General features: G+C 49.1%; 8 protein-coding genes across 18 annotated transcripts in view; 2 read left to right on the top strand and 6 right to left on the bottom strand.

Moving 5' to 3' along the window:
- Rec8 (REC8 meiotic recombination protein) overlaps positions 1-6,074 on the bottom strand; it is a 7,362-nt gene extending 1,288 nt beyond the window's left edge. The window contains exons 1-15 of one of the 4 annotated variants that reach the window (XM_050126098.1): positions 5,662-6,074; positions 5,170-5,275; positions 5,018-5,086; positions 4,792-4,934; positions 4,636-4,711; positions 4,172-4,292; positions 2,797-2,836; positions 2,020-2,099; positions 1,735-1,870; positions 1,580-1,652; positions 1,412-1,503; positions 956-1,005; positions 531-662; positions 175-241; positions 1-91 (exon numbers count right to left, since the gene is read on the bottom strand). The exon at positions 1-91 is cut by the window's left edge and continues 73 nt beyond it. In XM_050126098.1, coding sequence (XP_049982055.1) covers positions 1-91; positions 175-241; positions 531-662; positions 956-1,005; positions 1,412-1,503; positions 1,580-1,652; positions 1,735-1,870; positions 2,020-2,099; positions 2,797-2,836; positions 4,172-4,292; positions 4,636-4,711; positions 4,792-4,934; positions 5,018-5,086; positions 5,170-5,225 — 1,226 coding nt within the window. In that variant the 5' untranslated portion in view covers positions 5,226-5,275; positions 5,662-6,074. Of the gene's footprint in view, positions 92-174; positions 242-530; positions 663-955; positions 1,006-1,411; positions 1,504-1,579; positions 1,653-1,734; positions 1,871-2,019; positions 2,100-2,796; positions 2,837-4,171; positions 4,293-4,453; positions 4,614-4,635; positions 4,712-4,791; positions 4,935-5,017; positions 5,087-5,169 lie in introns of those variants that run through there. The other 3 variants (XM_050126100.1, XM_050126099.1, XM_050126101.1) reach the window with 3 other exon arrangements.
- Positions 6,075-17,147: 11,073 nt separating this feature from the next.
- On the bottom strand, positions 17,148-23,004 carry Irf9 (interferon regulatory factor 9). 2 transcript variants are annotated; one of them, XM_050126188.1, is made up of 9 exons: positions 22,581-23,004; positions 21,674-21,854; positions 21,198-21,381; positions 20,930-21,012; positions 20,675-20,786; positions 20,511-20,582; positions 19,099-19,440; positions 17,879-17,994; positions 17,148-17,778 (listed from the first exon to the last, which is right to left on the bottom strand). In XM_050126188.1, exons 2-9 carry the CDS (start codon positions 21,851-21,853, stop codon positions 17,668-17,670), a joined length of 1,200 nt encoding a protein of 399 aa, XP_049982145.1. In that variant the 5' UTR covers position 21,854; positions 22,581-23,004; the 3' UTR covers positions 17,148-17,667. The 2 variants fall into 2 exon arrangements, with proteins under 2 accessions (XP_049982145.1, XP_049982144.1); XM_050126187.1 differs by lacking the exon at positions 22,581-23,004 and adding an exon at positions 22,316-22,552.
- Positions 23,005-23,158: 154 nt separating this feature from the next.
- Positions 23,159-36,303, bottom strand: Rnf31 (ring finger protein 31). 3 transcript variants are annotated; one of them, XM_050126181.1, is made up of 21 exons: positions 35,946-36,297; positions 35,710-35,856; positions 35,404-35,559; positions 35,134-35,193; positions 34,970-35,039; positions 33,830-34,007; positions 32,972-33,350; positions 32,523-32,807; positions 31,557-31,805; positions 31,285-31,470; positions 30,969-31,175; positions 28,343-28,516; positions 28,163-28,261; positions 27,983-28,072; positions 26,051-26,165; positions 25,827-25,945; positions 25,465-25,578; positions 25,261-25,318; positions 24,126-24,222; positions 23,405-23,573; positions 23,159-23,298 (listed from the first exon to the last, which is right to left on the bottom strand). In XM_050126181.1, the coding sequence occupies exons 1-21, from the start codon at positions 36,132-36,134 to the stop codon at positions 23,245-23,247; spliced, it is 3,195 nt and encodes a 1,064-aa protein (XP_049982138.1). In that variant the 5' UTR covers positions 36,135-36,297; the 3' UTR covers positions 23,159-23,244. The 3 variants fall into 3 exon arrangements, 2 of the variants coding, with proteins under 2 accessions (XP_049982138.1, XP_049982139.1); XM_050126182.1 differs by lacking the exons at positions 23,159-23,298; positions 24,126-24,222 and having other exon boundaries at positions 23,411-23,573; positions 35,946-36,302; XR_007589269.1 differs by lacking the exons at positions 23,159-23,298; positions 24,126-24,222 and having other exon boundaries at positions 23,483-23,573; positions 25,261-25,578; positions 35,946-36,303.
- Positions 36,304-36,831: 528 nt separating this feature from the next.
- On the top strand, positions 36,832-41,358 carry Psme2 (proteasome activator subunit 2). 2 transcript variants are annotated; one of them, XM_050126193.1, is made up of 11 exons: positions 36,832-37,008; positions 37,493-37,525; positions 37,916-37,978; positions 38,179-38,265; positions 38,363-38,393; positions 38,477-38,574; positions 40,107-40,175; positions 40,317-40,384; positions 40,534-40,588; positions 41,067-41,153; positions 41,240-41,358. In XM_050126193.1, the coding sequence occupies exons 1-11, from the start codon at positions 36,988-36,990 to the stop codon at positions 41,318-41,320; spliced, it is 693 nt and encodes a 230-aa protein (XP_049982150.1). In that variant the 5' UTR covers positions 36,832-36,987; the 3' UTR covers positions 41,321-41,358. The 2 variants fall into 2 exon arrangements, with proteins under 2 accessions (XP_049982150.1, XP_049982149.1); XM_050126192.1 differs by lacking the exon at positions 36,832-37,008 and adding an exon at positions 37,041-37,196.
- Positions 41,359-44,077: 2,719 nt separating this feature from the next.
- Emc9 (ER membrane protein complex subunit 9) lies at positions 44,078-46,821 on the top strand. The gene is made up of 5 exons (XM_050126194.1): positions 44,078-44,482; positions 44,629-44,705; positions 46,196-46,265; positions 46,347-46,441; positions 46,598-46,821. Exons 1-5 carry the CDS (start codon positions 44,285-44,287, stop codon positions 46,776-46,778), a joined length of 621 nt encoding a protein of 206 aa, XP_049982151.1. The 5' UTR covers positions 44,078-44,284; the 3' UTR covers positions 46,779-46,821.
- Positions 46,814-49,663, bottom strand: Psme1 (proteasome activator subunit 1). Its single transcript, XM_050126191.1, has 11 exons — positions 49,489-49,663; positions 48,693-48,725; positions 48,496-48,558; positions 48,296-48,406; positions 48,177-48,222; positions 47,964-48,061; positions 47,657-47,725; positions 47,513-47,580; positions 47,352-47,406; positions 47,192-47,278; positions 46,814-47,036 (listed from the first exon to the last, which is right to left on the bottom strand). Exons 1-11 carry the CDS (start codon positions 49,525-49,527, stop codon positions 46,956-46,958), a joined length of 750 nt encoding a protein of 249 aa, XP_049982148.1. The 5' UTR covers positions 49,528-49,663; the 3' UTR covers positions 46,814-46,955.
- A 2,606-nt stretch (positions 49,664-52,269) lies between these two features.
- Positions 52,270-59,433, bottom strand: Fitm1 (fat storage inducing transmembrane protein 1). Its single transcript, XM_050126189.1, has 2 exons — positions 53,546-59,433; positions 52,270-53,198 (listed from the first exon to the last, which is right to left on the bottom strand). Exons 1-2 carry the CDS (start codon positions 53,809-53,811, stop codon positions 52,586-52,588), a joined length of 879 nt encoding a protein of 292 aa, XP_049982146.1. The 5' UTR covers positions 53,812-59,433; the 3' UTR covers positions 52,270-52,585.
- A 151-nt stretch (positions 59,434-59,584) lies between these two features.
- The window catches only part of Dcaf11 (DDB1 and CUL4 associated factor 11), a 10,691-nt gene continuing 6,041 nt past the window's right edge, over positions 59,585-64,234 (bottom strand). For all 4 annotated transcript variants that reach the window (XM_050126184.1, XM_050126183.1, XM_050126185.1 and 1 more), the window contains 6 exons: positions 64,189-64,234; positions 63,913-64,098; positions 63,090-63,243; positions 62,531-62,683; positions 60,503-60,609; positions 59,585-60,410 (listed from right to left, as the gene is read on the bottom strand). The exon at positions 64,189-64,234 is cut by the window's right edge and continues 12 nt beyond it. In XM_050126184.1, the coding sequence (XP_049982141.1) occupies positions 60,276-60,410; positions 60,503-60,609; positions 62,531-62,683; positions 63,090-63,243; positions 63,913-64,098; positions 64,189-64,234 (781 nt within the window). In that variant the 3' untranslated portion in view covers positions 59,585-60,275. The remainder of the gene's footprint in view (positions 60,411-60,502; positions 60,610-62,530; positions 62,684-63,089; positions 63,244-63,912; positions 64,099-64,188) is intronic.

Genomic DNA, 64,234 nt, shown 5'->3' with positions numbered 1-64,234 from the left:
GGCTCCCGTCGTGGTCTTTGTCTCAGCATTCTTGAGGGTGTCTGGGCACAGTGGGTCCATAAATCTAGTAGTTCTGGCGCCAGCCAGCCCGCTGACGACAAAGGGGAAGGTTGAAATCATGGGACAGAGGATTCCAGGTTCTGAAGATCCCACCTGCCCAACCGTCATCCTTACAGAGAGTCGGGGTTCTGAAGAGCTCCACCGGGCTTGTAATCATCCTTTGGGGAGGCTGGATCACGGGCTACAAGAGGGTGCAAGGCCAGTGGCCTGTTTATGAGAGCACCGTCACTACCCCTCCTTTGTACATTGTTCCCAGAGCCTGTGCCTGCTTTCAGGCTCATGACCTGGCCTGTAGTGGCTAAATGGGTAGATGGTGACCTGATGATGTCGGTGGATATGTGGTGTAGACACAGTCCCCCCCACACGTACTTTCTAGGAAATAGGGTCTTTTGATATATTCTTAGGTATCCTTGGGAGGTCAGAAGTCCAGCATGCCTCTACTCTCTGGGGAGAACCGGAGCTGCACTCACATAATCCCAGCAGTGAGCCCTGGTCTGTAGCTGTTCCTCAAATTTCTTCCGGGAGATCTGAGTTTCCTTGTCCCAGAAGAGTAACTGGCGGCGTTGGCGGCCAGGTGGGCTCGGAGGAGGCAGGGGCCTCTTCTGGAGTAGAAGGGGAAGCAAGGGTCAGGCTGCCCACCTCCCCTTTCCAGTAGACTACTGATGGCCCCACACTCTGCCGGAAGAAGCTTGGGTAAAGTCCTTATTCAATTCATAGCTTACTCAAAGGTACCTGTTGGGAAGAGGCCACACCACAAGGAAGGTATGGGAAGGGACATTGTTTGTTGATAGAAGTAAAATCCTCACTGTAAGCTAACACAATGGCCCTGGGCTTAAGGACAAAGATGTAGGAGGGGGAAGGTAAAGAGGATGAGCTTGGGGGAGAACCTACTCACCTCTGCACTCGGTGGGGTGGGTAGGCGCAGCTCCTGAGGAGGGGTCACCTCTGCAACAACACCCATAAGCCCCCTCGCTGTTTTTGCCCTTTTTAAAGACAAGGTCTGGCATTCAAGTTCATGCTGGTTTACAGTGATCCTGCCCCAGCCTTCTGGAGTGATTGGACTACAGGTGTTATCACCACAATCTTGTTTGTATTTTGATTTTGGAGAGAGGGTTTCTTTGTGTAGCCCTGGATGTCCTGGAACTCACTATGTAGACCAGGCTGGCCTAGAACTCAGATCCTCCTGCTTCTGCTCCCCAAGTGCTGGGATTAAAAGTGTGTGCCACGGCCAACTGGCTAGCCCCTTCATTCTTGAAGCTACTAGGGTCTCCCTCAGATGACAGGGGTAAGGACTTTTGTCTCCACAAGTGTGCAAATGTTCCCAAGGAAGCACCCAGTGAAGGACACTTACCAGTGAGTATGGCCTCAGGCTCCCAGCCTGTCAATTTCTGTACCTCAGGAGGGAAGAGCTGGCCCGGAAGTGGTTCTCTTATGCCTTCAACCCTGAGGGGAAATAGGCAGATAAGGAAATCCTTCCCTGCAATGACCCCTTACCTGGTACAAGGATTCCTGTCCTTACTGTGCCAGAGCTGGAGGTGAGATCGAGGGGACCACACCATCACCCTCCATGGCCCGGGGTTCTTCCTTGGATTCTGCAGAAAAAAAAGGATCAGAACACTTAGGAGACAGAAGAGGGCGCTGTCCATCCCCAGGTTAGCTGTGCGGGGACCTCACCATCCAGTGCTGGGGAAACCCTCCGCTGCCGGAGAAGCCTGCGTTGCCGACGTTCCTCTAGCAATATGGCATCATCTTCCTCTGCAATCAGCAGGTCCAAATCTCCTCGACTGACCTCTGGGAGATCCTGCTCCCCCTTTGGAGAGAGCAAAGCAGTGGCTTTTTGGGGGTTGAGCCCAAGGAGGCCCAGTGGGTACTAAGGGGACAGAGTGTAGGGAAATGGAAAAGAGAAGGCAGAACTACAGGGGTGCGATGGGGCTGGACTGGATTTAAAGAAAAACTCACCTCAATCTGCAACATGCGTATGGGCTCTGCCTCCTGTAGGGTGATGGTCTCAGGAGACTTTGCAGTGGCTAAGGTCCTGTCTGGAGGGGTAGGAAAGTCAAAACAGCCCTATTCTTTTTTTTTTTTTTTTTTTTTTTTTTTCGAGACAGGGTTTCTCTGTAGCTTTGGAGCCTGTCCTGGAACTAGCTCTTGTAGACCAGGCTGGCCTCCAGAGGTCCGCCTGTCTCTGCCTCCCAAGTTCTGGGATTAAAGGCGTGCGCCAACCCGGCAGCCCTATTACTTCTTTCCAAGTTGTTGGGGGCAGGAACACTTTGGGGACCAAGAGCCAGGCTAGTCCCCAGCAAATACTCCCAAGCGCATCTTTTTTTCTCACTATGTAGATTAGGTTGGCTTCAAACTAAGAGATCCTGCCTGCCTCTGCCACTGCTCAGATTGAAGGTGTGCAGTCACTACACCCAGCCTGGGTCAGTTCGCAGCCCCTAGCTTTGAACTCTTGGTCTTCCTGCCTCTACTTTCTGTTTGCTGGGATTACAGGTGTCCACCCATTTTGTTTTTGTTTTCCTTAACCAGTCTAGGCTGGCCTTGAACTCAGTATCTGACGTGGGCAGGTGTTAACTTTCAGTGGGATTACAGACTTGTCACCAGGCCTTACTGGGTCGGACTCGTCAAGAGTTATTTATTCAGCTCTTGGGTCCCTGAGTCTTTCATCAGAACAGCCCTCCCTGCTGACTTGGCTCCCTGGGCTTAGCAGTGACTTCAGGAGGGGGGTCTTCTTACCAATTTTCTCTGGGGTCACAGCCTCTAAAAGATGTCGAATCTTTGGGAAGAAATTGGGAATGAAAGACAAATATCAGCTTCAGTCCTCTCTGGCCTCACTCACAGAACATTCAGGGATGCTGGACACCAATCCGGCAGTCTCTCTTTGTATTTGTATCTTAAGATTTTTTTTGCTTTATTATTTATTTTAGAGACAGATTTTATTTGTCTACGTGGGCACGCATGGGCCCTTGGAGGCCAGAAGATAGAACTGGATGTTGGATCCCTGGAGCTGGAGTTATAGGTGGTTGAAAGCTGGCAGTGAAGTCCTGTCCCAAACACGCCCGTGCCCCCTAGGCATGGTTCCAGCCCCATCTGCCCCATGCCCTCTTAAACTTTCGACAGCCCTCCTCCTTGAAACCTGAGAGTTCTTAAATTAGTTACATCACCACATGCAGACACGCACACATTTCCAGAACTGGGAATCAAAGCTAAGGCCTTGTGCATGTTAAACAAATGCTCTATCACGGGGCTACACCTCCAGCCCTAAACCAAATCTTTGCGCCATTTGACAGCGATATGTTATAAAGTCACCAACTAAGTTTTCACAACTTAGTCCCTGTCCTAACCTTACCCCCAAAGTAGCCTTATCCATTTGTGCAATAAGCCCCACAACATCCATATAGCAACCGTTGTTGTGGACAGAGATGAATAGAAAGATGCTTGGGTAGATGGTAATGGGGACTCGTTTGTGTATAGGGTCAACAAAAAGAAGACAGCAGGCTTGGTAAAGTGCTCAGATCCCAAAATAATTGCTTTTGGCTTCAAGTGGAGTAATTTCATGGCAAGGGTGTCATCAGACTAAGTTTGTAAGAATAAGGGACCCCCTAACGAGCAGAGAATGAAGAGCAATAAATGTATTTCGCAAGCAAAGAAGTAAATGTGGCATTTTGGGACATGGAAAATTATTGGTGTTTGGTAGCTAAGGTTACCCAGAAAAGAGAAAAAAAATGGGATGGGTACCACTCAATTCAGGCACCAAGATCCCTAGATGCTGGTACTATATGCGTTCAGGACCAACTGCTTCAATGAGAAAATGGGGAATGGAGTGATGTCTAAGCTGTGGGGATGATGGAAGAAGATGGGGGAAGAACAACCAACATCTAGTCTCAGTGTTGGGAACAGTGGGGATAGGGGAAGAATCAGGTCAGCCCTAAGTAAGCAAGATCTGGGGCTTTGCTTGCTTGTTTGCATCCACCAGTCCCCTTGCTCCATGGCCTCTCATGGGTTCCATGCCCAGACCTCAGTGTCAGATTGGCACAAGGACACCAGCTAACTCTTCATTCTATACTATCATTTCATGATTTCTGAGGGGGTCTAGTGAAAGGAGCCTTACCTGAGGAATATCATAAGGGCTGGGAAGCCTGGGATCCACAGACATCGTCCCAAAAAAAGGTTCTGGAGCATCTTCCAGCATCTCCATCATGGCCAGGCAGTTAGGAAGGAGCAAGTTGGGTCTGGGAGAGAATGAAGGATGTCAAAGGACAAAGCTGAGAGCGGGTGAGACGGCTCAACAGGTAAAGTCCCTCTGACCTCCGCATGCATAGAATGGTCTCTCTCTCTCATACAAGCATGCACGCACGCACACATTATTAAAAAAAAAAAAGCTGGCGCACACCTTTAATTCCAGCACTCAGGAGGCAGAGGCAGGTAGATCTCTTTGAGTTTGAGGCCAGCCTGGGCTACAGAGCGAGTTCCAGGGTAGGCTCCAAAGTTATACAGAGAAACCCTGTCTTGAAAAAACAAACAAAACGAGGCTGAGGCCAAGCAGGTCTGGATGGCCGCAGCTCTAGGACTCACAGGTCAGCATCCTCCATGTCGATGCGAATCCGCAGCTGGGCCCGGTGCAGATGCTCAAGGATATGCTGGATGTCTTCTGTGGTCAAGGAGGATGAAACAACCAGGTTAGCCATGGACCATCCAGCTCTAGCCCTCCTCGGGTGTCCCCAGCCTTACCCACAAGGTACTGGCACTGTTGGGAGTAGACCCGTATAACACCAATCTGAAGCTGGGCGGAGAGATAGAGAGAGAAGCGGGGCCGGGGCAGCCCAGGCATCGGAGGTTGCACTCGTACCAGCACATAATTGAGTATTTCCTCGCTGCAAGAACAACGGACCCTGGTCAACGCTGCACTCGCTGTAGCTCCCAAACCAGAGACTCCTCCCTCTTTTCCTGGCCTTACCAGGTCTTTACTACGTTCACTTTCAGATATTCCCGCTTCACCAACCGGCTGCCTCGGGTTGCCGCTAGCCTGGAAGGGTGGGACGGGTATGGCCTGTCAAATTGAAATTCCCACTACTTGGCTCCTCGCATAGCGGTCAGCCCTGCACTCACCAGATAGTGGCGAAGCAGCCTGTATGGCGCTGAAGCACGTTGGGATAGTAGAACATCTCCGCAGTTCACGCTCCGCACCAATCCCGTCTGGATCTCAATCTGAATTCTTTAGGACGCGAGATTCCCAGCACCATTGAAGAGGAGTAGGAATTTGGACGGGGGCATGGTGCATGTGGATGCAAAAAGCCCAATTAATAAGACGACCAACGCTGGGCGTGGTGTCGCATGCTTTTAATCCCAGTTCTCAGGAGGCAGAGACAGGCGAATGAACCTTTGTGTGTTCGAGGCCAGCCTGGTTTACAAAGTGAGTGCCAGGACAACCAAAGATACACAGAAATCCCGTCTTGAAAACCAAAACAAAAGAAAAAAAAAAGACGACCAACTTCTGGTAATTGAATTTGGGAGATAACCAAACGGAGACGCTGGTGCTGGGTACCCTTATTCTGCCATCCCTGAGGAGGTCTGCACATCACTCGAAGACATGGCACTTACCTTCAGGATTGACGTCTCGGCCAGAGATGCGGAGCTCCAAAGGGGAAGCCTGAACAGAGCCAGAAAACGAACGAACGAACTAACGAACGAACGAACGAACAAAAAACCAGGTCTTCAGGGACGACTGAGTGTTCGTCAGCCGTCGTCGAGCTTCTGGAACTTGCTCTAGGTTCAGTCGCCCTCCAGCGGGACCAGAAGCATGCTCTCCAAAGCTTTGCGCCAGGACAGCCAATAGGGAGCAGCGGAGGGGGAGCTCTGACTCCCGGTGCCAGGCAGCAAAACACGGCGGTTCCCGGCCATAGGCTCTTGGAGACGGGTCGCGAGCCAATCACGAGAATCCTGAGGACCACTGTAGCATTGTGAGGTGTCCTGGCCAATGGGCTCTCGTTCTCTCAGGTAGTAACAAGGACTTCTCCCAGGGGTTCATCTGACCAATAAACGGGGAGAAACCCAGTTTCTCCCTGGAGACAGCTGGCCAGCAGGACACCTACTAGAGTGGAAGATGGGGTCACGTCAAGGGCAAACGCCCCGGCGCTGCTTATAATACAGAGATGCAAGGGCCTGTGCACGAGCCCAGTTCTTCTAAATTCCACCAACCTGATTTTGTGTCCTGGAAGGGTCTGTGCTGAACTAAGTGCGAGAAACTGAGCTGGCCTTGCAATCACTACTTGTCAACAAGAAAGAAGGCGGCCACCAGAGCTGTAACTACAAACTTCTGAAATCTTACCTGGCACTTGGAATTTAGACACTATCTCTAAAAAAGCAAAAGCAGAGGCCAGGAGTGGTGGTGCACACTTTTATCTCAGTAGCAGGAGGATCTTTACAAGTTTGAGAATAGCACACCCCCTCCCCCCTTACAGGCGCCAGTTACAGCACCATAGTGAGACTCTCTGTCAAAAAAAGGCAAAAGAGGGCTGGAGATGTAGCTCAGTAGTACAGAGCTTGCTTGCATCCACAAGGCCTGGGCTCAAGTCTCAGAACTGCAGAAAAGGAAGGAAAACAGCCGTTGATCCAGGACGCGGAGTCAGGCAAACCCTGTGAGTCTGAGGCCATGATGCTCTACACAGTGACTTCCAGGCTAGCCAGTGAGATTCAGTCTCAAAACCAAGCAAATAAAAACAACAGCAAAACTAAAAATGAAGGTGTGTGCACATCTGTATCCAGTTCTTGGGAGGGACGGCTAGAGTTGAAGGACAGTTTCCACTTCACAGCCTGGGTCATTTTGAGACCTAGCTCAAAAACCATACATGTCTTCTTTCTTTCTTTCTTTCTTTCTTTCTTTCTTTCTTTCTTTCTTTCTTTCTTTCTTTCTTTCTTTCTTTCTTTCTCTCTCTCTCTCTCTCTCTCTCTCTCTCTCTCTCTCCTTTCTTTCTTTCTTTTCTTTTCTTTTTTTTTTGTTTTTTCGAGACAGGGTTTCTCTGTAGNAGTTTCAGCTGGGATTCCCCAGCCCTTTCTGCTGGGTGTTGTAAGCCAGGTTCAAGGGTATTACTTTGGCTTGCTTCCTCAGTTGGGATACTACAGTCCAGAAGTGGGAGTAGGAGCCTTTGAAGCCAAAGATACGGGCGTTTGGGAGTCACCTGATGTTGTGTGAGGATGGAAACCTCATCCTCCGGTGGAACAATAAGTGCTCTGAACTGCTGAGCTGTCTGTCTTTCCAGTTCCTTTACCATCTTCTCAGTGGCTACTACCTGATGCCTATGGCTCTGGCTGCTGGGGTAAAGGACTGAGTGGATAAAGTTCCCACCTTCTTGGAGGCTGTTTCCGGGGTCATATTTTCTGATCTTCGACTACTATATGCAAAGCATTCTTTTTATGCAGTGTGGGAGGTAAAAAGATGAAGGCGATCTGACTTTCTTTACATTTTTCTTTTATTATTAAATTGTGTGTGCATATGATCTATGTGTAGGGGCCAAGGGAAACAATCTACTGTGTGACTAAGCTGGGATTTTCAATTGCTTCTAGCATATTAAGGCATTTTCAACATAAGATATTTCATGTTTACAACAGATTTATCTATCCTTACATGCTGCGTTATAAACTCAGAAGCACCCGCACTTAAAAACAAGCCAAAAGGACTAGAAAGATGGCTTGGAGGCTGAGAGCGCTTGCTGTTCTTGCACAGGACCTGGGTTCAGCTCCACGTGACAACTCACAACCATCTGGAACTCCAGTTCTGTCTGTAATTTCAGTTCCAGAAGATATGACACCTTCTCCTGGTCTCTATGGACGCCTGCGTGCATGCACTCAGGCCCACACACTTACACATAAAGCAAAAATCTTAAAAATATAACAACAAACTAAGGTTATTACTGTATTTAAATTTAAAGGTAAATTTAGGACTAAGGCTTTAGCTCAGTGGGCTGAGCACTGGTCTGGTATATACTAGGTTTAACCCATAGTGCTGGGAAATAAAACTGCCCATACATTTCCTGAGCAGGAAGGGCACACACAACCCTAGCACTCAGGAGGCTAAGGCAGAAGGCCATCTTGAATTCAAGGCTAGCCTGAGATAAAAAAGCTTGGTCATTCTTGACTGCCAGCTCAGAACCTGGAATGCAGAGATAGGAGGATTAGGAATTCACTGGTTGGAACAACCTCAGCCACATCTCATGTTCAAGGCCAGCCTCAGCTATCTCGTGAGTTTGAGGCCAAACTGAGCTAAGGGAGACCCTGCCTCTAAATAAATGAATCGATAGATAAATGGAACTTTAAAAGTGTGGTATCACATGTGTGTAATCTCATCACTGGGGACGCTAAGACAGGAAAGTCCCAAGTTGCTGTCTTACCTGGTTTATACAGTGTGACCTTGTTCCTTCCTTCCTTTCTTTTTTTTTTTTTTTTTTTAAGGCACTGTCTGTTGGCCTTTTGACCAAGATCAAATGCGAATAACAAACTTGTTCAGTTCCAAGAGGTTTCAGCTCAGTTTTCTTAGCTGTTCACATGAACTCTTTTAAGTCTATCTAAGGACTACGGTGGCAAAGTCACGTGGCATGGAGTTCTCCACATTAGAGCCCTCCTGGCTTGTTTTCCTTTGGTGGCAGCTGTCGCAGAGTTTGCAGAACCTTGAGCTCTTTGGATTCTGCTTCCTCCCTCCGCTGGATTAGATGACAGGTAAAGCCAAGCTGGAGGCGTGTTTTGGACAGGCTCACTTTTGAAATGTGTACCAAAGAAATTCTCTGGCAGTGGAACTCCCACACTGCAGCTGGGGCCGTCAGCATTGCCTAACTTACTAAACTCTGTGGAGTTATCAATGCCTTGAGGGGAAAAAAGTAAATAAGACCAAATGCCCCCCCCCCCCCCCCTCCACCAACCTACAAGGAAGCAACTGCCTTAAGCAAACAGAAGCTAACAGCCTTCTGGCTATTCAGATCTTGAGATAGTGACTCCTGGGTTACTGCACTGAGACACTACCTGAAAGTGGTATTTTGGCTCCCATCCACCCTACCTGCTATCCTTTTAGTGAACAATCTTTTGGAACTAGGAACCCTAAAGGAAGCTCAGGAGACCACCCCGGAGGCTGCGCTTGTCCTGGGTTTGCTCTAGCTGCCAACTCTGAAACTAGGCCATGGGTGACTGGCAGTCCCTCAGGCTCATAAGAAATAGCTGCAAAGGTCAGGGGAAGTTTTTAACGGTTGAGTATCCAGGAGGCCAGCGAATGACAGGCTTCGAGGAGCTTCTTTGGAATGTGAAACAGGCGCTTGGAGCAGCAGCCCTGGGCACAGGATGACAGGTGTCAGGATGTCAGCCTAGTGCTATGGCCCTGTGGAAGCGCTGGCTTTGCCCTTCTGTGTAGAAAGCCCCTCTTTAGGCAGGGGACTCATCCAGCAGGACCGCAGAGATGTCTTGTGCTAGCTTTAGAGAACCACTATAGTATTCCCAATAGGAGAGCCTGGATGAATTTCTCCTTCCCTTCCCCCACTCCACGACTGAACCTAGATCCTCAGGCAAGATGAGCAGGGTAACTACCACTGAGCTACACCCACCTCCCCCACCTCCCGAAAGGCTCCTGAACTCCAACCCCCGGTCCTCCTACCTCTACCTAATTGTGGTATTACAGATGTGTTTGGCACACAGGGTCTTGCTAAATTGTCCAGTTGACTTTGTGTGCTTCCTTTGTGGCCCAGGTATGTCCTGCATTTATACCCCCCTGCTTCAGCCTCTCACGTGAGTGGAATTACAGGTGTGTGTTAGCAGGCTTGGCTGTGTCATTTTAACCGGAAGATGTTGGGATTCCAAGTGGGAAACACAAGTGTGCTCTTTCTCTCTCTCTCTCTCTCTCTCTCTCTCTCTCTCTCTCTCTCTCTCTGGATAGAGACAGTTTATTAAGAATGGGACACTCCTGAGAATGGGAGTGGCTAGGCAGCTGGGGAAAGATATCGGTTCAATGCCTCAAAACAGATTTTTATGAGATGTTTGTCAGCAAAGGTCATACCTTGCGCTCTTAAGAATGCCACTTCACTGACCAGTCACTGTACTGGCGTTACTCTCGCTCGTCTCATTGGTCAGCAAAGGTCATTTCCAATCCAGTTTCACCCACGGCTAACAGCTAATGCGTCACCCCACACGTGGCAGGATGCCACGAACAGATGCAGCGAGCTTTCTCTGTAAAGAGCCAGAAAGTAAGTGTTTTGGCCGTGTGGTCCATGTGTCCCTTATCACAACCCCTCACCTCTCTCGCTATAGAACAAACACTGCTACAGACAGTGGAGAAGCGAGGGAGTGTGGCTGTGTTCCAGTAAACTCTAGAAAACCAGTACACTGGGTGGGACGTCGCTCAGTGGAAGAGTGGGTGTAGGCATAGAGCCCAGGGCTGGCTACTAGCAGTAGCTAAACATGAAAAAAGCAAAGGAGAAAGGAAGGCAGGAATGAAGGAAGAGAAAACACAGGATGGGAACTAGGTAGCTAACTGATTTGGGAGCTCTAAACTTCAGATCAGCGGTTCTCAACCTTCCTAATGCTGTGCCCCTTTAATACAGCTCCTCATGTTATGGTGACTGTCCCCCAACCGTAAAACTATCTTCATTGCTGCTTCACAACTGTCATTTTGCTCCTGTTAGGAATCATAACGTAAATACCTGTGTCTTTCAATGGGCTTAGATCACCCCTGAGAAAGGGTCGTTTGACCACCAGAGGGTTCACGACCCATAGGTGGAGAACGACTGCTCTAGAGTTTAGGATAAAGACATGGGATCTGGAGCTCTGAGCTCGAGTCTTGAGTCTTACTCGCTAGCTATGTGACCTTAGAATTACGTACGGTCTGAGGACTTGTTCCTTCACCTCTGTGCTGAGTATAGGACTTGGGGAGTACTTGATGCCTAGCAGATAGTAAGTGCTAAGCATGGTTGTTAGATGATCCTGTGAAGGGGATGAGGGGGATAACACTGCTGAGGCTGGGGTGCTCTGCTGACACAGAACTACTGCAAGTCCAGCTGCTTGGCTGACTGAAGCAGGAGGGTTATGAGTTCAAGGCCAGGCTGGGCAATTAAGTAAATTATTGTTAAAATGAGAGGTCTGGTGCTTGCCTAACATGTGTGAGACTCTAGGTTTAATTCATGATACCACCTCCTGAATAAAAATAATACAACAATTGGGATTCAAAAGTGTGTAGTTTCCAGCCAGGCAGTGGTGTCACCTGCCTTTAATCCCAGCACTCGGGAGGCAGAGGCAGGCGGATCTATGAGTACAAGGCCAGCCTGGTCTACAAAGGTAGTGCCAGGGCAGGCTCCAAAGCTACAGAGAAACCCTGTCTTGAAAACACTATTCCCCCAACACACACACACACACACACACACACATACACACACACATACAAAGGAAAGAAAGAGAAAGAAATGTGTGGCTAAACTTAAAGTCAGTTTCTCCGTCTTTAACACAAGTGATATTTTCTTTTCCTTTAAATTCAAACGCGATCTTTCCTTGATACAAATGCAGTCACCTTGTCTAGACACAAGGACAATCTCTGCAACAACGGAGCCACTTGAAGCGCTGTTTATATTCCTCCCCAGATTCACATGGGGGGCACAGTGTTAGAGCAGGTTAGCATGGCCGCATTCAAACTGACTGCCGAATTCTTGGTAATTCTCTGACCTACTTGTTAAACCCATAGTAAGTTGAAATTGAGTGTGGTGAGACCATTAACACCTCAGAACTGGAACACATAACCAAACCTGGTTTTTAACCAATGGGAAGCTAGTAGGGAGGTCCCTCTCAGCAAATGGCGTGTAATCCACTATATGAATAAGCAGTATGATCAAAATATGCTAGGTTGTTTTATTATTATTTTGCTATGCTGAGGATGAACCAGGGCCTCACATGCTAGCTAGCCAAGCACTCTAGTACTCAAAGTACTTTTGTTCAATGTAAAATTTTTTGAAAGATAAACAATTATATTTTTACTTATTATAAGGGGAAACTCACGCCACAAGAATGGGAAGCACAAGTTCTACTGTGTCCCACAGGAAACACCCAGAGAGAGCGAGCACCTGGTCTGCCCCAGTTTTTCTTCCTGGGCTCCAGGTAGCCATGCCTTAACTAGCTCAATGTAAAAATTTTATGTTATTACATATGAGAACATACATTCATTGTGTGTGTGCGCGCACGCACCACACGGTGCATGTGGCAGTGAGAGGACCACTTTCAGGAGTTGGTTCTCTCCTTCTGCCATGTGGGTCCTGGGGACCAAACTTGGAAGCACTCACCAGCCTTGTTTGTTCATTTTGCAGGTTAGTGTTTGGAGCAGGGCTTTGCTATATAGTCCTGGGTAGCTTGGATCTCACTGTGTAGATGAGCTTGGCCTGGAATTAAAGGTGTACACCACCACGCCTAGGTAGTCATTTCTTTGGGATAAAGTCTCACTCTATAGCCAGTCTGGGTTTACCTGGAACTTATTATATAGTCCTAACTGACATTGAATTCGTGGCAATCCTCTTCTCCCAGCCTCATGAAGGATGGATTGCAGAATGATCCACCTCACTCAGCTTAGTTATTTCCTTCTTATTTTCTTTTTTTTTTTATTTTGGTTTTTTGAGACAGGGTTTCTCTGTAGCTTTGGAGCCTGTCCTGGAACTAGCTCTGGTAGACCAGGCTGGCCTCGAACTCACAGAGATCCGCCTGCCTCTGCCTCCCAAGTGCGGGATTATAGGCGTGCGCCACCACTGCCTAGCTCGCTCTTTCTTTTCTTTCTTTCCTTCCTTCCTTCCTTTCTTTTTCTGAAGACGGTTTCAAAACCGAAAGAGATTGAGAGGTAGAGTATAGTGATTTATACATCATCCCAGCATTGAGGGGAGGGAGGTGAAGGCAGGAAGGCTGCCAGAGTTCAAGACCAGCCTGGATCATTCTATAAACTAACCTTGGCTAGCTGAGCCCTGCCTCAAAAATAAATAAATAAACAAATAAGGGGGTGGTGGCACAAGCCTTTAATCCCAGGACTCAGGAGGCAGAGGCAGGGCTCAGCTGGGTCTCTGTGAGTTTAAGGCCAGCCAACCTGATCTACTTAGTGAGTTCCATGACAGACAGCCAGAGCTACATAGTGAGACCCTGTCTCAAAAAAAAAAAAAAAAAAAAAAAAAAAAAAAAAAAAAAAAAAAAAAAAAAAACCAAACACGGGCAGAGAGATGTCTCAGTTGTTAAGATCTGGATTTGATTGCTACAAGGCATCTCACCATCTGAACTCCAGTTGGAGAGGATCTGATGCCTTTTCTGCCTTTCTTTAATTTTTTGGTTTGTTTGTTTTATTTTGAGACAGGGTTTCTCTGTGTAACTAGCTGTCCTGGAACAACTCTGTGGACCAGGCTGTCCTTGAACTCCTAGAGATCTGCCTGCCTCTGCCTCAGGACAGAGGCATACACACAATAATTAAAAAGCAAAAGTGGGGAACCAGAGGACCAGAGGATGTGTGGACAACTTACATGGGGTACTTAGGGGAGCTCTAAAGAGGTGGTATTTTGGTTGAAAAGAAAGGACAGGTCATGTGACTGCCTGCAGGAAGATTATATTATCACTATTTGGATTTTTGAGACAGGGTCTCTCTTTGTAGCCCTTGCTGACCTGGAATTCGCTTATGTAGACCAGGCTGGCCTCAAACAGAGAACCACCTGCCTCTGTCTTCAGTGCTGGGATTAAAGGCCTGTGCCACCAGCCAGCAGGGAACAGTATTTTAGAAAAAAGAACAAACAAATTAAATTCTGAGGCAGCAATGTTTAGTGGGTTCAAGGAGCCTGGAGCAAAGCAGCTGAGAAGGGTGAAGGATGAATTAGGGAGGAGGCGGGGACCCTTTAACATTGGAGGTTGGAGGTCATTTTCAGGATCCTGGTTGTTACCTTGAGGGCTTTGGGAACCAGGGGAGACTGTGAGCACAGGAGCGAAACGACCAGATTTGTGTTCGGAGGGCCTCAGAGATATGTGCGGCTGGTGGAGCTGAAGCAGGGTTTTTGAGAACAATAGGACCTTTCTTGGCTCAAGCTCCTAACTGTCAGACACTCAAAGATCACCCAAGGTCAGCCCGAGAGGGAGCCGCAGACTCCTGTGGTGGAAGGCAAAGCAGAAGCAAACTTCATTAGAATTACAGAAAAGTGGGGCTGGAGAGATGGCTCTGAGGCAAGAGCACCGGTTGCTCTTCTTCCGCACGGCATGTCATAACCATCTGTAATTCCAGTTCCGAATGCTGAGGTCCTCTTCTGGACTCCATGACCCCAGGCACTCGTGTGGTACAGAGACACAGGCAGGCAAAAATACCCATACATACAACAAAACTGAAAGTATTTTAAGTTACAGAAGAGTGAGAAATTGAGAATTGAGGTACTCCCAAGAGAGGACAGGAATCCTAAGGAAGGGAAAAGCCTTGGAATTTCCTCCTTTAGGACTTTGATAGGACGGTAACAGAAACTGGACAAAGATTGAGATGATTCCTTGAGATTGGTTAGCTCTCAGGAACATCACTGGGCCAGCCAATGGCGAACCCACATGCTCTGTCTGTGTGTGTCTGCTTGGCCCAATAGGGTGATGATAACGGGCTGCCACCCAGTTAGGTGTGTTTAGAGCTCCTCTGTGTACTTGGTTAGTTGTTGACTGTGACTGTCCATTGATATTAGTCATTTGGCCAGCCTTACTACCTACCAACCTAGTGCCTCAAGGGCTGCTAAGCTACACTAAGCACTGTTGTCGCATGTACAGGATCAGCTTGTAGCTTTGCTGTGACGGTGTCAACTCCATCACAGCCACGAAGATACAGCTCCCGTCTTTCTCCGTTACCCTATACTCAGCTCCTTGTCTTTGGAGCGGTCTAAGGTAGTCTCCTAAGCAGAAGCTTGGTACTTAAAACCTAACCTACTTGCAATTCCCCATGTTGGAATTAGCTGCCTTAGAAGCAGGAGTACTAAGTGCCTTACATATAATCTGCAATAGTTTTGTTGGAGCGGTTGGACTGCAGACATTAGCCCAGAACCCATTCCCTCCTCTTACCTGTTTAGCTTGGGTAGTTCACACCCAGTTGCAAGCCCTTTTCTTTATCCTCTTCAGTGCTCCAGACTGACATTTTAACCCTGGTTTCCATTCTCACTGCGACGTGTGTGAGCATGTTGCATATTCCACAGAAATCACACGCCACACACACACACACACAGTTTATATTTTTACTTATTTTGTAAGTGTTGCAGGGGTGCCCATGCACCAAAGTGCATATGTAGAGGTCTGAGGATGACTCCTAGCAGTTGGTTCTCTCAATCTACCATGTAGAACCAGGGATCAAACTCTCACATCTTCAGGATTGGCAGCAGATGCTTTTACCCACTAAGCAATCTCACCACCACCACCACCTCTTTGAAAAAAAATTTTTTGAAACAGGATCTCACTTTGTATGTACCTCAGGATGGTCTGGAGCTCAGAGATCTGCCTGCCTCTGTCTCCTGGGGGCCGGAAGTAAAGGGAGACACCAGGCCCATGCCCGCGAAGGCTTGTTTGAAGGAAGAGTGATATTGTCATTTTGGCTTAGATGTAGGGTCCAAGAGAAAAATCGAAGACAAAGATGTACTTTAGAGAAGACACAAAGAAGGTTCAAAGGGGGATTTCAGAAAACTAAAGGCACAAAAGTAATACCTCCCCTTGTTTACTCTTGGCTTCCCTGAGGGACAAGGAACAGACTGAAGGGAAGAAAAAAGGTTCAAGGAGGCAGGGAAGCACAAAGATGTCTGGAAAGGTCCTATAAGGATTTCAACATCTAGACCTGATCACGTGAGTGAATCTAGGGGCTTGAGCCATGGCAAGAAGGAGAATAAATATGGTGTCCTGTGCAGGAATGGGGATGCTGAAGGTGGTGGCAGTCAGGTGACAATGGAACCAAGTCGGTGGCAGTGATGGAATAAGAAGAGTGTCATTCGCCTGACGGGACGGGTCTGTGAGTTCCAGGACAGCTAGGGCTGTTACACAGAGAAACCCTGTCTTGATAAAAAAAAAACAACAACAACAACAACAACAACAACAAAAAAGAAGAGTGTTGCCGGGTGATGGTGGCGCACACCTTTAATCCCAGCACTGGGGAGGCAGAGGCAGGCGGATCTCTGTGAGTTCGAGGCCAGCCTAGTCAACAGAGCGAGCTCCAAGACAGGCTCCAAAGCCACAGAGAAACCCTGTCTCGAAAAACCAAAAAAAAAAAAAAAAAAAAAAAGAGTGTCAATTGCAAGCACTCAAGTTTCAGTGAACAGGGTACTAGAACATTTTTATTTTAGACAGGATTTCTCTGTGTAACAGCTCTCTGGCTGTCCTAGAACTCTGTAAACTAGGCTGCCCTTGAATTCACAGAGATCTACCTATCTCTGCCTCCCAAGTGCTGGAATTAGAGCCGTTGTGCCACCACCCAGCATGAGTGTTTTGAAACCCCAAAGCCTACTGCCAGTGACACAACTTGTCCAACAAGGCCACACCTCTTAAACCATTCCCAGTCACTCTAACTGAGGATCCTTTCAATGTATGTGCCAGGCGGTGGGCTTTTAATCCCAGCACTTGGGAGGTAGAGTCAGGCGGGGATCTCTGTGAGTTTGAGGACAGCCAAGGTTACACAGAGAAACCACTGAGGGGGTCGGGTGCGGGGAGTTTTCAAGGTGTGAGTGTATGGAGGCTATTCTCATTCAAACTATCAGTGGCTGCAGTGACTGACTCCCAGTCCTTTCCCCAGTGTGGTTGCCTGAAACCTGCTTGGGGGCACAAGGCCCTGGAAGTACTAGGCCAAAAACAGAAGGGTGAAGGATTGGAAGAAAGAGAAGGGAGCCATGGCAGTACAGCCAGGCATGGTGGCCTATGTCTGAAACCCCAGCACTTAGGAGGCTGGGGCAGGAGAATCACAATGAGTTTGAGACTAGGCTCTAGAGCCCAGATAGTATTCCAGGAAAGCAAAGGGACCTAGAAGAGAATCCAGGCAGTGGGTATCCAGGTTTCCATCTTTACAATTCCCATGTAACTCTTGCTACCTTCTCCCAACATATCACATACTCATCTCGCTTTTAAAAAGCTTTTATTTATTGTTTTGGAGACAGGGTCACAATAGTCACCAAGGCTAGCCTTGAATCCACACTCTTCCTGCCTGTGTGGTGGGGTTACGGATACAAACTACCCTACCCAGTTAATCTTTATTTTAAATTCCAGTGAGGATCTAAGAAGGAAATGTAAAGTGCTTGGATTTAGAGACAGGGGTTGGAAAGAGAGCAAAATTCCCACTGAGATCACACTATTCTGAACTTTACAGTTCTTTAGAGATGAAAGAGGGCATAGCTAATAAGAAAAAAGTACATAAAAGTCTCTCTCAGGTTGTCTTTGAACTCATAATCATTCAGTCTGTCTTCCAAGTGCTGAGATTACAAATATTCACCAACAAGTCTGGCTTTTCAAAATAATTGTTCTAAGAATAAAAAAGATGCTTGCACTACCAGCCATGCTGTATAAGCCAGTGGTAAAGTCAGCACAAAGGAGGCAGACCAACTGTGTGAAGAACAAGTCTGTTTCCACGGAGACCTGCGGTCAGAGTGGTAAAGCAGCAGGTGGGTATTCTGGATTCTGTACCAGAAACAAAGCAGCTCTCTGCTCCTCTGGAATTTCCTTCAGTAAGTGTCGGGCAAACGCCTGCTCCATCTGTACCAGAAGAAACGAGGATCAGCACCGTGGGGACAGTCACCACCCTGTAGCTCCTCTCCTTCAACCAACACCGCTCTCGTCCTGGAGTAGAACTCACCTGCACGGTGATAAGATTCTCCTGGGTCTGGCTAGAGCCAGGATTCGTGTCCCAGAAATGCAGTGTTACCTGGGACTTGGGTGGGGGGCGCTGGCCCTGGAAGTACTGGGTCAAGTCTGAAAGAAAAAGGGTCAAGGATTAGAAGAAAGGACAGGGGCTGGGCAGTGGTGACACACACCTTTAATTCCAGCACTTGGGAGGCAGAAGCAGGCGGATCTCTGTGAGTTGAGACCAGCCTGGTCCACAAGAGCTAGTTCAAGGACAGGCTCCAATGCTACAGAGAAATCAAAAATAAATAAATAAAAATAAATAAAATAAATAAAGAGGGAAGGCAGGCATGGCATATGGCCAAGCGTGGTGGTGTATGCCTGTAACCCCAGCACTCAGGCTGGGCCAAGAGAGCTGCCATGTATTTGCAGCAGCCTGGCCTACTGAGTGAGTTCCAGGCCACCTGGAATGGTGTAAGGACTTGTCTAAAAAACAAACACAGACACTATAGAGAGACGACCATGAGTAAAGTGGAGCCGTCTGGGAAGCCAGATGCAGAGGAAGTTGGGAATGGAGTGACATGACACCAAGGCCGGGCTTAGAGATGCTAGGAGCTAAGCTGTCTTCCTGACGCTGTAGGAAAGGCACCTTGGAGTCCTCAGGAGCAGCAGTCCTGGCTACCAACCCTTTGTTGTTTGCTTCTCCTCTGCCAACACTAGGGTACCATGACCCAGGGACACCTAACTCTCTTCTCTATGCTTCTCCCTCTGCTCCTTTGTCCAGATTCAGAGGCTGGAACTAGAATTTCAAGAGTGGACAGAAGAAAGGGACAATCTTAGGAGATGCCTACAATGTGGTAGAGATGGTGGGGTGGGGGCAAGTGTGTCTGAGGGTCTTGGCTCTTCCACAAACCAAGTTGTGTGCTCCAGTATGTACGAAGATGGTCACAAGGTTTAAATCTGTGTTAATTTGTTTGCACACATTCATATAACCATGCTTCGATGTTACTACGCTTCCCCAAACTGTATCGCACTTGTGCTACTCCAGCTGAACCTCATCTACCATGACTCTGGCTAGGGAAATGCTGCCGGAGCTGAGCACACAGCTACACACAATGAGCACCACACAGTGCAGGGGTGCTGTGCACAGGCTGCAGTGACGATCTGCTCTGGACAGGCCCGGGGGACACGGAAAAAGGGATGGGCGATGATGCCCAGCTAGGACACCCTTACCTCTACAGAAGCAGCTGGTACTGAAGAGCTCCACACACTCATTGCTGGGCAGCAGATGTGGACCAGACCCAGATGGGGCCTCAGGTGCATCCCAGGAGATGGGGTTGGGACAAAGGCGCTGAACAAAGAGGCCTCTGGAATTGCTGGCCACCAGGATGCCTCTCTCAAGCTGATTCAGCAGGCTCTGGATAGGCTCCGGCGGATCAGGTTTGGGGAACAGCACCGGGAGTATGTTGCTCTCCAATGCCGAGGGCTTAGCCACCAGGCGACAGTCTAGGCTGTGCACCTTGACCTCATGCACCACGCGGCCACTGTAGATGAAGGTGAGCAGCAGCGAGTAGTCTGCAGGCAGAGAAGCCTAGCTGTACTAGGTGTAGGTGGAGCCTGCAGGCTGGGAAGAGGCCCTGGCCCCACAGTGCACATGACCATCACAAGGTGTTAGAAAAAAATGAAATTCATTTTTTTGTGGTCTAGTGTCCCCATTTTGTTACTGGGAAAACTGAGCCCAGAACAGGCATCCAAGCAAGTGCTGGGGAAGACAAGGTTGCAGAGCTGAGGGAGCTCCTTCTGAGTCAGAGATGTCTTTGGTAATGCGGCTCAGGTGAAGGAATGGTTGCCTACCATTCACATAAGCCCTGGGTTCAAGCCCCAGCACAGCAATAAGCCCTTAGACTTGGCATGGTAACACACATCTGTAAGCCCAGCCACAGGAGGAGCAGTAATTCAGGTGAACTTTAGGTACAGAGTGAGTCTGAGGTCAGACTGGGCAATATGAGACTATCTTTAAAAAGAAGGAGGCCTCTGGGGGATAATTCAGCCATTAAAGGCAAGGCTCACAACCAAAAATAAAAGAAGGAGCTGGAGAGATTGCTCAGCAGATAGGAGTCCAGAGGTCCTGAGTTCAATTCCTAGCAACCACATGGTGGCTCACAACCATCTAGAAGGATCTGATGCTCTCTCTTGGCCTGCAGATATACTTGTAGAGAACTCAAACATGAAATATAAATAAACAAATAAAGAAGGAAGGAGAGGTGCCTCCTCCTCCATGTGCATGCCTTCCTCCCAACACAGGGTTGGTGGCAAAGGTTTCCTGTCATTCAGGAGTCACTCCCAGCAGAGCTTAATGCTCACAACTGTGCCGTTTACAACAAGGTCTCAGAGACTGGACTTTTCTGGACAATAAAGAAATAAACATCTCACTAGAGCAAGTTCGAGGTCAGCCAGGGCTAAGAAAAAAAAAATCTCAATGTGACTATTCAAGGAACAGAGAATTTAAGGAGGTTTTTCCCCAAGGGCGAGAAAAGTTCTACTGAGTACGGTCAGCCACAGGAACACTCAACTCAGACAAGTGTTGTAACAATGCACGCAGGGGCAGAGGAAGGGGGCAGAGAAGGGTCAGAAAGGGCACCTACCTGAGTTTGGAGGAAGCAGATGCTCCACGAACACTGGGTCCTCTTGAATGGGAGCTTTTGTTGTGCTAGCATCTGGAGAGGCAAAGGCACCGATCACTCAGAGTGAGACCAAAGAGCCTGACACAGACAGTGCAACAGGGACATAAAGGCAGGAGAAACAGTACCTTCCTCTGGTTCAGGGCTGCTGTCGCCGCTGTTACTGCAGTAGTCACTGCTGCTGTTGCTGCCACCGCTGCTGTCTGAGTGTTTTACAATCCCACTGGCCCTCCCCTTCGCCTACGGATACAACATCTGTTAATGGCACACCTCTTCTTTTGAGGACCACCCTGCTCTTTGGCCTACCTATTCCCCTTCCCAACACTCTGAAGGAGTCTTGAGGATGGGAATAACCGTCGAATTCTTGAGGGTGCCTTCCTTACTTTGCTCTCTTCCCTCTCTTCCCTCTCTGGTGACACAGAACTGATGGATCGCTTTAATGGTGGTTTCTGGCTTCTCGGCTGGGCTGTGGAAATGTGGCAGGAGGAGGAGAGTCAGAGCCTTTTCCAGGGGAAGACGGTAGGAAGGACCCAAAGCAACTGTTTGGCAGGACGAGGGAGCCCAGGAAGGCCTGCCAGTCCCCAGAGGGCTTATCTCCACCTTCCTGGTCAATCTGCTCATTCCAGGAGCAGCTGGGCAGGGATCACTCACCAGGGAGGGTTCCTGGTGGCAGGATCCGATATACTTTGTAGGGTTCAGCAACATCCATACGGCCTCTCTCAGGAACCTCTTCAAATTCAGAACTCTTATTGAGGGCACAGCGCAGGCGAGTCTTCCAGACAGCAGGGTGTCCTATGTCCCCATCCTTGTGCTTCTCCTTAAACAGTGCCCACGCCTAGTAAGAGATGAAGTGACGAAAAGACAAAGTATTACATACTCTAGATGTCCCCCCAAATGGCTGACAGCACAGGCGTGTGGTCTGATCACAAGCAGTGAGCTTAGACGAGCCTGCACTGGGTCTGGATTCCATTCTTGCCAGCATGAAACCCTTGGTAACACCCCGTGGCTCTGCAAACGACACAGCCTCACTTTATCCACAACCCAGACAGACAGAAGCACCTGGTCGTGAACACGCCAGTGCAGACATTATCCTTTACTTGAGGGATGCTGGCTCCAGGCCCTCTCACCTTGAATATGGCAGCATCCTGGTCCTCTCGGAAGTCTTGCTTGCCTGCGTGCTTCCAGGGAATCCGGAACATGGTCTTAGCTGTGTCATCCCAGCACACCCCTAGGAACTGCCCACTCTCCAACTGCTCGATTATCCAACTCCGCAGTTTGCGGGTGCAGCGTGGTTTGCCTGAGGCCATCCTAAGAAGAGAAGCAGGATACATAGAACTGTTTTTAAAATTTGACACAGGATCTCACTAAGTCATCCTGGCTGCCCTGGGACTAGCTATATAGACTAGGCTGAACTTAAACAGAGATCCACCTGCCTTTGAAGTGCTGGGATCAAAAGGTGTGTGCTGCCATGCCCAGGGTGAACCGACAAATTGGAAGTGTTTACTAAACTTTGATCACTGGGGCCAGTTTCCTGCAACAGCCCTTCCCCGAAGACCCTTCCATGTTTTTTTCTCTTGAAACATTCTGAGGTAAAAACTATATTCCAAGTTATTACACCTGGAAGGAAACCTTGGTCTTAATGTTGAGGTGTTTCAGAAATCTTATTTGGGAGGATTCCCTTAATGACCTGCTCCTGGTGACAGACTGTGTAGATCCCAAGCAAACAAAGAGGCAACATTGCTTTTAAGACAGCTCCCCAGTCTACTTACCCCTTTACCCCCATGGCTCCCTGCACTGGAGGGGTAGGTGGGGCAGATAGCTGGGGGAAAGGGTGGAGCTGAAGCAGCAGGAGGCAGGGCCAGAGGCAAGAAAACAAAGGTCAACTGAGGCTGAGCAAGGGCCTTCCTCCTGTCCGCCTAACTGGTCAAACCTATTTTCTGACCAGAGCCTGGTCTGATCCTCGTCTAGCACAGGAGCCTGGGAGCCCTCATCTCACCGCCCTCCCAACTGATAGCCCTCCAGAGTTGCTCTTACCTGAGCGACCGAGGATGTCCCAGGCTTGGCTCGTTCTAGGCTAGGTTTCTGATCTCTCCTCCCCTCTCTACAGCCCCACCCTAAGTTTCGGTTCTCCTCTTGGGAGGTACATTTCCCAGAAATCACGTGGTCTGAGTTGCAGGGCCGGCAGTTACCACTAGAGGGAAGCATGCGTTGACTGACAGCAGAGCAGGCCAGTGGCTCCAGTCAAGCCCCTCCGTCCTCCAACGAGGATTCCCTTGTGAGACCCTGCTGCCTCTTAGAAGGCTAGTCTCTGCATCTGACCTGGGGGCTCATTTGTGCTCCCCAAGTGTCTGCTTGCTATGTTTTAAGTGATTTCACACAGCAGCCAGGTTAAATGAGAAAAAGGAAGCAGAGATGCCCACACCAGGTGGTTAGAGATGTGGAGGGTCTCTCTTGTCCATATATCCATGGCATTTCATTTCTTCCTGCCAGGAGTCCAGGGAAGTCGGATGGCAAGCTGCAGAGGGCCCTTTCAACAAGACTCTGTTTGCCTACCCCTTCCCTTTCCCTAAGGCCCCAAGAAGGTGAGGCCAGGAAGAAGGACCACCAAGAAGCCTAGGCCATAAGATGCCTCTTTATTGGTGCCGGAGCTGTTGCTGAGGGCAGGGTGGTGAAGCCTCATCAGGACTCTTGCCCTCAGCTACTTCCTTCTACGGGCGATGCTCTGTCCCAAGGGAACCTCTTCTGTCAGCTTCTGTAAAGGAGAAGATAATGATACTGAAAACCTGGAGTAGAAAAATGGGCGTGGCAGGTGACTTCTGGAAGGTAGGGGTGGAGGTACAGTGGAGGGCTGACATTACCTGTAACAGTCGGGCCTGGTAGGCAGGACGGTCCTCTCCTTCCACTGCCTGGGGATGTACATGTAGGTAGCGTACAGTGGCTGTCTCCAGCTCCTCCACATCATACAGCGTTGCTGGGTCCAACGAATGGGCATTGATGAGGCTCACAAGATATTCTTTGTAGTGTGCCCTGGGGAGATGAGGGAGCAGAATATTTACTCTGCTGTCTAATATTAACTGTGTGACCTAACATCTTGTTGGGCGTTTGGATTTTTCCTTTTTGTGTTATTATATGTGCCCACCCCACACTCATGTCACAGGACAACTTGCGAGCTGGTTCTCTCCTTTCACCATGTGGGTTTGGGGAGGGGGGGTAGAACTATGCTCCTCATGCTTGGCACTAAGCACCTTTTTACCCCCACATAATTGTCTCACCAGACCACAGTGGGATTGTTCTTTTTCTGAGACAGGGCTTCTCTGTGGAGAGCCTGGGCTGTCCTGGACACAGTAGATTCTTACATGAACAAGACTATTAGCTCCTCTGCTTGCTCTCCTTGCAGGCAGTGTCAGCCAGAATCTCTGTGCTGCCTGCCACTACCCATCCACACCCTTGACCAGCAGGCCCCTCCTTCCCTCCCCCCTACTCTCTGAAGGACCAACTGGCCCCAGAGACCCCATCTTACTGCCTGGGCAACCTAGCCCTCATCCCAATGCCATGCTCCATGCTCTGGCAGGCACTCACTGACAGAGGCCGGCATAGCCAGGTGGAGTTTCCTTGCCACAGGCTTCATCCCTGAACCCACTGGGAACCTCTTTTTGTTCCATCACTCGGCAGCCACCTAAGAGTAAGGAAGGAAGGGGAACATGTTGGGAGGGGACCTCTGGTTCAGAAAGCCCTGCTTGTCAGTAGTAGTTATGTTGTTCCTTTGGAGAAGGGTTCAGAGGCAGAGTGGCCTGGTGACAGGTGGAGGCCTGGCCGCCCCACTTCTCACCGAAGTGGCTTATGACCCATAATCACATGGCTTTTTTTCTGGCAGGGGGAGGAGACAGCATCTCACTGCAGAGCTTTGGCTGGCCTGTCGGATGTTCTTCAAGCTGCTCTCCTGCTTATTACTTAGCTCCTACACAGCCAACTTATTCTCTGGAGGGCTTGCTTGTTTGTTGAGACAGGGTTTTTCTGTGTGTACCCTCGCTGTCCTGGAACCCGCTCTGTAGACTGGACTGGCTTTGAACATATATGCCTGCCTCGTCCTCCCCTGTGTGGGGATTAAAGGCGTGTGCCACCACTGCCCAGCCCTCTGGAGGCCTTATCTCTGCCTAGAAGCTGAGTAGCATAGGTCAGAGCCTTACTCAGCATCGTTTGTTCCCCACACAGAACCCCAAACAGTAGCCTAAAACCTAGACAGCAGGCAGGTGTCATTAATCACTCAGCTAATTAGCGGATCCTAACCATTAGAGAACTTGAGAAGAGACTTAAATGCCATGTGCTTTAACGATTCCTTGTAACAGCCTAGTCTAATGACGGATATTATCCTCACCAGTTAGGAACAAGACAAGGGAAGGTTAACTACATTGCCAAGGGGCACACAAACGAGTCCAGATCCTCCCTTTCTTGTTTTTGTTTGTTTTGTTTTGTTTTTGTTTTTTTTTGTTTTTCGAGACAGGGTTTCTCCGTAGCTTTGGTGCCTGTCCCGAAACTAGCTCTTGTAGACCAGGCTGGCCTCGAACTCCCAGAGATCCGCCTGCCTCTGCCTCCCGAGTACTGTGAGTACTGGGATTAAAGGCGTGCGCCACCACCTCCCGGCCAGATCCTCCCTTTCTTTACCCACAATGGGAACCAACCACACCATCTCCACAGAGGCTTGTCGGACACTTACCTCCAGGGACTGCCCGGGTCCCAGCTGGAGGCTCCGTGTTAAACATGACATTATTGTCCTAGGGAGAAGTAGAGACATATGGGCATTGTTTCCCTTGATTCAGCCACTGGCCCATTTCCTAGCATTCAGTCTTTTTCCTTCGTGCTCATCCGGCATCCCATCTGCTAGTAATCTGCACACGCAGCCGGGCTGGCCACCTCTGACCTGCAAGAGTTTCTGGAGCCGGACAGCAGACCAATCCCGTAGGTAGAAGAGGCAGTCTCGAGGGTGGTGGCCATGCAAGGACTTTTTCACCCTGCAATTAGGGTCTGGACATTTCTGGTAAAACCCAAATAGGAGAAAGAAGTTGGAAACTGTTGGTGTCCTGGACTTTCAAGAACCCCTATGTGGGGGTGGGGTGGGGGGTATGGGAGTGAGAGAAGATCATGATAAGGGGTATGTGCAAGCAATGGGAGAAGAGGGCAGAGGTACTTTCTGTCCTATAGACCATTCCTTTTCCCCTGGCCCCGCCCCTCAAGCCCAACAGCCGCCCACTTTTCTCTCCTTCCCTCACTCTCTGAACTCACATTCTTGGCGTAAAAGGCATTATAGCAGCCGCTGCAGAACTGGTGCCGACACTGGGTGCAGTGGAAATGCATGCAGCCACCTCGGGCCAGTGCGTATGAGAACTTGCACTTGGGGCAGTCTGCAAGGGGAAGCAGCTCAGGGTGAGGGCAGCACTGCAACCCAGGTCAAGGTGGAGGCTTCTTCTGGTAAGACTGTGCAGACAGACTAAGTGGGGTAGCCTTACCAATGCCATTTTCCTGAAGATACATTGCCAGGCCTTGAGCCTGGTATTCTGGGTCATTGGTGCGTTTCCAGTTCTGGAACTCCTCACAGCTCCGGCCTCTGTGCTGCTCCTCCCACTGCCAGGAGGAAAGAAGGCTGTGCATGGAAGCTCTACCCCACGCCCTAGTCTGTCCCGTTGGCCCGACCACTCACACCCAGTGGTCCCAACTTAGGACACTACTGCTATCTACCATTCACTCAGCTCTGAACACTGAAAGGCCACTGTTTTTCACTTCCCTAACCACTACACATCTGTTCATAAACCTTGGCTGTTCCCATCCAAGCCTCACCTCTTTGCTCCTATTGCTACCACCTTACTCCAGGTAATCGTCAAATCGTGCTTCAAATGCTTGCTTGGGTTACCATGCTCTGCTCCCTCCACCCCATTTTTTATTTCAAAGTCGATGTCGGGAAACTCCCTTAGTGTCAGCAGCACAGACCCCGAGGGGTGGGGGCACAGGGGTTCATTCTGTTATGTTCAATGACAGACACAAGGTCCTCAATAGCAAACCAACCTTTTAAAAGACAAAGGCTAGTGCCACTTCGTGCACAGTCTCAAAATAAAAGCCAAACCTCTGGATTACTTGGCCTCAAGGGCTGCCCTTCACTGGCAGCTGGCTGCCACCCTGCCATTCTCGCTCTTGCTCTCATGACTCCACCATACATCATTCCCCCCCCCCCAAGTTTGGCTTTTCTATAGATTGTTCTTTTTGCCCCAAAATACTTTCTGCATGGATGGCTTAACTTCCAGGCCTGTGCTTAAACAATTCTGAACAGACATGGCTGGGCCTCAGGAGGCTTAGCCAGGACGACACCAAGTTTTAGGCCAGTTTGGGCTACACAGCAAAGTCTCTCAAGAAATCAAAACTAAAGGAAAAGGAAGAGCCCGTCTGGCATCCCCATCTTCAGGCAGACAAGGCTGCTCTTCCCAGCTTAGGTTCCACTCATACCTGTAAAGAATTACACCCACTCTCTCCTTTCTCTCCTTTCTTCTCCTTTTCCCTGAGCCTGATCTTTACCTAGGGAGCCTTCCGTTCTCTATACATTTGTGCATATGTGGAGGCCAGAGTATAAAGCCCTGTACCACTTCTTTTTGAGACAGAGTATCTCACTGGCCTGGAACTCAGGATATGGTGACTAGCCAGCAGGCCCCAGGGATACGCCTGTCAACAGTAACCTCCCCAACCCCAGTGCAGGAATTACAAGTATCTATCAACAGACTTGGCTTTACATTTTTCTTTAAAAAAAATTAACTAATTTAGTGCGTGTGGGAGTCAGAGGATAACCAGTAGAGGTCAGTCCTCTCCTTCACCTCTGTGGGGCCTGGGGCTAGAACTAAGGATGTCGGGTCTGGTAACGAGACCTTAACTGGCCCTAATCCAGCTTTGGAATCTTTTTTTGTTTGTTTCTTTGTTTTTGTTTTTCAAGACAGAGTTTTATAGTCTTGGCTGTCCTGGAAATAGTTCTGTAGACCAGGCTGGTGTCAAACTCACAGAGAGCCACCTGCTTCTGCCTTCCAAGGGTTTAAAGGCCATGTGCCACCACCACCCAGCCAAATATTTTATTTATTTAATGTGCATGGGAGTTCTGACTGCACTCCCATGTTCAACATGTGTGTGGCTGGTGTCCAAGAAGGCCAGAAGAGGGTGTGAGCTGCCATGGAGGTGCTGAGAACTCCATGGAAGGGAGGCTAGGACTTTTAATTGCTGAGCCACCTCCACAGGTCCTGGAGACTGCACTCGGGTCCCCCCACTAACTGCATTATCTCCCTAGATACCCAGCAAGCCCTTTAAGCTTAGAGAGCAGGACTGTTTTGTTTCCGTTGTACTCCCTGAGTCTAAGAGAACCTGGCAATAGCTTAGTCAACACTTCTGAAGGGAAGAGCGTGACTCACCTGGCGCTTGCAGCGCACACAGAAGGTCTGGTGACACTGGGGACATGTTGCCTCCAGTTGTTCACGTTCATATATGAAGCCAAAGGAACACTGTGAGCGCAAGAGAACAAAAGCTGTTCAAGACCTGACGTGGTACCATACCCTGCCCCTCCAGAAAGTTCCTTTTGCCAGGCTACTTACCTGGGCACACCACAAGAACTTGGGGTCTCGCATGAGCACACCCTCCGTCAGCTTCTTATGAAATAGGGCATATGCATCTGGGTCGAGGCTGTCTCTGAGCTGAGGACAAGAAGCAGAGGTGGTAGATGGGTAGAAACTTGTTCAAAGCCTAGTCCACCTAAACCATCGCAGCCGTAGTACCTGGATGTCAAGGGTGGAGAAGTAGCTGAGTAACTGGTTGTCATCAGTCAGGTCAGGGCGGCCACAGGCAGGACACACCATATCTGTGATGTGCTTTTCCTTCAGGGCAATGGTGAAGTGCTGGCGGAAGCAGTCAGGGCATATGGTGCACTCACAGGAGATGAGGGCCTGCATCTACAGGGGGAGGGGAGAAGAGGAAAAGGAGATCTGCTGTCAGCCCTGGGATACACTGAAAAACTGAGGTCTAACTAAATGGGCAAACAGCAAGCAAGCTCAGCACCCAGAGGTCCTAGGCAGGCAACCCACGCCGGAAGACAGCTGGAAGGAGGGCAGCAGACAGTGGTGACGCCAAAGTAAAGCAAACACCTCTAAAGGCATGCTAGCACTTCCGATCTTGTGGGACGCTGAGATTAAGAGCATATGCCACACATAGGGCTATACTCTATGTTGATCACACATTTGAGACAGAATTGTAAAACGGACACAGATGAACTGGGGATGTAGCTCAGCTGGTAAACAAAGCCCTGTGTTCAGGGCCTAGCACTGCATAAACCAGGCTTAAGAGTACATCCCTTGTCAGTGCTCAGGAGGTGGGGAGGGTCAGAAGGTCAAGGTTGCCCGTGGGTGTATATTAAGTCTGAGGCCAGCCTGGCTACATAAAAAAAAAAAAAAAAAAAAAAAAAAAACACCACTCTTCCACATACAAACAAGTAAACAACAAGAAGAACCATACTATAGCTAATGCTGTCTGTGTACTTTAGTCTTGATGATACATAATAATTACATGTCACCACTATGGGAGGGTAGGTAGAGTCCACAGAATTCCCCATATTAGTTGTGCAACTTTCTATGATTTACAGTGTATATAGTTTTTTATATATGTAATATATATAGATATATAAAACCAAACACAACACAGAGCTAGACTAAGATTATATTCACCTGAAGACCTGCCACCTTGGACCTAGATCAAGTGAAGCTCAGAACATAACAGAGATCTGCTTCTATCACCTAGATATTGTGATATCAAACTTACTGTGCTGGTTATAAAGCTTGTATGAAGGTGGGGGTTTAGCCCCCAGTGCTTCCTAAACCTGGGTGTGATGACACATGCCTGTAATTCTAGCACTGAGAATGTGGAGGAGGGAGGCTCAGCACACCTACAATCACCTCTAACCACATAGTGATTCATACATGAGACCCCTGCCCAGATTAAAAAGAATCATTGCTGGGCTGGAGAAATGGCTTAGCCAGCAGTAGTGTTTGGTGTTCTTCCAGAGGACTTGTTTGGTTCCCAGCACCCATGATGGGTGGCTCACACCCGTACCTGTATTTCAGTTCCAGGGGATCCGAAACCTTTTGACCCTATGGGTACCCCACATACATGTGACATATACACAAATACACAATAGATAAAGAATAAATTTTAAAATTATTGTTACTTTCTGCTGGTGTGACTATTGTGGTTGTATTTTAAAGAATTTACTTTTTAGAGAGTTACTGAAATACTTTTTGTTTTTTTTTAAGATTTATTTATTTATTATGTATACAACATTCTGCCTGGATGTATGCCACAAGAGGGCGCCAGATCTCAGTACAGATGGTGTGAGCCACCATGTGGTTGCTGGGAATTGAACTCAGGACCTCTGGAAGAACAGCCAGCGCTCTTAACCTCTAAGCCATCTCTCCAGCCCCTTCTTTGGTTTTTTGAGACAGGGTTTCTTTGTGTAGCTTTGGTGCCTGTCCTGGAACTAGCTCTGTAAACCAGGCTGGCCTCGAACTCACAGAGATCTGCCTGCTTCTGCCTCCTGAGTGTTGGGATTAAAGACACCACCATTGTCTGGTCATACTGAAATACTCATAGATAAGACCATGACACTTGAGATCTGCTTCCAAAGAGCCCTCGGCACATACAGATGGATAAAGATCAGGCGTTCAGAGAAGGATTTTAAGGGGAGAGGAGCAGAGAAGCTTAGTATACTTTTTTTTTTAATACTATTGCATGTTTGCTATAGTTTAGATCTATTCATTTTTTTTAACTTTTTTTTTTTTAGACAGAATCTCATTAGTGACCCTGTGTAGCTTGGAACTCTCTACGTAGAAGAGAAAGGACTCAGATTAACAGAGATTTGCTTGTCTCTGCCTCCTGAGATCTAGGCTTAAAGATGTGCACCATACAGCTGTCAAAAGCGGAATGCTGGAGGTACGTCCGTCCAGGTCTTCTGGACACTAGGAATGTCCTGGAAGAGGATGATGGAGCCCTAGTCTCTTACTTTCTAGCTTCCTAGCCAAGAACATAGTGGTTTTGGTGTCACATTTTCCTACCTGATGTGCCAGCAAAGGTCCAAAACAATGGAACCAACAAATGAAAAACTAAAACCTCAAGAACTGTATAAAAAAAAAAATACACGTTTTTCTCTTCATAAGTTGGTTACCTCAGTATTTGTTATAGTAAAAGAAAGCTAAGACAATGTTGAAAGCTCCAACATTTTTAAAAGGGGTGTTCCTGCTGTTCCCTTATCAGAAGGCTTCAGTGGTGTAAGGACAAAAGCAGAAGACAAGGCCATCTAGGGTGAGGTGGCAGCCCAGCAGGAGCAGAGTCCAGGTATAGGAGGAAGGGACTTACCCGGTTGCGGGGAAGGGCCCACCCGCACACAGCACATTCCTGGGCAAGCAATCGGCGAAGAAAGGCCCGGTCATGGCTGTGCCTCACGGCCTCTACCACGTCCAACAGCTCATAGTTTCTAGGTGTCTCCTGCAGCAGTGACAGGGCCAGCTCTGCCCGACCCCAACTGGGCAGAGTGTAGACCGCCAGAAGCCGCCGGACCAGGCTCTGCAATGTGATTCAGGAGACAGTGGCTGTCAGACCCCAAGGATCTTCCCCCTCAATCTTCTCTAATTCCCTTAAGTGGGATATTGGGTGTCTTGCCTACTCTCAGCACCTGTCTATCCAGCCCATCCCAGCAGGGAGTGGGTTCGGGGCCTCTGTCCCACAGGCGCTGATGGAAGGGCTCCAGACGCTGGCGCTGTAATTCAGTCAGGGCCCGAGCCACATCACCCCCGTGCTGGAACAATGCCTGCAGGGACCCTTCTTTAGGTCCAAAGCCCAGGGACTGGAGCTCCTTCACCTGCAATCGAAAGCACTGAGATGTTAAGGGAACAGCAAGCAAGCTCTGGTGCTCTCCACCCCAACCCGCCTCCCGCATAATGGTACCTTCCTCCTCCTGGCCCGCACACACTCCTCTACAGCTTCATCAAGGTTGCCATGACGATCAAGCCAGGCTTTCCGGGCTTCCTGACAGGAAAAGGCACCCAGTCCTGGATCCTGCTGTCCAGCTAGCTCAGCCACCATCTCCAGGACGTAGGACAACTCTGAACGCAACCACTGCAGGGGTACCTCAGTGCCCGAGTACTGTAAAGCTGAGAAGATCTCTTCTGGACTGGCACCTGCAGCTTCCCCTTCCTAAAGAGCATTCACCCAGACACCAGCAGAGACACCATCAGGAAGACAACTCTACCAACCCTTAGTCTGGTCAGCAGTGGCTAAGCAGGGGCATACTGACTATGTGACCAGGACACAGAATGAAAACTGACTTCTGCGAAGCATTCAAAGTAAAGCAGCTATAGCTAACAGTAACAAGTCTTATAAGAATGCTAGCCGGATGGGCTGGAGAGATGGCTCAGAGGTTGAGAGCATTGCCCGCTCTTCCAGAGGTCCTGAGTTCAATTCCCAGCAACCACATGGTGGCTCACAACCATCTGTAATGGGGTCTGGTTCCCTCTTCTGGCCGTCAGGCATACATACAGACAGAATATTGTATACATAATAAATAAATAAATTTAAAAAAAAAAAAAAAAAAAGAATGCTAGCCGGAGATGGGCGGTGGTGGTGCACGCCTTTAATCCCAGCACTCAGGAGGTAGAGGCAGGTGGATCTCTGTGAGTTCGAGGTCAGCCTGGTCTACAGAGTGAGTTATAAGATAGCCAAAACCACACAAAGAAACCCTGTCTTGGAAAAGAAAAAAAAAAAAAAAAAAAAGAATGCTGGCCAGGCATGGTGGTGCATGCCTTTTATCTCAAAAAATAAAAAACAACAATAAAAGAATGCTAACTAATAAACTGGCATCTTCTTCCCCCAAAGCTCAGCCCATCTCAACCCAGGCCCAATCCACACCCTTACCTGGATCATGCTCACTAGCTGGAGACTTTCCTTCCGCATCTTATCCTGGCGGTGCTTCTCAGGGTCTCCACAGGAACCAGGCAGGGAAGTGCTGAGGTGTTCTGGGGACCCAGGCTTTGGGGGATCCTTTTCCAAAGATCTAGCATAGGGTCGAAGGGCATGCTGTACGATGGAGTTGCGGGTTCGGTTGCACATAGCGCATACCCAGACAGTGTCTGAGTTGCAAAACGTACAGTGATCACAGTACCAGACTTGAGGCTGGGCAGACGAGAGCAAAATATCCTCCTGATGGAAAGGTAAAGAGAATTATCCTACTGACTGTGTAGCTTAGGTTCATGAAAGAAACACAGAGAACTGGGGAAACCAAAGACAAGGGATATGATAGAGAGAACAGCTTGAGGTTAACAGACGCAAATAAAGAGCCGGGAAGGCCAGCCAGGATGGGTTACCTTAAGGGACTGGTGGCAAACACCAGCATCATGGGAGTCCATCACCAAGCTGGGAGGCTGGGCCAGTCGAGGTCGCTCACATATGGCACACAGGACAGCTGCTGCCTCGTTCTCAAAGGTACAACTCTGGCAGGCCCACTGATCCCGTGCAGGCTCAGGTTCTGGGCCCCCAGTTCCTTGGGACCCCTCTATTCCCAGCATCTTACAGCCTCTAGGCTGACTACAGGCTGCACAGAGCACTGCCCAAGGCTCATTTTGTGTGATGCAGGTAGGACAGCGCCAGGGCAGACAAGCATTTGCAGTATCAGGGGAAGAAAAAGAGCTATCTCCTAGAGCCAGGGAGGCTGAGTGGGGCTGTGGCTGGGACGAGGCAGGCAAACTGTAATAGAGGAGAAGACATGGCTAGCTGAGGTGGAAGTTAGTACCTGAGTCTCCTCACCTCTGAGAATCTCACACTGCCTAGATTATGATATATAGCTCTGGCTTCTGGGATTGCTGTTCTATCTGGAATACTCCCATACCCACAGATGATTCAATATTTAAAGGATAGAGTACAGCTAACATCTTCCAGGTAGCATCTCTTAACACAGTACCTTAATCTCCCCACGCTAGGTGTTTCTAACACTGAATGGGGTGCTCTTCAGACAAGACTGTCCACCTACTACCGACCTGTGTATCATAACAATCTGTCTATCATGACTGCCACTTGCTTAGAGTTTACGTCGATAGCTTCCTTGATGGCTAGACTAACTGTTCTCTATGAAACAGTCTTTACTAGAGAACCTGGTATATAACAGACACTTGAGTCATCTTTAATTTTCTTAATTTCACTATCACTGACAAAAGGGAGCCCCTCACCTAGAGTTCAGGTTAATGGTTTGGTGAGCCCCAGGCAGGGCGTGGCGAAGGTGATGAGAGCGGGATGGATGTCCATGGAATAAAAGATCACAAGCTGGGCATGAGGTTTGATTACAGGCTGGACAGTGCAGTGTGCCTGGGGCAGAACCACAGAGAAAGCAGGGGACAGGGGAGGAGCCTGAAAAAATAAAATCAAAAAAGCGTAACTTCAAAGAAAGAAAAAAAAAAAAACTACATTCACATACCAGTAAGTAAACATATATACTACAGCCCAGACATGAATCACACCGTGTACCTACCGACAGATGAAGAAAACAGGTTGCACATAATAAGTAGCTTATAGTAACACACAAACTGGAGTATTAGTCACAAGGAACAAAATCTTGTTACTTATAGGAAAATGGATGAAACTTGATGATACCATATTGAGCAAAACAAGTCAGACATAAACAAATATCATCTTTACTCCCAGCCCCACACCAAAATGTAGCTCTGGCTGACTTGTAGCTCACTGTAGACCAAGCTGGTCTCAACCTCACAGAGATCTGCCTGCCTCTGCCTCCCAAGTGCTGGGATCAAAGATACGTTAGGAACTAGAGTTAGGAAAGGCTGTGAAGTTAGGAAGGGTACTGGGAATTGAGACCAGGTCCTTTGTAAGAGCAACAGACGCTCTGCACCACTGAACCATCTCTCCAGTCCCCAGAGTAACTTTCTTAAAAAGTTATAAAGCTGGAGAAATGGCTTAGAGGTTAAGAGCAACACTGCTCTTGCAAAGGAGCCAAGTTTAACCTCCAGCACTCAGGTTGGGCAGCTCAGCACCATTTGCAACTCCAGCTCCAGGGGATCAGTTGCCTCTGGCTTCTGTGGGCACCTGCACCCACATGCACATATCCACACACCACACTACACTACCCTCCCACCCCCCAAAACACTAAAAATTAAAATCAAAGGAGATAAGACCAGGCTACACTCAAATCTGTTATGGGCTGAGGCAAGTCACAAAACTCTTCTTTACAAGATCTGGACCCAAGGGGGGGGGGGACGACTTTAATCTTTTGAAATAAAAGACAAATACAAGAAGATAAAAGACCTAAATTTACATCAATCTAATCCAATACTTTCACACAGGGCCAGTCATACCTGGCGCAGAGGGGAGGGGACCAGGAACAATCTCTCTCAAAAGGGGGTGAAACTCTGAAAGCTGCAGCATCTGAGGAAGAAAGCAGAGAATGCACAAGTGTTTGGGGGACAGAATCCCATAAACCTAGTCCCTTATTTAACAGCACCCTTTCTGCCTTCCTTACATCGTCTTCAACATTGTCTCTTAGCAGCTCGTCCAGTGCGTTCTGTCTTGGATGCTTATTCTGCAAACAAGATTTAAAAGAATTCCCACCTTGAGCAAAGTTCTCCTTGTAAGCCTGATCCCCTAACATTTGGAGGGAAAAAGGGTAGCAGAAGCTTCCAGACTGCTGCAGAAACAGAATTCACCAGTATGCGGGCTTTCAAAGTGCCTCGAATTAGGTTGGGTTCCCAGTCTACACCTTAAAGACCTTAGAATCAGAAGGCCATCTCACCTGCAACAACAAGCTGAGCTCCGTGCGAAGCAGTAGCACTTCTAGTGTGACTATGGCAACCTGGTACTCATCCGGCTCCTTTTGCCCTTCAGGGAAACTCAATCCATCTGGGCGCTCCTCCGTATAGCCGTACAACCGCAGCACATCCCGGCCCCCCTGCCGGGACACATTCAGGACCAGGTCACTAGCCAGCAGGCCTCCTAGGCAAGAGAGCTGGTTCCCCACTCAGAACCCCTCCCCCCAAGTCCCTTCTGGTTAACCCCCAGTATACGTCTAGTTCCCTCCGATAAGGCCCAAGGGTTTCACCTGCACAGCATCCACCGTGCTGCGAAAGACAGGGTTATTAAACTTCACTGAGCGCCAGTACCGAGGTCGCTGTGGGCTGAGGAGGTTGCGCCCATATTTTTCCAGGATGTTCAGGGCCGTGGATAGAGTGTTGAGGTAGTTTCGAGGCTAGGAGCAGTCAGAAAAGCAAGATTATGAGGCTAGACCATCTGGCCTCTGAGTCCCTTCCATGGCACGCCGGGCGGGCTTAGCCTCACCTCCCCATGAGCGTTGCAGCGGACCAGGCGTCCGGCATCCAGTTGCAGGTAGCGGGCGGCTGGTGGCAGAGAGGTGGCCAGAAACGGCTTGAGCTGCTCCGGGGGAAATACCTGCGCGGAATCCTGCCTCAAGGCGCTCGCCAGCTCCTCGCGGGCTGCCAGGAAGGCTCGCTCCTCCTCTCCCGGCATCCCGAGACCGGAGACAGGCTCAGCTTGACTGTCCACCCGGGACAGGCGCGAGGCGCGAGGCGCGGGGGCGCGCGGCGCCGCTGCAGCCAGGGTCACTCAAGCCACCGCCCCGCTCAGCCCGGGCAGCTGCCAAGGGGGGGGGGGTTGCCGGGAACAGGAAGTACTGGCACAGAGGGCGGGACTGCGGACCGCGTTAGAGGAAGGGGCGGGCTCAGGGTGACGGAAGGGCTGTAATCCGGAAGGGAGGCGAGTTTGCAGCCAATGAGGAAGCCGCGGCGCGGGCTCCTCCCACAGTGCTCTCCGCCGTCTCGGGCTGTCTCCGCCTCTTCCGGAGGGATCCCCCTCCCCCGCCTGGGGTTGGTCTATTTTGCCCAAAGCTTTCCTATCTTTATTTCCACGGTGTTGCTCAATTCCAGTCCCCAGCGGGGAAGTTCCCACCTTTCCGGGGACCCAACTCTGGCCGCCCTTAGCCCGCTCAGGCGACTCCCGCTTTCCTCCAGTCTGTCCTGAAGGCAAGGCAGTTCCCCTCCCCCTGCTCCCTCCATCCTGCCAGGCTTTCCCTCTTCCTACCCTTCTACTCTCTCGGATGCTACTCGGTCCCTTCCTTAAGGTCTAACCTCAGGGAGCCCCACTCCTGAACCCTCCCCCCCCTTTTTTTTTTTTTTTTTTTTTAACGGTCCTACTCTCTCAGTCAGCACTTCCCCTGGGCGGCCCTAGGTAGAAGCTCCGCCCTTCTTGAGAAGCAGCCGCTGTTCCTTTCGCCCCGTCCCACGCTCCCCTAGCCCCTCCCCTGGACAACCCCCAGGCTGGTGATGAAGCCAACACCGCCCTTCCTGGTGGCATCTGGTTGGGAATGGCTGACGGACTATTTACTGTTAGTGGCTTGCCAGGAGGAGGGGGGGGGGGGGAAAGAGGGAAGGGGGCGTGGCTGAGGGGGTGGGTCTGGGCCTGGAGAGTGAAAGCGAAAGCTGGGGCGACTAGCCCCGAGAGTCTAGAGCTAGCAGCTAGAGAAGCATGGCCAAGCCTTGTGGGGTTCGGCTGAGTGGAGAAGCCCGTAAACAGGTAAATGGGGACCGGAGGCCAGAAACGGGTGAGGAGTCCTAACGGAGCTAAAGCTGGGTGCTCCTGGGCACCAGGGCCTCGCGTGAGAACTCTTCTTTAGGGCTTTCATTTCTACTCGGGGATTACCACTGCCCTGCCCTTTAGCCAGTCTGTGCCCTGAGCAGGGTGTTCAGGGAAAACTGGCACTGTGGGACAGGCATGAGCTTAGGTCGGAGGGCACCCGGTTGGAGAGGGTGGGCTCTTATTCTTTACAACCGGACTCCCTAACCCGCGTCTGACTACTGCTGTCTGTGCAGGTGGATGTCTTCAGACAAAACCTTTTCCAGGAGGTGAGTCTCTGGATCCAAGCGACTTGACCTTAGCGCCGTGATCTAAGGGCCTCAACTTCGGAGTAACCCCCCAATCCATCCTAGTTTTGGCCTTTCCTAACCTTCCTGCTTACTCAAGGTGATCGCTACTGATTGGTTTCGACTCCTCGTAATCTGATCGCTCTTAGAACTCTTAACTGCGTTTGCCACTCCCCCACCCCACCCTCTTCTGCCGAGAGGGAAAGATGGTGCCCAAAGCACCCACACTCCTACTGCTGCCACCCATCAGATTGGGCAAGTCCCTTACGTTCCAGTTCTGCAGTTTTCTCATTTGTGATTCGGTGATTTCTGAGGGCCTTCTTCTCATCCTTCTCCGCGGACATCTTGTATGACTGTTTTTGTAACTCACAGGCTGATGACTTCCTCACCACGTTTTTGCCACAGAAAATCCTCTCTCTGAGTCAGCTCTTGCAGGTGAGTGGTTTAAGACTCCTCTACTCCATCGCCCGGCGACTTTCCACCACCTGTGCTCTGACAGCTAGTGTCAGCATGCTGGGAACTTAGCCTGATGTAAAGCGTGAGCCTGGACTGGGAGGGAGAGAGGAGGGAATGGAGTGGAGGCTCTGACTGGCGAGGGGAGGAGGCTGGGCAGTGCCTAAGAGTAAATTCTGCAGGAGGATTTCCTCAATGTGACTGACCTCTCCTCCCTCCGGGCTCCTCTGGACATCCCCATCCCAGATCCCCCACCCAAGGACGATGAGGTAAGGCATTCAGTGCGCACAGCTGTGGACTGTAAGCCAGTGACACCGCTGTAGCCTCCATGGGTTCCCTAAAGTTGCTTTTCTCCTTTTGCCTTAGATGGAAACAGACAAGCAAGAGAAGAAAGACGGTAATGGAAAACTGGGTGACTGGGAGGGAAACCGGTACATTGATGTGGAGTAACCAAAAAGTCTGTCTGCATCTTTTTCATAGTCCCTAAGTGTGGCTTTCTCCCTGGGAATGAGAAGCTTTTGGCCCTGCTTGCTTTGATTAAACCAGAAGTCTGGACTCTCAAAGAGAAATGCATTCTGGTAAGCCAGGAAGCTGGAGGATGTGGGAAGAAAAGCAAGGCAAAAGCTATGTTCAATTCAGAGCTTTCATCTAGAGACCTAGTATTGAATAAGGAAACTTGCTTTTGTGTCTTGGATTTGTGTGTGTGTGTGTGTGTGTGTGTGTGTGTAAATTGTGTATGCACACACAGGCGTGTGTAGGTGTTTTCAATTGCGTATATGTTTGGAGGCCAAAGATCAACATTTGGAGTTTTTTTTTTGAGGCATGGTTTCACTGCACCTGGAGTTTTAGCCGACCTAGGTCACCAGGGAGCCTCCAGGATCTGCCAATTTTAACCACCACCACTTCCAACACTGGGGTTACAGTGTACTCCACTGTGCCCTGCTTTTATGTGTATGCTAAGAATTGGAATGCAAGTCGTCGTGTATTCGTGTTTGCACAGCAAGCACCTTACCTGCTGTCCTCTCCCTTTGGGTTTAGATATCCTTTGTTTTTCTCATTTGACATCTGTGTGGTTTCATAATGGTAGCTCTAAAACTGAGAGCCTGTGCTGTAGCCTCTGTAATCTCCACCTATGATATGAGGTACACAGTGTAGGTGATATGATACAGTGAGTTGGTTTAAAAGCTTGAGCCCTAGAAAGAATCTAGATCAAATCCTGATTCTGTCATTTATATAGCTCCCTTAGACATTCTGTGACTCACTTGTTTCTTGTGTTAAATGGTACAGTCAGACTGTAGGCTTTGGAAGATTGCATGGTTAGATGAGATCAGTAATTTATAATATGACACCTGGCACGTAGTAAGTGCTCAGTTAGACATATCTGTTAATAAGAAGTGGTATGATAGGGAGGCAGAGGCAGAAGGAGCCTGTGAGGTCAAGGCCTGCCTGGTCTACATATGGAGTGCCACAACATTCAGGACTACATAGAGAAACCCTGTCTTAACAGTCAAACAGAAGAATCATTCATCTTGCTACGGAAAGGAGAGATGGCTCGGAGGTTAAGAGTACTGCTAGCTGGGCATGGTGGTGTGTGCCTTTAATCCCAACACTTGGGAGGCAGAGGCAGTTGATCTCAGTGAGTCCTGGGCCAGCCTGGTCTGCAGAGCGAGTTCCAGAACAGCCAGGGCTACACAGAGAAACCATGTCTTGAAAATGGAAGGAAGGAAGGAAGGAAGGAAGGAAGGAAGGAAGGAAGGAAGGAAGGAGAAATGAAAGAAAGAAAGAAAGAAAGAAAGAAAGAAAGAAAGAAAGAAAGAAAGAAAGCAAGCAAGCACTGGTTGCTCTTCCAGAGGACCCAAGTTTGATTTCTAGCACCCACATGACAGCTCACAGCCATCTGTAACTCCAGTTCCAGGTTTGTTTGTTTTGTTTTGTTTTGTTTTGTTTTTGGCCTTATGTGGGCATCAGGAATGCACGTGGTGCATAGATAGGCATGAAGCCAAAATACCCATACACATAAAGAATAAAATAATAAAAATAAATAGTTTTTTGAGAAGTGGCATGATGAGATTCTAGTTGGATTGTTGAGTGAGTGTTCCTTTTAACACAGGTAATCACATGGATCCAGCACCTGATCCCCAAGATTGAGGATGGGAATGATTTTGGGGTGGCAGTTCAGGTAAGAATCGGTGACTGAAGACAGAGTCGGAAGAGACTTGTGGGTGAGGGACAGGAGCAAGGCATAAACTAGGAAGTAGAAAGAAGACGGAATAGTAAAAGGGGAGATGAAGAATTTTCTTTGCTTCTTATATCTCTGTAGGAGAAGGTTCTGGAGAGAGTGAATGCTGTCAAGACCAAAGTAGAAGCCTTCCAGACAACCATTTCCAAGTGAGAACAGCCACAAGACCACAGGGACCTACAGAGACGTTGCTGTAGGATTCTCAAAGCAAGGCAGATCTGTTGGAATGATAGCAGACTGAGGGGTGGGGTGTGTGTGGCTGTACATCTCCTTTAACGCACACATTCCTTATTCACAGGTACTTCTCTGAACGTGGGGATGCTGTAGCCAAAGCCTCCAAGGAGACCCATGTAGTGAGTGCATAGTCCAGCATTTTAGCTGAGGCTGGCCAGGGGTGGAATTGAGGTGGGGAGAAGAGATCCTCTTTGTTTTGATTTTGACTTGGACAATGTGGAAAATATATTCCAGAAAGCAAAACTGATTAGGGCTCTAACAACCTTTGACCCTTTCCTTATTTAATTCTGTGTTTGTTGGAGCTTATCTTCCAGTTAAACTCTTCTTTGTATGAGAAAACAAAATTAGGGGGCTGGAGAGGTGGCTCAGTGGTTAAGAGCACTGACTGCTCTTCCAGAGGACCCGGGTTCAATTCCCAGCACCTACATGGCAGCTCACAACTGTCTGAAGATCCAGTTGCAGGGGATCTGACGCCTTCACACCAATGCACATAAAATAAAAGTTAAATAAACCATAAAAATATTTTTTAAAAAAGAAAACAAAATTAATGTCCCAATCTCTGCTGGCACTGACTCAGTTTTGTCTCCTACTTCCCAGATGGATTACCGCGCTTTGGTGCATGAGCGAGATGAAGCAGCCTACGGGGTACTCAGGGCCATGGTGCTGGACCTGAGGGCCTTCTATGTGAGTGTGGAGTAAGCTCCTGAGGGAAGTGGATGGAAGGCGGTGGGAAGCCAAGGGCCTAACTCTGTTCTTCTGGTCTTCCTCAGGCTGAGCTTTATCATATCATCAGCAGCAACCTAGAGAAAATCGTCAACCCAAAGGGTGAAGAAAAGCCATCTATGTACTGAGCGAAGGATTAGAAGGAAAATAAATGACTTATACTTTATGTTATTACCTCTGTTGTTCTTTTAGAGATCATTTATTGAGAGCCTCAGACAAAGGTGACTGTGGAAGTGAAAATGGGGAGGGTTGGTTGGGGAATGGCTCAGCGTTTAAGAGCACTAGCTGTTCTTCCAGAGGACCCAGGCTAGATTCCTATGAGCCACACAGTAGCAAGTAACTGTTGTGACCCCAGTTCCATGGGATCTGATACCCTCCTTTGACCTCTGCAGGCACCAGACATGCACATAGTGCACAGGCAAAAATGCAAGCAAACACCCTTACACATGAAATAAAAACAAAGAATTACAAGAGAAAATGGGAGAGGGTGCCAGGAAAATGAGGTTGATGTGCTCTTACCAGTTCCTTCTAAAAAACAGGATAGAGCAGGGCATGGTGAGTATGCCTTCAATCTCAGCACTCGGGAAGCAGAGGTAAGTGGATCTCAAGTTCAGGGCACCCTGGTTACACAGTAAGTTGAAAAGGAACAGGGTAGAAGTTTGCATGCCTTGTCAGCTATGCAGGTAACCCGTAAACCCGTAGCTTGGAATGTCACAAAGGTATGTCCATCCGATGTTACCATGGTAAAGACTGTATTGGGCAAAGCTGTTGGAGGAGGAATTAGCCTTTGGATAGATGGGGAAGCTTTATGGCTGTGGTGTGGGAATTAAGAACAGTTGTGGAGTTGAAAACAAGCTTGGAGGCGAATGAGATCCTGAGATTTCTCAGTGCTGGCAGAGAGGAAGGTCTTAAAAAGGCATTAAACGAGAACATATTATGTAGTAATAAGTGCGGCGGGGCTGCGTCCCCAGCACCCCGGCCGCCTGGCTAGCTTATGCCCGAAATAACAACACACAAACTGTATTTATTTAAACACTGCTTGGCCCATTTCTATCTAGCCTCTTCTAGCCTAATTCTCGCACCTGGACTAGCCCATGTCTAATAATGTGTGTAAGCACCCCAAGGTGAGCTTACCGGGAAGATTCTAACCTACGTCCATCCTGGCTCGGAGCTTCATTGCGTACGCCCAGGAGAGCGAAGCAGGGCCTCTGCTCCAGAGAGCAGAGCTGTCGAGTCTGAGCTCACTTCCTCTTCCTCCCAGCATCCTATTCTGTTTACTCCTCCCACCTATGTTTTAACCTATCAGGGCCAAGGAATTTCTTTATTGCTTAACCAATGAAATCAACAGATTGATATATGACACTCCCACATCAATATTACCAGCCGTGGGCATTATTCAGGGTGGGGGAGTTGCCTTTTTATCTTTTGCCCTCCCCCAATCAATTTCTGTTTCTACATCTTGAGATTTGGGTATTTGTCTTGGTTTTTTTTTTTTAATTGTGACTGTGCATGTGTGCGCGTGCATGAGTGAATGTATTCCACGTGTGTGCTGGTGCCCATAAAGACCTGAAGATAGTGCTGCATCCCCTGAAGCTGTGGTTTACAGGTGCTTGTGAGCCACCTGATAGGGTGCTAGAAACAAAAGTTGTAAAGTTGTACCTTGACTGCTGAGTTATCTCTCCGGTCATGTTTTTGAGACTGTTTTTGTTTTGTTTTTAGATAAGCTTTTTCATAGCCTAGGTTGGCCTCAAATGCACCGTGTAGCTAATGCTAACTTGAACTCCTTGTTCCCCCTGTCTCCACCCTCTGAGTGATGGGATTGCAGTTTAGGGTTCACTTCTGAGGCAGTGGAGACAATGATTCCTCTGCTGTGTGGCCGGTTATAGACTCCAAGGGACTTTTAAATTCAAGCTTGTGTCCAAAATACATTTGATTTTGATGTGGACTAAGATCTACTGTAATTTGCTTTTCCCCTCTCCGAACTTAATACTTTTGATGTTCCATCTCAAGGTCTATCTCATCCTATCTTTAAAAAGATTTAAAATATAAAATATGTCAAAAGAATGTGCTGCGTTCTTAGCAGTTTCAGTTTGGAATTCGGTGCACATAATTTATCCTTAAAGGGTCATTGACTTGTACTTTGCCTTAAAGGTGCTACACTACATTAAGGAAGCCAAAGCCCAGAGCTTGAAGTTGGGAAGGCGAGGCTGCTGGTTATCGATGGTGCAGGCCCACTCTTTCTATAGCTGGAGCAAGATGAACGGGTTTTTTGTTTTGTTTTTAGTTTTTCGAGACAGGGTTTCTTTGTGTAGCTTTGGAGTCTGTCCTGGAACTCACTTTGTAGAACAGGCTGGCTTTGAACTCACAGAGATCGGCCTGCCTCTGCCTCCCAAGTGCTGGGATTAAAGGCGTGCGACACCACTGCCTGGCTAAGGCGAATGGTTTTGTCCCCAAGTTTCTCCAGAACACCCAGCGAGGGGCCAGCCCTTTAACCTAGCTGTCTTTGCCCAAAGCCTTTAGGTACAGTAAGAGCTGGTAAACCGGCTAAACCAACCTGCAGTAGCCCACACAAATTGGAACTGCCTGTGATGGCCGGGGTCTGTAAACCTAGGGCTTTCACTTGAGATGTGGAGGCAGAAGCATCTGTGAGTTTGAGATCAGCCTAGGCCGAGACTTTGTCTTCCCTCCTTAGAACGAAACAAAATCCAAAGTATAAACCGGGTAGGTTAGCTAATAAGCTTTTGCCCTGTGCGTTCTTTCCAATTCGCTTTAGGCCAAGGCAAGCCAAGCCAAATTTTAAATTTTTTGATTGGACGAAATTAGAATGTCTTGTCCTATCAGAGAGCACTACGGAGGCGGGGTTCTTAAGGGGGATGACCCGGAGCAGGCCTGCAAGCAAGTGCGCCTGCCCAGGAGTGTTTAGAGGAGGCGGGGCTCGGTTCCTCCGGTTGTTTCTGGGCCCAATTCTGGTTCGTGTTGAGGGCAGGCTGCGGAGAGAGGTTACCTGGTGTTAGAGACAACTTAGAACTAAGCGAGGAGGCACAACTCGCTTGCCGTGGTTGGGAAGTCACACTTGTGGTGCACGGTTCGCTATGGGGGAGGTGGAAATTTCCGCCCGGGCCTACGGGAAGATGTGCTTGCACGCCTCTCGGTACCCATACGCTGCTGTCAACGGGTTGTTGCTGGCTCCCGCGCCGCGGTCGGGAGAATGCCTCTGCCTCACCGACTGTGTGCCCCTCTTCCACAGCCACTTGGCCCTGTCAGTCATGCTGGAGGTTGCGCTCAATCAGGTGTGGCCTCGAGAACCCCGCCCCTATCCCTACTCACCGCCCCTCCCCAGCCCCCATTCTGTAGGACCCTCAGCCTAAATGCATGCTCGACTCCTTGTCCTCAGTATGCACCCACAGAGCCTGAATCATTGATTTATTCACGACAGGTGGATGTGTGGGGCGCACAGGCCGGTCTGGTAGTAGCTGGGTACTACCACGCCAATGCTGCTTTGGATGACCAGAGGTGAGTTGGGTAGCTTGGGACGAGAAGGCAGATGATTGTGGCAGGTGTGGGTGAGGTACAGATAGGCAGACCAGCGTCATTCCTTTTATTTATTTATTTTTTAAGTCAAGTGTTTAGCAGCAGGGCTGTTCACCAGCCATTATACTGAGTACTGGAGTGAGAAAATACCAGAGATGAATATGGCCGTCAAAGGTTCCTGCCGTGGGGGTGGGACATACAGGCGTCTGGTGCTTCCCAGGTTCTGTAAGAACTGAGGAAGTGCGACTAGCGACTTAAAAAGCCCACCATTTTTAAACCGGTATGTGGTGGTGCTTGCCTTTAATCCCAGCACTCTGGGGAGCAGAGACAGGCAGATCTCTGTGAGTTCAGGCCTGGTTTACAGAGGGAGATCCAGGACAGCCAAGGATACAGAGAAAACCTTGCCTCAAAAAAAAAAAAATTAAAAAAAAAAAAAAAAGCCCACCACTTTATACATATATACTACAGACACTAAATACACTTGATTTTGATATGGACTAAGATCTACTGTAATTCGCTTTTCCCCACCCCGAACTTAATACTTTTGATGTTCCATCTCAAGGCCTATCTCATCCTATCTTTAAAAAGATTTAAAATATAACTATATATATAAGTATATATATATATAATATATATATATATTTGTGTAGCTCTGGCTATCTTGGAACTAACTCTGTAGATCAGGCTGACCTCGAACTCAGCGATTCACCCATCTCTGCCTCCCAAGTGCTGGGATTAAAGGTGTGCACCACCATGCCCAGCTAAAAATAGTGTTCTGTTTTTGTTTTTTAGTGGAAAGAAGAAAAAATATTTATTTAATATGGCCATACTAGAAAGAGGACAAAGCTCCAGGGAGACACTGCTACTCTTCCCAAGTCTGACTTCTGGGTCATGAAGAGAGATTAAAGTTTAAACAGAGGGACAAGGATATGCATATCTAGGGAGGCAGGAGCAAGGTGTGGCCTTGCCCAACACTGACCTATCTTTAGGTGTAGATTTGTCCTGTGGGATCGTCTGACAAGTTGTTAGAGCTGTGTGAAATTACTGTATACATCACGTTATATCTGTATACCACGTGCTTGCAGTGCCCCAAGAGGCCAGAAGAGGACGTTGAATCCCCTGGGGCTGGCCGAAAACTGCCATGTGGGTGCTGAGATTCAAACCTAAGTCCTCTGGAAGAGTAGTTAGTACTCTTAACCACTGAGCCATTGCTCCAGCCCTCTTGGTTTTAATTTAATGATTAAGGCAAATTGCCTTCCTCAAAGCCTACTTTAGATTTCCACTCTCAACAGCAGAATCTGAGCACGTTTCCCACAGCGTTCAAGCATCAAGCAGTCCTGCGTCAAGCAGGCCCGACACTCCCAGGACAGCTGCAGGGAAAGGCTACAGCTGTGCGCATCTGTGAGACCTGGGAGGAGACCTGGGTCTGCCCTCAGTTGGCTCCTCACTTCTCTGATCTTCCCCCTACACAGCCCCGGGATTCTGGCCTTGAAAATCGCAAGCCGAATTGCAGAAGTCTTCCCTGATGCCGTGCTTATTATGGTGAGACTTGGGCTTTCCAGTGGGGAGGTGGGGAGGAAGTGGGGAGAGCATCTTGAGACTCTCACCCCTTTATCCACTCAGCTGGATAATAAGAAATTGGTGACTCGGCCTCGTGTGCCTCCAGTCATTGTCCTGGAGAACCAAGGTCTTCGATGGGTGCCTAAGGACAAGAACTTGTGAGTGCCCCACTACCTCTATGCTTCTGCGAAGTCCAAGGCTCCCCAGGCCTCCTTTGTCCTTCGTCCTGCCCTGTGGTTTCTTTAGACACAATCCTTTAAGTCTGGGTCTGGCCCCACTGTTTGGCCTCCATGGTTGCTTTGCTTTAATTTCAGAGTGATGTGGAGAGACTGGGAAGAGTCAAGACAGATGGTGGGAGCTCTGCTGGAGGGCCAGGCCCACCGCCACCTTGTGGACTTTGACTGCCATCTTGATGACATTCGGCAGGACTGGACCAACCAGCAGCTTAACACTCAGATCACCCAATGGAGCAGTCCCACCAGTGGAAATGCCTGAACCAGAGGGTCAGAGTACAATAAAGAGATAGGCTGTTGGGCAACCATATATTTATTGTGTTTGGGAGGCAGAGTAAGGGGGAAACCCCAGCAGGAAGAAGATTGGGTACAGTCTATAATTCCCAGTGAAGAGCAGGAAGGTCTCTATTGTACCCCATCATGGAATGAGAGAGGGGGCTCAATAGATCATTCCCTTTGTTTCTCCACGGGGCTTCTTGAGCTTCTCGAAGTTCTTCAGGATGATGTCGTATAACACAGCCTATAGGATCGTGGTGGAGGTCAGCCACCAGCCCCCAGTGGCTCTGTGTCCTAGTTTTAGCTTTGGAAAGGCTGATCTTGTCATCCTCCACCCCACAAGTCTGCTTGGCCAGAAAGGTGCTTCTGCCCACCCCTGCCCTCCGCTCCCCTTCTCACATAAGCATTACGGATCTCCATGACCATCAGCCGGATGTCCTGGTACTCTGCCTCGTCCAGCTCGTGCACCAGCTGTCGATAATCACCCTGCAGAAACCCAGAGTTAGTCCCGACTTGCAACGTGTCTTCCCCAGCTTAACCCGACCTGGGCCTCACCTACCACGTGGGGCTGTTTGGCTGCTTTGGCCACTGCGTCGCCCCTCTCTGAGAAGTACCTGTGGGAAATGGAAGCAGTGTGCGTGGACTAGGAAAGAAAGGAGGGAGCCCAGGCCTATCCCCAAAGGCAGAGTGAGCTGGGGGTGTGGTGGCCAGGCAACTCACTTAGAGATTTGAGTGTGGAAGCCCTCCAGCTTGGTGTGAAGGCTGGTCATCAGCTCAAACACCTTCTCCTGGGAAAGAAAGGGGTGAGAAGGAAGCATGGGCTACCCGGGAGGGCTGTGTAGGATCGAGGGGCAGTGCTCTTACCTGGACAGCCACTCCAAAGTTATTCCCATCCTCTATCCGAGGTATCTGTAGTTGCAGCCAGGTAGTGACCTTGGAGCAAAAGAAGGTATCGGGTTTATTACCACCTCCCTTCCTTCCCCTCCATATATACACGTCCCAAGTGCCAGGTTCCTATTCTCCCCTCGTTTGCCCACAGTGGATGGAGGAGTGCCAGGTCCATGCTGAGCCCAAGGCTGGCTCACTTGCTCTGCCCTCTCCGATGTGCCATTGTCCTAATTGGCTGGGACCAAGAGGACAATGCTGAAGCACGGATGAAAGCAGAACTCACCAGATTGAGTTGCTCAATGACATCCTTGATCTCAGGCTTTAGGCGCTGCAGGAGGACCACAATCTTCTCATTGCAGTTGACTGGGCCACAGGGAGGACCTGGAGTGTGCAATGGGTCAGTTAATAACCGAGCTTCCGAGGGCTAGAAAGCCGAGTGTAGAAAGCAAGCTGGAAGTTGGGAGACACAAGCCTGTCTCTGCCTGGGTTCAGGTACCTTTTTCTTCATCTTCCCCTTTCTTCTTCTCATCCTTCTCTTCCTTCTGTGGGGAGGAAGACAGGACTGAGGCCGGGTTTTCTCTATGGTTGGCCCACCTCCCGGGTCTCCCAGCTTGCCTCCTGTTGTTTCTTCCGCTCCTCCTTCTCTTTCTCCTTGACTGGATCAGGTATGGGGATGTCCAGTGGAGCCTTCAGATTGCTCAGGTTGGCTTCATTGAGATCTGGCTCCTAGTGATAGAGCTGGAGATGAGGGTGTTCCTCTTATCACATCACACCCCCATCCCAGGCCCCTCCTGAGTCCTTGCAGGACCCTCTACCTTTAAGAATGCATCCAGCTCTGCGATCTTCTTGGGAAAATAGCTCCCAAGCAGGTTTTCTGTCTGTATGAGGTGGTGGAGGAGGATGGGGTCATAATCAAAAGCCTTTTCCTAGTGAAGTAAGGGCTCACACCGCCCAACAAGGAAGGGCGCAGCAGTAGCAGCTGGACGGGGTTGCCGATGACTGTAGGTCTTACCTTGCTACACAGGTCTTTGCGGAACACATCCACCTGTAGGGTACAGGCAACCCTTCAGAAACCTAGCTTTAGGGCCACTTCATTTGAGGGCAGTTCCCTTTTGGGAATAGAGGAGTGGATCCCTCTAAGGCCACTCCTGAAGAGAGATGGGTCCCTCCCTGTATAGGGTGGTCTAAGGTGGCGTGGCAGTTTTCAGCACACCTCAACCTGGGGAGAGTTCAGTGGATCCCCGTGGGGGCTGGATTTGGGGAGAACATCCCTTGGGTCACCAGAGTTGTGTAAGGAGAGATAAGAAAGCCCTCTGACCGGGCGTGGTACGCCATGCACGCCTTTAACACCAGCACTTGGGAGGTAAAGTCAGGTGGCTTTCTGATTTCGATCGAGTCCAGCCTGATCTACATAAAGAATTTCGGACAGCCGGGGCTACATAATAAAGAGACCCTGTCTCGAACAAAACAAAACCCTAAGCCAGTGGGCAGAGGCAGGGAGCAGGCTGTGTCCTTCCTGAACTGAGTCAAAGATCTTGAAGTGGCTTGGGCAAGTCCCTCTCCCCGGCTCTGCGTGTAGCCCGGGCCCCAAGCCAGGAGACTTCACACTAGCTCTCGGCTTCATTTCACCCCACTGGACCACAGCCGCCTCACCTACTCCCAGGGGATCAGGTGCGTCTGCTGCAGACTAGTAAGCAGACCCCCGACCCAGATGTGGGGGCTTGGGGCTGATCCCCGAACCCTGGTCCGCTCCGAGCCACGCCTCTCTAATGCCTCTCTAATGCCGGACTCGAACCTGCAGCACTTACCTTGGCTTGGGCTTCAGGATGGACCCTCAGTGTGGCCATGGTCGGAGCGGGCGGGGGGCTAAGCGCCGCACGAGGAGTCTGGAGTGGGCAGCGGGAAGGGAAAGCGAAAGCAGAGCTCGAAACCTGCACAGCCTTCCTTGGCTTGGGGAGCCGAGGGACTGGAGGAGGCGGGGACAGCCTACTGAGGGGCGGGGGCTCCTCCTGCAGCCCGAGTATTGCTTCCGCCCAGCACTCGGGGCTCTCCCCTCTGCGCCCAGGCCCGCCTCCCAGAGCCCGCCTGCCAACGCCAGCACCTCTGCCCCTTCCCACCCCCGCCTTCCATTTCCGGTCGCCCCCTACTTCTCCTGCTAGGGCCAGGGCAATAATAAGCCTTACTTGGGGGCGTTTAAATCTTCTCTGATTTGGAGCAAGACCTGGTCTCTTCTCGCCTTGTCGGAATGGTCCCCTGATTTCACCTGCATACTCCTGCTCACCAAACGACCCCGCTGAGACACTGGCACTATCCTTATCCGCACAAAACCATTGTGGCACACTCTATTACCCTATGAACCTCCCCCCCCCCCCCGACAGCTGGGAGTCAGGTCTCTATGATAAAATCCAAAACCCTTTCTTTAACAATCAGCTGTCCCCTTCAAGTTGACGGTCTGTTGCTTTCCACACTCACTCATTACACAACAAATACTATGTAGGTAGTGTTTATTCCAGGTCAAGGGCTCAGCCCTTGGGAAATCTACAACACTCTTCCCTCAATGTCCTCACTCATTTCGGATGTCAGTTTTTCAGAGAGAATTTTCCACCGTCATCTTTCAGAAAGTACCTTCCCTGCCCAGTTTATTACAAACCGTCCTGTTTCAGTACCTCCGCAGCACCTGCGACTCTGACATTAGCCATTTTTAAAAAAATATTTATTATGTATACAATATTCTGTTTGTATGTATATCTGCAGGCCAGAAGAGGGCACCAGACCTTATTACAGATGGTTGTGAGCCACGATGTGGTTGCCGGGAATTGAACTCAGGACCTTTGGAAGAGCAGGCAATGCTCTTAACGACTGAGCCATCTCTCCAGTCCTTTTTTTAAATATTTATTTATTATGTATGACATTAGCCATTTTTGTTTTTGAGAGAGGATAATATAGTGGTTTGAACAGGGTCAGGCAAGCTTTTTCTGTAAGGGGTTGGTGATGGCTACTTAGGTTTGGGAAGTGTTACCATGTCTGTAGCCGCTCAATTCTGGTACTGCAAGAGGCAAGCAGCCCATGAAATGAATTAGTGTGGGTGCGTTTCAATTAAACCTAACTTATGGACCCGAGACTTTGAGCTACATGTAATTTTCACACGTCGCTTTTTTTTCCAACTTTTTTTTTTTTTTAAATGTTGAACAAAAAGCCAGGCTTGGAGCCGGGAGGTGGTGGCACAGGTCTTTGATCCCAGCATTCTGGAAGCAGAGGCAGGTGGATCTCTAAGTTGGAGGCCAGCCTGGTCTGGTGAACAAGTCCTAGGACAGCCAGGGCTACACAGAGAAATCCTGTCTCAAAAAACAAACAAACAAAAAACAAAAATGGTGTGTGATGGGAGGTGGCTCAGTGGTTAAGAGAACTTGCTGCTCTTCCAGAGTGCTTCTGATCAATCCTCGGCAGCCACACCACAGCTCACAATTGCCTGTAACTCCAGTTCCCGAGGATCCAATGCCTTCTCTGACCTCCACGGGTATGTTCACACACACATACAGTAAAAACACCTATGCACATAAAAAAAAATCACAATAGGGGCTGGAGAGATGGCTCAGTGGTTGGGAGCATTGCCTGCTCTTCCAAAGGTCCTGAGTTCAATTCCCAGCAACCACATGGTGGCTCACAACCATCTAAAAATGAGATCTGATGCCCTCTTCTGGCCTGCAGGCAAAACACATGGAATATTGTATACATAATAAATAAATAAAATATTAAAAAAATCACAATAGGAACACTACTGAACTTATCTCCCTGGGATGTTGTGGGGGTTAAAACTGTGTGTGTATGTACATGAGAGTGCATGTACACACATGAGTCCATGGAAGCCAGAGGTGGATGGTGTCTCCCTCGCCCTCCCACGTCTCACTTATTGAAAAAAGGCTCTCATACCAAACCTGGAGCTCACTCCTAAGCTACACTAGCTGGTTAGCAAGCTCCAGGAATTTTCCTGCTTCCGCCTCTGCTGCACTGGGATGACAGATGCGTGCTGCCATACCCAGCGTTTTTTAAAAATATTTATTTATTATGTATACAATATTCTGTCTGTATGCATGTCTGCAGGCCAGAAGAAGGCACCAGACCTCTTTACAGATGGTTGTGAGCCACCATGTGGTTGCCGGGAATTGAACTCAGGACCTTTAGAAAACCAGGCGATGCCCTTAACCATTGAGCCATCTCTCCAGCCCCCCATGCCCAGCTTTTTATCTGGGCTCTGGATAACCAAACGCTGGTCCTTAGGCTTGCACAGCAAGCACTGTACCCGCCAACCATTCCCCCAGCCTCTAAATGTATTCATTTATATAAATAATATATACACTCTTAGAACAGTGCCTGATGTGCAAGCACCAGCAAGCATTTGCTACTTGTGTGTTTCTCTTTTGCTTTCTCCAGAGCTGATCTGCTTCCGAGCAGCAGAAGCCTTGTTTGTCTTGTTCACACGGCACAGAACTATGCCTGGTTTAACACACCTTTGTGAAATGAATGTGTACCATCCTTATGAGACAGAGGTAGGAAAGGTCCTGGCGTGAGCTGCCTAGAGAGGCGGGCTCCTAAGGAAATCAGGAGTCTGTGACGGAGGCAGGAAAAAAACGAAGTAACCAGGTTGGAGACCTGCATCTGCCAGTGGAAAGCTTATAAACACACCTAAGGGCAATTACCGGCCGGCCTCCGTAGAACCATCCCTTGACATCACAGCTCCAGAAAGCTGAAAGTCGAGTTCAAGAAAACACATTCAAGGTCAACGACGGTCAGGGAACGAGGAGGGGACTCAAGCGTCTATCAGACCATTCTCTTACCCCTCCCACCCTCTTAGGCCTGGCAAGAACAGGAAGAGCCAGAGCCAGGCCTGGTATGCTTTTATTTCTTTCAGTTATGTTTGCGGATTGAGCGGGGTCGGGGGAAGAGCCCATGGCCTGGGATCCCAGGAGACCAGGGCTGGTGGTACCAGCTACCATAGGTAAGGTACCAGGCAAACGTGCCTACTGCTGCACCCACCACCTTGTGGGTGTATTGATGGAAGTAGATGACAGTGCAGAGCAGCAGGAAGTTCCAGAGGCCCAGCAAAAGCACATTGAGCAGGAAAACAAGGCGCAGGGGGGCCCCCGCCGGGAGCCCGTGGGCCAGGTACTTGGCAAATACAGCGGCTTCCTCAGCCATGAGGAGGCAGCAGAAGGTGAGCAGGAAGGTGTGGGAGGAGACTGTGTAGCCTCGCCACTGGTGGCCGGCTGCCAGGCAGCTCCTGCGGTCAGGCAACTCATGCAGCAGTAGGCCCTGGGGCAGAGGCTCGAAGCAGGAACCGGTCAGGTCCTCGATGAGTAGAAAGGCCCGGCCGGCCCCCCGCCAGACAGCTGCCCCCACCACCAGTCGGCTCAGGTGCCTGGCAGTCACTGCCACGCGTCGTGTGGCCAGGAACACCACCAGCAACACAAAGCCCCCCAAGAAGGTACATGTCCAGCCCCATGCTGAATTCACAAACTTTCTGTGGGCAGAAAGAGGAAAAGCAAGTTGAGCCCCAGTCCCATCTCCCTACCTTGATCTGTGTTCCACACCCCATCACTAGTTCTCTTTCCAACCCCCACCATTTCCACATTGCCCGGCTCCTTAGAGGACCACTGGACAGTCTAGGGTCCACATTTCCTCTCAGTTCTTTACTTCCCTTGCACCCCCAGGCTCTGTTCCTCTCCTCCCTCCTCTTCTCCCCCGACCTTCTCAACCTCCTAGCCTATTTTTAGTGTTCCGACTGGCAACAGAACAGAGAGGCCTGGAGAAGGAAGCCGGGATCCTAGAGTATAGGGAGCCAGCTCCCCTGGACTCCAGTGGACTCACATGTTGAAGAAGTTGCCGTGGCTAGCGAAGATCGTCCGGGAGTTGACATGAAACTGCAGAAGGGGCCCAAAGATGACCACTGCTGCCAACCAAGCGTGGTAGAGGCGCCGTAAGCAGGGGCTGCCTAGGAGGCGCGCGGCTTGTTCACTTCCAAAATACAGTAAGGCAGAGGCCACCCAGAGCAGCGCCTTGACCAGGCACCCGAGCAGTGCTCGGACTCGGGTCCCGGCCCCCGGCCCTGCCCCCACCATCGGTCCCCGGTCCATGTTCCCTCCCCTCCCCACTAACTGCCTGCTCCGCTGGGAGGCTGAGGAGGGGCTAATACTCGTCCCCCTCGGACAAGGATAGGCAGTGACAGGTGTGGAAGACACAGGGCAGAGCCCTGCTGGCAGCTGGCAGGCAGGGAAGGGGGGCAGTGATGGGCCAGTTGGAGGGCTGACAGCATGGTCCTGGCCTTGGGTGTGTGGAAGTGTGTCCTGACACAGCCTCTGTCCTTTCCTGTTAGCTTTGAGTTCTCAGTTCCAGCCACATTCCAGTTCATGTCTCAGGACAAGGCCTGCTGCTCAGGGCTGTCCTGGTCCACACTCAGCTAGGGTCTGCTTGTCTTATTTTGGCCAGCTGAAGCCCATCTACCTTCATCTCAGCTCTATCTTTTTCCCTCCACAGGGAACCTCAGACGCCAGTGTTAAGCAGGGTTCTCTAGAGGAGCAGAGCAGATGGAATCCATCTGAATGAAAAGGGAGTTTTACTAGAGTGGCTTCCAGGCTGTGTCTGCCTCATGTCAACAATAACTGTCTCCCTCCAGAAAGGCTACCAGACAGGCAGTTCTTCAGGCCATGAGGCTGGATGGCTGGGCTGGTCTTTGGCCTGTGGGAGTCCTCGAGAAGTAAGTTCTGACACCTGGGAAAGAACGCCTCGGCATCATCAGGATAGATATACTCACCAGGGAGAGTGACGGCAAGCCGGCGAAAGGCGAAAGCTTCCTTCTTCCACGTCCTTTAACTTGGGCTGCCACCAAACGGTTGGTGGTTCGTCTAACCCCAAAGATTCAGATTTGGGGTGAATCTTCTTGCCTCAAATTAGCCAAACAAGACAAATTCCTCACAGGTGTGCCCAGCCGCTTCTGTTTTAGTTCATTCCAGATGTAGTCAAGTTGACAACCAAGATTAGCCATCATTGTAAGACTTTATCTTTCCCCCAAATGTGGGTCCTTCTCTTGGGCTCTGAGAGCAGTGAGGTGTGTACAGAGTTTGGTGTCATAGGCAGCTCATGGAAGTGGATTCACTGGGGTAGTCATAGTTATGGTGGCCCTAGCAGCTTAGCTAGGCTCCTGCTCCCACCCAGATGAAGATCTTCGAAAGGCCAGTTTGTCCCAGGATGGCTGTGCACATTGATGGTGGCAGAATACAGTGCTCAGGGCATGATCTAATGGGCTGCAGCTTGTATTCATGATGATAAGAATCAGTGGGTGAAATCTAGGTGCCTTGAGAAGGGCACTTGTATGGAATGATGGTGGCCATGGCTGGGTGATCCCCGTCCTCCAAGGTGATGGGTAAAGAGCCTAAGACAAAATTACCCAATCTGTTATCCATCAGACTTTAAAGCTGGGTGGGCGGTGGTGGTGCACGCCTTTAATGCCAGTACGCACAGGCAGGTGTATCTCTGTGAGATCGATGCTAGCCTGGTCTACAGAGTGAGTTCCAGGACAACCAGGGTTATACAGAGAAACTCTGTCTCTAAACAACAACCAAATGAACAAACCAACAAAAGAACCCCCACCCCCAAAAAAACTTGAAGTCAATTCTCTAGTAAATTACTCTGGGTCCCATGGTTGACACAAACCTGGCCTCTCAGACTGAGCCCTGGGCAGGACCTACCTATAAAGTACCTGTTACTGGGTAGCTGTTTCAAGGTGGCTTGTCACTTTCTTTCCTTATTCCGTAAAGCTGGGGCTTCAGAGCAGTGGAGGCCCACAACGCAGTGAGAGGAATAAGTGAACAAGGACACCCAGGTTGTGCGCCCCGCTGTGGTTGGGGAAAACCCACTAGCCCCCCTCTTCTTATTCATGCTACTGGGGATCAAACACAGTGCCTCAGGTATCCTAGTCAAGTACACTACCACCAAACTGTACCCCAGTATTCTAGTCAAGTACACTACCACTGAACTGTACCCCAGTATCATCCTAGCCAAGTACACTACCACTGAACTGTACCCCAGTATCCTCCTGGTCAAGTAACTACCACTGAACTGTACCCCAGTATCCTCCTAGTTAAGTACACTACCACCAAACTGTACCCAGTATCCTCCTAGTCAAGTACACTACCACTGAACTGTACCCCAGTATTCTAGTCAAGTACACTACCACCGAACTGTACCCCCAGTAGCATCCCTTCTTTTTCTCTCCTCCTTCTCCTCCTTTTTTTGGGGGCAGGGTCTCATGTATCCCAGACTGGTCTCAAACTTTCTACATAACCAAAGAGACCCTGAACTTCTGGTCCTCCTGCTTCTACCTCCTTCCTGAGGGTTGAGTGCTGGATAACAAGTATGTATCACTATGCACATTAAACAATTTTTTTTAATTACGAGAGAGAGAGAGAGAGAGAGAGAGAGAGAGAGAGAGAGAGAGAGAGAGAGAGAGAGAGAGGGAGAGAGAGAGAGAGAGAGAGAGAGAGAGAGATGTGAGGATGGGGGCATACAGAGGACAACTTTTGGGAATCAGTTCTCTCCTTCCATTGGGTTCTGGGGATCAAACTCAAGTTTTCAGGAACACACAGCAAGCCCTTTAGCTCACTGGGCCATTTGGCCAGCCCCCATACCCAGTTTAAAGGAGTACTGGAGGTGGGATCCAGAGAAACTGGGCTATGTCTCCAGCCCCTTTATTTCTTCCTGTTTCTCTTCTTTCTTAGAATCTTATCCCTAGCCCTGGCTAGCCTGAAATTGTGACAGTTCTCCTACTTTAGCCTCCCAAGTGCACCACCACACCCAGTCCAGTATGCTTTTAAGCTTTGAAGGTCTTTTGTTGGTCATTTATAACATCTTTGTAAAAAAATTTTTTTAATTTAGCTAAAAAAATTTAAATCTGGGTGTGGTGGTGCACTCTGTTAGTTCCAGCCCTCTGGAAGTAGAGGCAGGCCGATCTCCGAGTTTGAGGCCAGCCTGGCCTATATAGTGATTTTCAGGACAGCCAGGCCTACATAGAGAAACTCTGTCTCAAATAACAAATAAATAAATAAATACAATAAAAACCAGACATGGTGTCATGTTTTTGTAATTACAGCACTTGGGAATTCAAAGCAGGAGGATCAACTCAAGTTCATTCCAGCCTGATCTACTTAGTGAATTCCAGGCTAGCCTGGGCTACAGTGAGGCTGTCTCAAAAACACTAAAACAGCAAAACCCCCAAATAAAAAGATCCCCGAACATCAAAACCAACAAGAAACACTTCTAGAGAGCATAAGATGATAGTTATTTTCTTCCCTCTGGAATTAAACTTGTTATAATTATTGTTTTTTTTTTTTTGATTTTTTGAGACAGGGTTTCTCTGTAGCTTTAGAGCCTGTCCTGGCAAATAATTTATTTATTTTTACTTTATGTGTACTGTATTGTAACTCTTATTTTGTAAAAAAATTATTAAATATATATATGTATATATGTATATATATATATATAGTATTGGGCCTGCACTGTGCTTTTATGCCAGAAGAGGGCACCAGATCTCATTGCAGATGGTTGTGAGCCACTATGTGGTTGCTGGGAATTGAACTCAGGACTCTGGAAGAATGGCCTGTGCGCTTAACCTCTGAGCTATCTTTCCATCCCATACTGTAACTATTAATAGTATTATTTATATTTGTTAATAACAAGACTGTATGGTAATGTCTCGAATGATATTCTGTGGGTCTTTGAAAATACTAACAATTTTTTCTTTAGATTTGGAACCCTGGAATATAGGTTCACCGTAGGGGTAAAATGACAGAGAAGGGCTTATCCTATTTAGTTTTCAAATTTACATAGCCTAGAGTCATCTCAGAGGAAAACCTCAGTCAAGAAATCACCTAGATCAGCTTGCCTGTGGACATGACTGTGGGGGATTGTCTTGATAATTACAGCAGGAGGGGCCCAGCTCACTTGGGGCAACCATTCCCTGTACAGGTGCTCCAGTTATGGAAGGCAGCTACATAAACTAGGTAACGAGCCAGTTCTGTCCCTCCGTGGCTCCTGCCTTACTTCCTCAGTGGTGGGCTGGCTGCTCCCTGGACTGTGAGCCAAGTAACTCCCCCCTGTAAGGTACTTTTTGTTAGTGTTGTTTTAATTTATTTTATGCATGTTTTGCCTCATGTATGTTTCTGCAACACTTGTGTGCCTGGTGCCCATGGAGGCCAGGAAAAGGTGTTTGTTCTCTTAGGACTGGAGTTACAAGTGATTGTGAGCTTTGTGTGGGTGCTTAGAGAATTGAGCCCAGACAGTCTGGAAGAACAGCCTGCACTCCTAACCACTGACCCTTGGTCAGAAGTTGAGCACAATAAAAATACAGTAGGCAAAGGAGCCAAAGGACAGACAAGATAAAACAAGTTCGTTTTTTGTTGTTGTTGTTGTTTTGGTTTTTTTTTTTTTTTGGTATGGTTTTGTGTTGTTAGAGACAGGCTCTCATGCAGCCCAGGCTGCCTTCAAACTGCTCTGAGGCGAAGACCTTGACCTGTGAGCCTTCTCCTCTGCTTCCACCTCTTAAGCGCTGAGATTAGAGGCAAATGCCACCAAACCCAGTTGAATTTGGTGATGGGAATAACCCAGGGCTGCCTTCTCAGCTCTGGATAGTTTTCAATTACTTTATTTATTGTGTGGACACATACACACCAGTGTGTGTGTGTGTGTGTGCTGGTCAGAGGACAACCTTTAGGAGTTGGCTCTCTCCTATGAGTTTCAGGGATTAAACTAAGATCAACAACAGGTTTAGCGTTGTCATTGAAAGGCAAGCTGCTTTGGGGGCCAGGTGTAGTGGTATGTGTCTGCCATCTTTGCTACTCAAGCTAGAGGACTGAGAGAGCACGAGCATTCAAGACCAGCCCAACACTTCTGTGGCCGTGAAGACCACCTCTTCGGATGCACACCCAGTTTAAAAGCTGCCTCAAAGAGCAAGACGCGTGAGGAAAGACCTAGACTGCAGTGTGTGAAGAATGCCATCTCCTCCGACTGCTCTAAGACTTGTGGTTTTTTTTTTTCCTTAGAGATTTATTATGTATAGTGTTCTGCTTGTACATATGCCTGCAGGCCAGAAGAGGGCACCAGATCTCATAACAAATGGTTGTGAGCCGCCATGTGGGTGCTGGTCCTTAGGAAGAGCAGCCAGTGCTCTTAACTGCTGAGCCATTATCACTCCAGGCCCCATTTTGGGTTCCTTTATTACACTTATTTGTGTGTGTGTCTGTGGGTGCTCAGTGAGAGAAGTTTCTGAAAATCAGTTCCCTCCCACCACATGGGCTCCAGGCACGAAGCTCAGCTTTCAGTCTTGTCACTGGGCAAGCCATCTTGCTAGCCTAAGGAACTTGAGTTGTGAGTGGGCTGGCTGGCGCTGCTCAGGTTCTCTGCATGGGTACTTAGCCTACCCCCTCTGCATACTGGAACAGCTCCAGAGCAGAGGTGACACAGTATGCCTGAGCTTTAACAGAAAATGTGCGTATCGTCTGCTGCCTCCAGGTCTACAGGATGCAAACTTTCTGTGTTGGAGAGGAAAGACTTTTACAAGCCTTTATAAATGCTGTAGATTTTCAGTCACTTGAGTCATCCAAGGAAGTGTCTTCTAGAGAACAGCACACTTTCTGTAGAAACTTTTCTTTTGGTTTTCTGAGACAGGTCTCATGTAGCAGTCTAGACTCAGGCTGATTATATGGCTGAAGATAACCTTCAACTTCTGATCCTTTTGTCCTCAGTTCCAAGTACTGAGATTACAGTATGTGTCGCCACACCCATTTTAAAAACTGTTTCCTTCAAGTGAGATGACAACAGAGCTCAGATGGGAAAAGGAGAGAGTGACACACTGAGCCAGTTTCCCACAGACAGTTTATTGGGAAAACCAAAGCCAGTGAAAAGGTGAGAGGTCCTGCTTTAACCTCTCTTGTTGAAGCTGCTGCCACCAGCAATGATAGGATCCAATGGCAAGGAGGGCCATATAGAGCTTCTGGAGACTCCTACTTCTCGGACCATAGTCTCCTAACCCCAAAGTCTAATTATGAGAAAAGACTCACCCCAAGAGGGTGCCGAGGAAACAAGCTCTACCCACCCTGTCCTCCTTCAAAGATCTCAGGAAGAAAGGCCAGTATACTTAGCCCTGATTGGCCAATCTAATCCTCAGTGTGAAGACCCGGGCAAAGGGCATTGCTGATGGGTCTATTCAGACCTCAAGGATCTACACTATGAGCCAATATCTAACATTGGAACATGATTCAAAACACTCAGGACAATTGACTTGTTGGCAGAAGCTGCACCCCAGATAAAGGCTGTCCTGCCACACTCTGGCTACAGATAGAAATCCAAGCAGACTGGGTGTGAATGCGTGAGGAAACCTCTCGGCCTGGGGGTGGGGGTAGACCAGGCTCAGCTTGGGCCCAGACCCTGGGCTTGTTTCTCACCACCCAATGTCATCAGCTCCTCCTCATACTCCCCAGAAGGGGAAAGGGAGGAACAGGCAGAGAATATGTTGAGAATCCACCCTCTACAGAGCTGGAGGTCAGATCTACTGAGGGGAGGAAAAGGCCACAGAAGGGCAGGACACCGGAGTGGGAGCACTGGAACCTTTTTCAGACTCTGGCATGTCATCCTGGAAGTACTCAGCCTGGCGGTACTGCCAAAGACGCAGATTCCCATCCCACTGTGGAGCAGAAAGTGTTAAGTAGTCAGGGAGATGCCCCCTCCCAGGTCCAAAGCTCTAGACACTCCCATTCCCAACCCTTGGAGTCTCACCGAACTGCTGACAATCTTTTCCTCAAAGGGGTGCCAACTGACATCACGCACACATGCCTTGTGGTTGGTCAGCTTCTTCACAATGTGGCCGCTTAGGAGGTCATATACTGTCCAGGAAAAGCCAGACAGGGCTGCTGTAGACTTCAAACCACCCCTCAGTCTCCCAAGCAGCACCACCGACTTGCTTCTCAGGCAGCATCCCACTTTCCCATGGAAGCAAAGCCCACCTCAGAGGATGGTGCTCTATCGGCTTCCTTCTCTGGCTCCTGTCCCTACCTTGGGTTGAAGGTAGAGTGGAATGTGGATATTTCTGGGCCTTAGCTAGAATTCTAAGGACTACTGGGAGGAAAATGAGATTACGGTGGTAATTTCAACATTTGGGAAGTTAAAGCAGGATAATCAGGAGCTCAAGGCTAGCCTTAGGTACATAATTCCAAGGCTAGCCCGGATTACACTGTCCCAGTCTCAAACAAAATGAAAACTGGAAATGCACTGGCCTCCAAAACCTTTCAGCAATGCTGGGCATGGTGGTGCTTGTCTTTACCCCAGCACTGGGGAGGCAGAGGCAGGTGGATCTCTGTGAGACTGAGGCCAGCCTGGTCCACACAGTAAGATAGCCAGGGTGGTTACACAGAGAAACCCTGTCTCTTAAAATTAAACAAAAACTTTTAGCAAGATATGCAAGGTACTGCCGGTGAATTCTAGGCTGAGTTGATGTGTGCACTTGCTCCCTTGTCTGTTATCTCCGCTTTTTAAACTTTAGCCAGTGTGCAGGGTGGGGGTGTTTCCATGTTTGTGAGTGGGTACACCCATCTGTGAGTGCATGTGCACGGAGAGGCCAGGGGTCAATGATGGCTACTTTTCTCAACTATTCTCCACTTGATTTGGCTTTTCAAGTCAGGGTTTCTTTGCATAGCCTGGCTGTTCTGGATCATGCTCTGTAGATCAGGATGAGCTCAAACTCATAGAGATGCACCTGCCTCTGAGCCCCAAATGTTGGGATTAAAGATGTGCATCACCACTGCCCGGCTTCCACTGTAGTTTTTGAAAAAGCATCTTTCACTGAACTGGGAGCATGCTGATTTGGCCAATGCGATGGTTTGAAAGAAAATGGCCCCCAAAGGGAGTGTCACTATTAGGAGGTATAGACTTGATGGAAGAAGAGTGTCACTGTGGGGGTGGACTTTGAGGTCCCTTTTCCTCAAGCTTCCCTCAGTGAGGCTCCCAGTCAACTTCCTGTTGCTTACAAGATGCAGCACTGTCAGCTCCAGCACCATGTCAATGATGGACTGAGCCATTCCAATAAAATCTTTTCTTGATAAGAGTTGCCATGGTCAGGGCGTCTTCACTAAGACAACTAGAGTGGCTGGTCTGCAAGTTCCCGGATCCTCCTGTCCCCAACTTCAGGTGCTCAGAATACAGTTGCATTATGTATGGGTTCTGGGGACCTGAGCTCAGACCCTCGTGTGTGGACAGCAAGTGCTTTACTGCCTGAACCATCCCTAGCCCAGCTTCTCTCCTGTGCATTCCCCTGGTTTCGGTCCTGCACGACCTCTCTACCCTCTTCTCTCCTGTGCATTCCCCCCACTTTGGTCCTGTTATTACCCATGCTGTTTTTTATTCTGAGAGGCAGGGTCTTGATTAATAGTCCAAGCTGGCCCAGAATTCCCTATGTAGTTCAGTCTGGCCTCGAACTCCTAAGTGCTGGAATCACAGGCATGAGTTACTATGCTCAGCAACTCAGTGCTGTCTTTTTGTCATTTGTTTGCCTCTGTTGCCCTTCCACCTTTTCTGTGACCCCTTTCCTTGACTTGATGAAAAAGACAGAATTACGTTTTTGGTTATCTATATTGACTAGAATTAAAAATGCTCATGAATGCTTCCTATCTCCTTATTTAAGCCTTTTATGCTCCAACAAAATTCACTTGTGGTTGTTACTGAGGTTTTATGGTGCGCACTGTAGGTGTAGATAGAATGCCAGAGAAACACGCCTGTTCCTCTTAAGGCCTGTTCTCACAAAATCCTTACCAACTACTTTGCCAGTAGAGCAGCCACTGTAGATGAACTGCTGGCCAGTGCTGTGGGCTGGGGAGAACCGGCAGCGGATGAGAGTGTGCAGCACTCCATGGCCTCGGTAGGTCATCAAGGAGCTGTCTCCTGGGAGCTTCAGCTTCTTCCAGGCTGGAGAAGGACACACGGTTTTGGAGGTGGGCCTTGGATGAGGGAGTTTCTATAAACTGTCCTGTACCACCAGCTCTTAACAATCAACACTCAAAGGCAACTGGCTACCCAACCTAAAACTGCTGACCTTCCCCATGTGACGGAAGTCACCAACATGGCCCTGCTGATTTGACAATGTTAACGATACTAAAATATTTTTACGCTGGTTGGTTCTGTGTTCCCTCAAGCCTGGGAACCCCTCCCCCAAATAAAAAGTCTAAAAGAAAAGACTGAGGGAAGGGCTCCAGGGTTCCCAGGCAATAGACAAACCCACACCAGTCCCATTCCCGGCCACACCAGGGGCTAAGTATTCTAGCCCCCCGCCCAACATCCAATCCTCAGACCTTAGCTTCACTCTCACCCTCACCTTTCTTGGGCACCTGCTGCCACCGATAGTCCCAGTTTTGCTGTGTGGCAGCCTGGCGTGATGCTTCCATGCCTTCTCGGCTGGAAAAGCGTCTGATATCCCAAAGCTTAATGGTCTGGTCTTTGGAGTTGGAGATGAGATACCGGGCATCACCCTATGAATCCAAAGACGGACACACACATCAGAGCTTGCCAGGATTAGTGCCTGCCAGTGCAGTTCCTCTGCTCTAGCTGAGGCTAGACCTCTAAGCTGCTGAATCTGCTTTGGTCTTGACTCATCCAGATCAGCTTGCTTTTGATGTCCTGCCTCAGGTCTCCTTGTTTCCAGGTTTTTTTTTTTTTCTTTTTTTCCCCCTAGAGTACTAGCTACATCCCTCATTCTAACTTGGACTAAACTGTTTTCTACTTCCTTTTTTGATTTATCTATTATATATATATGGGTGTATTGCCTGCATGTATGTCTGTGTACCATGAGCATGCCTGATGCCTCAGGAGGTCAGAAGAGGGGGTTAGATCTCCTGGAACTGGAGTTATAGATGGTTGTGAGCTGTGGTGTGGGAGCTGGGAACTGAACCTGGGTCTTTTGGAAGAATAGCCATTGCTCTTAACCACTGAGCCATCTTTCTAGCCCCATCTTGTACTTTTCGTATAAAGTCCTTGCAGGCTGATGAGTACAGAAGAAACTCACGCTTCTCAGCTTAAACAGTTTTCCTAAATGCCAGTTCCTGCACACCCTAAGATGGAACTTTTGAGTTTCCAATCCAGTCCACTGTCACACCCTCCTGGGAACCAGAACCTTTATGCAGTCCTGTTTCCTTGCTCACCTTGCTGTCAATAAAGGTGATGCCATCCTGGTGTCCAGCCAGGGCACCCACAGGCTTGGGATCATCCTCTCTCATGGTGCGTCGATCCCACACTTTGCAGATGGCATCATCTCCCCCAGAAAACAGGATCTGGGAGCTTATGTCAGCAAACGCCACTGCATTTACGTCGTCCTCATGAGACTCAATCTAGAGGAAGCTAAGGGTCTTAGAATTTCTTTCTGGTCTTAAAATAGGTCAAAGACCAAGAGGAGGAGGTTCTTGTCTCACAAACAATACCTGAAGAGTGCGCCGGTTTTGTTCTCGGTCAAAGACATACAGGCAG

The sequence above is a fragment of the Alexandromys fortis genome, unplaced genomic scaffold (genome assembly GCF_014885135.2).
Source record: "Alexandromys fortis isolate MF-2015 unplaced genomic scaffold, M_Fortis_MF-2015_v1.1 scaffold_258, whole genome shotgun sequence".
NCBI lineage: Eukaryota > Metazoa > Chordata > Mammalia > Rodentia > Cricetidae > Alexandromys > Alexandromys fortis.
The sequence above is the reverse complement of the archived record's forward strand: the minus strand, read 5'-3'. Positions and strand labels throughout refer to the sequence as shown.

What these genes read in the sequence shown, in the direction of transcription:
- Irf9 (XM_050126187.1), bottom strand. An exon ending in GCCACCAGGAACCCTCCCTG is followed by an intron (nt 21,013 to 21,197) that starts GTGAGTGATCCC and finishes ACATTTCCACAG; the next exon opens with CCCAGCCGAGAAGCCAGAAA. An exon ending in TCTGCTTCCTCCAAACTCAG is followed by an intron (nt 19,441 to 20,510) that starts GTAGGTGCCCTT and finishes CTCTGCCTGCAG; the next exon opens with ACTACTCGCTGCTGCTCACC.
- Rnf31 (XM_050126181.1), bottom strand. Translation starts at nt 36,134, where the DNA reads ATGCCGGGAGAGGAGGAGCGAGCCTTCCTGGCAGCCCGCGAGGAGCTG. An exon ending in GCACGGTGGATGCTGTGCAG is followed by an intron (nt 35,560 to 35,709) that starts GTGAAACCCTTG and finishes GTGTCCCGGCAG; the next exon opens with GGGGGCCGGGATGTGCTGCG. An exon ending in GGGCCCTTCCCCGCAACCGG is followed by an intron (nt 28,517 to 30,968) that starts GTAAGTCCCTTC and finishes CTCCCCCTGTAG; the next exon opens with ATGCAGGCCCTCATCTCCTG.
- Psme2 (XM_050126192.1), top strand. Translation starts at nt 37,149, where the DNA reads ATGGCCAAGCCTTGTGGGGTTCGGCTGAGTGGAGAAGCCCGTAAACAG. An exon ending in GTGGAGAAGCCCGTAAACAG is followed by an intron (nt 37,197 to 37,492) that starts GTAAATGGGGAC and finishes CTGTCTGTGCAG; the next exon opens with GTGGATGTCTTCAGACAAAA. An exon ending in ATTTTGGGGTGGCAGTTCAG is followed by an intron (nt 40,176 to 40,316) that starts GTAAGAATCGGT and finishes ATATCTCTGTAG; the next exon opens with GAGAAGGTTCTGGAGAGAGT.
- Emc9 (XM_050126194.1), top strand. Translation starts at nt 44,285, where the DNA reads ATGGGGGAGGTGGAAATTTCCGCCCGGGCCTACGGGAAGATGTGCTTG. An exon ending in CTGATGCCGTGCTTATTATG is followed by an intron (nt 46,266 to 46,346) that starts GTGAGACTTGGG and finishes TTATCCACTCAG; the next exon opens with CTGGATAATAAGAAATTGGT. An exon ending in GTGCCTAAGGACAAGAACTT is followed by an intron (nt 46,442 to 46,597) that starts GTGAGTGCCCCA and finishes CTTTAATTTCAG; the next exon opens with AGTGATGTGGAGAGACTGGG.
- Psme1 (XM_050126191.1), bottom strand. Translation starts at nt 49,527, where the DNA reads ATGGCCACACTGAGGGTCCATCCTGAAGCCCAAGCCAAG. An exon ending in AGCTGGATGCATTCTTAAAG is followed by an intron (nt 48,407 to 48,495) that starts GTAGAGGGTCCT and finishes CTCTATCACTAG; the next exon opens with GAGCCAGATCTCAATGAAGC. An exon ending in TGGAGATCCGTAATGCTTAT is followed by an intron (nt 47,037 to 47,191) that starts GTGAGAAGGGGA and finishes ACGATCCTATAG; the next exon opens with GCTGTGTTATACGACATCAT.
- Fitm1 (XM_050126189.1), bottom strand. Translation starts at nt 53,811, where the DNA reads ATGGACCGGGGACCGATGGTGGGGGCAGGGCCGGGGGCCGGGACCCGA. An exon ending in CACGGCAACTTCTTCAACAT is followed by an intron (nt 53,199 to 53,545) that starts GTGAGTCCACTG and finishes TTCTGCCCACAG; the next exon opens with AAAGTTTGTGAATTCAGCAT.